The following is a 52,665-nucleotide window of genomic DNA, read 5'->3' on the forward strand; positions in this document are numbered from 1 at the left end:
TAATGCTCAGATGTCTGAATTACAATGTGAACTTCTCCTGTAGGTACCCTATGTTAAATCCCCACACCAATCAGCATGTATTACTCCCCATGATATGGTGCAGACAGATAATTTGTGGGGACACACAGAATATAAGTGGGAGGAAAAAGTTTCCAGAAACATAACTGAGGCTTCCCATCAGACAAAACTAATCTCTCAGGAGATTGAGCATGTAAGTTTTACAACAGTGTTATTAAAAATACCTTGACTTGGAAAAAAATGTTGTATTCATTCTCTCTCTCTCTCTCTCTCTCTCTCTCTCTCTCTCTCTCTCTCTCTCTAGATAGATAGATTCTTAATTGTCCTTTTTTAAAGGAAATTTGTTGCCACAGTCTGTACACAGTCTGCCTCACATAAATACATGGGTTACATAAATACATACATACACATATGCACAAGAATATACACATTTATAATAGATACGGCCACATTTATACACATATTCCCTCCCACCTATATAAACATATACTTGTACACATATACACACGCACATAGTGCTGTTACACATCATAGTCCTTGGGGTGTTTTGTTTAATGATGCTATCGCAGACGGAACAAAACTCCTGCCATAGCGTGCCCGTTTCTAGACCAGGGGTCTGTATCTGCGACCCGATGGAAGCAGTGAGAAGAATTGGTTTAGGAGGTATCTGAGGTCATGTGCGATAGTACGTGCTCCACTTGTGATGGCTTTACTGTTGAGGTCTGAGAGGTTGGGGGTGGGGAGACCAATCATTTTGGAGGCACTGTGTGTAATGCATAGGAGTTTGTTTCTGTTGGAGAGAGTTAGCATGTTGAAAAAACAGGGGGAACAATAAAGGAGAATAGGTTGGAGTATGCTTTTGTAAAGCAGCAACAGAAGGAGGGGGGTAACAGAAAGTGCAGAAAGAGAGTTTTTGGATGGGAGAGATGGCATTTGTGGATGTCAGTGATGTGTTGGTCAAAGCTCAGTTTATTGTCTAGGATGAGTCCAAGGTATTTGAAACACTCTACCACCTCAACAGTTCCGTTTTGCACTTTTTGCCAAATCTAGGGCATTATAGAAAATAAAATGGCTTGCAGTACAGGCTTTTAATGGTTTTGGTATACAGAAAACACGTTTGTCTTCCATCCTACAAAGTTTGGTGGGGCTAGGAACAATACTCGTCAAGATATTAATGCCCAAACATGGCTTCCATGATAAAGCTTTTTGAGGCTAGAAAAATGAAATAATATCAAGGGCTGAAAAAAATATGAACACATATATATACAGGCCGACCAAGTAGGACTCCACTTCTCCAAGACAGAAAGAAGAAAGCTTTTGGTCATTAATTCTGTGGTCGGACGACCAAAAGCTTTCTTCTTTGTCCAGGTGAGCTTGTGCAAAGGGTAGGCGAGCTTTTGTGTGCCTGTCTTGGAGAAGTGGAGTCCTCCTTTGTCAGTGTCCATGGAGACCAGCTTTGTGCAGTGTCTGCTGGAGTGTCTGCCTTGAGATGTTGGTACCAGGATTGCTCAGATTCATGAACATGGCCTTGGTGGTGATGCTTGGATTCTTCTTGGCATCTTGCACCACCATTCTTGCCAGCAGAGGGGTCACTTTTGGCTTTCTACCCCTACCCTTTGAGATTTGTCTACACAACACAGGTTACACTACTACTATTATAGTTGTAGCCTACTGATATACTGTTAAATATAGGCCTACTCAGTTCTAAACAGACACATCACCTGTTTTTTTTTAAACCCTTCATATAAACATAATTTTACTTTAGGCCTATTTGTACATATTCTGTAAAGTGTAACATAAGAATTTGTAAAATGTAACATGGTTTCTGTATAAAAAATCTACCTGACAGAAAACATTATTTTAACACTGTCATGTTATAATTTTAACTGTATTGTACTGTTTTTTGTATTACAGTTTTTCTGTGTTTAAACTACAGTAATCTGTAAATTCTACAAAGAAATATGACTCTTTCAGCATATTATTACTTTAAAAGAGTTGTATTTAGTTCAGTATTTTACTATGGGACACTGTAAATTAAACACGGCTTCATTATTTTTCTATTTACATTTTTTTGCTATCAAGATTTTACAGCACTTCACTCTTAATTTTACACACATTTTTGACAGTGTAATTCCTTTTCCATTCTTTAGAAACTCAATGCTTTTCTGGATCTAGAGGAGAAACCAGGTCATTATGAGCCCTCCATATATGCCTACGAGGGTGACTATGATGGTAACACCAACCTGGATGCCATCTCTATACCAGACAGTGGCTTCACACTGGAAGAACTAAACAACCTTGATCCCAAGTTCAAACAACTGGCATCCATTTGTCAACCGGACCTCGTGAAGATGTAGATCCAGCAAGTGCTGGTAGCAGTCTAGTAAATGATGTGCTACAAAAATGAGCAAGGAAACTGAAAACATTACAAAAGGAATCCAATTTTCAAAAGATCAAAATGGCCTCTTTTGGGCCAGGAGTGAGTTACTTGTAGACTTGAAGGTAGCTGCTGTTTTTAGCACTTCTCGATGCAGACTGGATGGTGTCACAGCAGCAAAACAAATACTTTGCTAAATTAACTTACCCAAGGCAAAGTACCTGTCAGCTTACCTTCAGTTTAGCTTCTTTTTTGTTCTTGTGTAGTTGAAAATGAAATTTTATTGCAGTGTGTCAAGGTATAGATCAGTTATTCTCAACTTTAACTGTGGTGTAACACAGTTAAAGTTTTTTTTTGTTTGTTTGTTTTTTAATGGCAGTAATTTCCCAGTTAGTTTTAATACTGCCTTTTGCCGCAAGCTTTGGAGCACAAATTATTGGGAACAATTCTGGTAAAGGACAACCATTGCATTGGTAGAAATTTCATTAGTATAATATGAATGTAATGAGTTTTGCACTGTGAATACCTATAAAATACTTGACTCTGAATAAGACTGTCAGGCAGGGAGTGGAGCTGGACCCAAGCGCAAGACACAGTGATGGTGGTAACAAAAAGGAGGACTTTACTTACAAAATATAGATAAATAAACAGGTGCAAACAGGAACAAAAACTGGATATAAACAGAGCGGCCAAACAGTGTCTTCAAACGAATGCAAACAACAATAAACAAAGGACGAGTGAAACACAAGGGCTTAAATACAGAATGAGAACTAAACTGGGGAAACGTGATTGGTACAAATTAACAAGGCTGAAACGAGGTTAATAAATAGAATAAACAGGATCAGGTGAGGGGCGGAGAGAGATAGAACAGGAGCACAAGACATTTCAAAACAAAAGTCCAAACCAAGGTGCAGGCTGTGACAAAGACAATGAACAACTGGCACACGACAGTGCTTTACCAAGCCTTTTCCGTCCCTAAAGGAAAAGTAATACCTGAAAAAGCATGACTATTTATTTGTTGTGTTAAATGTTCTAATATGGATTAAGTAATTTATGAAAGAGATGTGAAAATGTTTAAAAATGCTTAATAAAAATATTGGATAACGATAATGGGTGAGGCAGCAGTATTAAGCAGCATTAAAGGAAATTTCTGAATTGTCACAATACTCTGAATTCCTACTCCTATAGCACAACACATTCTCCCAACAAGTTGGAAATTGCTGCAGACAGAACAGATTCATCTTTCTCTCCCTACTCAGATATGTATGGCTTTTTTACAGAGTAAATCCTTAGTTCACACACAGTGGGGAATGGAGAATTCAGTACTGCTGACCTGGGTTTTAGTATTGGACTGGCTTGGGTCTCACTAGTGGCAGTGAAAACCACTGAAATGTCAGCAGAAGCTCAGTAGGGATGTGATGTTTCACAAGGATGCACCTGTTTGTCTGTTCTGTGATTAGAAAGTACCAGCCAGGAAGCAGAAATTAAATTCAACTATAATGTATTCTCTCACATGAGAAGCACTGATATACAAATGAAACAATGATACCTATGTGAATTTACATACACACACACACTTGCATTACATTATGTAAAGACTTTTTGTTGACTTTACTGTAAATGTTACTAAACATTACTGTAATGTTACTAAACATTACTCAACCACTCTAACCACTTAACCACTACTGTACCGCTTCCACTTAACACAGCCTTATGTTACCCCACATCACATACATTACTTTACTATTGCAGTCATTCATATTTACCATTATGTAACAAACAGGGGAATGTGGAATGTTCTTGACTGTGTTTTATCATGAAGGATCTATTCATGTGTAATTATGTGGAACTGATGATATAATCAAATAAATGACATCATTCTTTACTATTTTGCTCCGCTCCTTTAATTCTTCAGTCAGCATCACCAATGCAAACTTTCAAACGTATGAAAAGTCACATGAGTTCATGATCAGGTGAAACCAGTCTTGCTGTTGCATCAGCAGAAACCACAGTAGGGCGGAGCATTGTTACTGTCATCACCACAATGTGTTTTCCCATAACAGCCTGGAGTGGTTGATCCTGTTTTTTTTTTCTTTCTTTCTTTTTCAGGCAAGGCAATGAAAACAATGGGCCTCATTCACCAATATCCTAAGTTTTTTCATAAATTTGTTCTTGAGAAAGGTCCTCAGAAAAAGTCTACATCAGATTCATGATGTGTTCTTAAACTGCAGCATTGTTCGCATTTTCGTTTTTATAATGATGAATCCCATTCTCATCATATATTGAAAGCGCATGCCTGTTGTTCCTAATTAGCATAGCGAAATGCCCGCCAATCGCCATTAAAGGGCATGAGACTGTAGGGCCGTGTGCACACACGGAAATCTATGGAAGCCCGTTTCCGCCTCATTTCAAGAAAAAAAAAAGTTTGCTTAATTGCTACTTTATTTCTCGCAATTCCGACATTATTTCGAGGAATTCTGACTTTTTTCTCTCGCAATTCTGACTTCTCATAATTCTGAGTTCTTCTCCAACAACCAACAAGTAGTTTCAACCATCACTTCTACGCCCGCTTCAATGATTCAATGCAAAGCGCGTACAGTAGCAGACAGGAGCGAAGGCTACAATGTAAAAGTAAAACTGACTGATTCTCACACACCTGCTTTACAGCCCATCTGGTTTCAGATGGGATAACCCATAAGTAGTGTATGTAAAACTACTGCTCACTTATCACAGTCTCCATCAGCTGTTATATTCTCATACTGCTCTTTTGTTCATAGTACAAAAGTATGAATAAATATGCACTACATTCTGGAGTGTTACATGAAATGTTAGTGTAGTGTTTATTTATTTTGAAAGACCGTAATACTTTGTAAAATAATGAAAATTATTATTAGAAAATATTATAGATAATAAAAATATTATTGTAATTTCAATCCTACAATACAGCTGTAGAACTGAAAACGCAATAAACAATTATTTAGCAGAAACATGTGAGCTCTTAAAAATGTGCACAAGTGTGCGTAGATTCTGTTCTGACCTAAGAACAAATCCCAAATAAGAAAACATTGGTGAATGTCAGAAAACTGCATAGGTGGGTATTAAGAACAAACTTCTACTTAAGAACGGTTGGTTTATGAGGCCCAATGTTTCTCTTTCAGAAGAAAGATCCACCAATTCATTTTTTCTCCCCTGTGTGTTCTTATGAATCAGTATTTAGTCAGCGTTAAGGTTAGCATTCTCATAGCTGAAAAAAGAGAGGGTCTATGAGACCAAGAAGCCTACCTGAATCTCAGGCTGTTCAGAATCAGAGCTTATTTACTTCCGACTCTGCATTGTATTTTAACGTTATTATTACAACAGTTTAAAGTATTAAATACTATCATTATCTGGTTCACTTACAGCACTTACTGTGAGTAATGAGACACTGTTATGAGTCATTGGTAACAGTGTCTTAACAATCTTTGTGCATAAAATGATTATGAGATTATGACACACTTTCCAAGGAAACATCAAAATCAAACTCGCATAGATTTTTTACGAGGCCGCACCTATTCCAAAGATTGATTAAAGTTTAGGTAATCCCATTAAACCCTGGCTCTATTCTCAGTGTTGTAGAATACTAAATATTATGAGGAAAATTCAAATAAAATTCAAGTTGAAGTTTAACAATAAAAAGCATATAAAACATCAGTGAAATTAGGACATCATAATCAGAATTTAAATAATATATAAGTACATATAAAACAATACAAAACAAAATTAAATCAAATTAAAACTAAATTGAATTCAATTAAATCAAGAATATTGAAATGACCTCAAGCGCATACAGTCCGAGAACAGACAACACAGTAATGCTCAGTTATGTTCTCTCTCTCCCTTTAGTTTCCATCACACAAGATATGAAAATTTTAGACCTCGACATTTCTCTCTTTTCCAGTCTTACCCCATCACTCCCACCCTCCTTTTTCCTCTCCCGCATCTCTCTCTCTCTCTGCTACCTCTCAACAACATGTTGAGACACTGTCCATTGATGTGCTGCCACGATTTTCTGCCATTTAACTGACTGGTCTTCTGAACTGCTATCAAATGAACATCAGTCTGCCCTCCCTTTAATCTTCCCAGCCTCTGCATTTCTTTACCCCCTTCTCTTTCCTCGTCTTTCTTCCTCCCTCTGATACTCTATCTACCCCCAATCTTACCTTTCCCAAACACACACAAATGGCGCAAGAGTCCAGGATAGTTATAGAGCAAAGACCTCACAAAGAGAAGGACAAATGGTTGAGAGAAACACTAAGCTGTCCAGTGATGCTAGTAACATGACCAACAAACCTGCAGCACCACAATGAATGGTGCTGCAGGTATTATTTGCTGCAGGTATTGCCACAATCAGTCCCCACACAAGGATAACAATGACGACAGCAAAGTAAACACTCATATAGCAACGCTTGGCTTAGTGTATGTTATAGTGACATCTGCTGGCCATAAGAGAACACAACGAGTAGAGGTAATTTATAGCTTATCTGTCACTCTTGAGATGCTAAGCCTGTGTTTGGAATGATTACTAATTACTTTAAGTACTTGAATAATTGGTTATTTACTTTAGTATTTTGTAATTATTTGATCACACATCTAAACAAACCAAGAGGGAAAAAAAATCAAAGGTTTTCTCACCATTCCTTTGGTAATCCTTTCATGATACAGAATGAGGTCACACAAGATTCAAGACCGGGAAAATGTATCTTTCAACAGCATGGGGATAAGTCTTCACATATGAATACAGCCCAAAAATCTCATTTAAAAAATATCAGATTCACATGATAAATATAAGCTCACTCTGATCAATCTTTCGTAACCTAAAATGATCACAGATCTTCAAGAGAAATATGTGGACAAATCAGCATGCATTTTGTAAGCAAGAATACAGTTCTATATGGCACACTATGTCAACCACAGAGATAAAGTGTGAAAGGGACTGATGATCATGTCAATTTCAAGTAAACTTTATAACATAATCTACAGTATGATGTGGGGAAAAATAACATGACACATGGAAGTGCAATAAAATAAAATGAAATATTTATTTATTAAATAAAAAAATAACCTTTCAGTCCTGTCAAATACAAAAGCATTTTGTAGGTTTCTCTCTTGACCACTGGGTGGTGAGTGTCAGAGAAAAAGTGAAATCAAGTTCCTCTAACCTATCCAGAAAATTCTCTTTTAAGTTCTCTGTCTTGATACTGCAGTGCAACAAATCAGCTATAGCTTTAATAGCTTTAATCAGAGGGTTCACATTATGAGTTACCACTTCACTGGTGAATCTGCTGCTTTGCTCTCACTTTCCAGGTAGCCATCATATAGTTCTCTGAGATGGAGGATGAGTTCCTCAGTGTTCTGACCTGTTAGTGCTGAAACAGGGATAATACGCTCTGTGACCCGGTTCCTCAGAGCTTGCAGGTTCTCACGAGCCTCGGGAAGGTCCATTTTATTGGCCACGATTGCGCGAGGGCGCAGTGAAAGACCGGGGTCGTACTGGTCCAGCTCAAAGCGTAGGTGTTCCAGCTGGGCCCAGGGCTCTGGAGACGATAGGTCCAAAACAAAGAGCAGGAAGCGACATCGTTCAATGTGTCGGAGGAAAGAAATACCCAAGCCGCGATTCATATGAGCACCATGGATTAACCCAGGAATGTCTGCCACTGAGAGAGAGAGAAAAAGGGAGAGAGACAGAGACAGAGAGAGAGAGAGAGCGAGAAAGAGAGAGAATGAAACAAATTTGAGAATTCGTGAATTTTTTTATTTATTGTGTTTTGAATACACACATCGTTCCATAATCGTTCCATAATCTATCCAAAACACGATGTATGTAGAAGGTGTGTAAGTAGTACGGCTGTGCGCAATCATGCAAATTGTACTTTCATAATGAGTCATACATACCTGCAACTTGTTCATGGTCTCTGTATTGGACAATTCCCACATGTGGGTTTAGAGTGGTGAAAGGGTAAGATGCGACCGCCGGCTTGGCATTGGAAATAGCTCTAAGCAAAGACGACTTCCCTGCATTTGGAAAACCAACCTGAGCAGATAAAACAATCACAAATATACACACCACAGTTTACTGAGCCTGGAAATAACACATTTACACAACAGTAACCTTGGCACTGCATGCAAATACTCTCTTATTTACAGAAATATGCATCACAAAATAGACATTTAAATCACTACAGCCTAATATCTGCTTTATAATGCATTTCAAGTTTCATCATTTACACCAGTTTTTCTCCACCCAGTCCATGGCTCTGCATGATTTCTTTTTTCCCCTGCACTAGCAGTTCAGTTTAAACTGGTCCATCGCTTGGTAATTATTTGATCAGCTGGCTCAGGAGTGCTAGCATGGGACTGAAACTTTGGAAGACAAGGGGTGCCCCAAGGAGTGGGATCTGCATTACACCACAGTCTAAGTTCTGAATCTCTACAGTCCAAGTTCTGCATCTCTGCAGTACTCACCAGTCCAGCATGGGCCATCGTTCTCAGTTCCAGATGGAGAACCCTCTCCTGGCCTTTCTCCCCAGGAGTAGCCATCATTGGTGCACGGTTCTCGTTGGATAAGAAAAAGCGGTTGCCCTTCCCTCCTGCTCCTCCGTATGCTGCCACATACTGCTGGCCGTGACGCGACAAATCCGCTACTGTCTTCCCCTGGTCCTTAACGATGGTACCTATAGGCACCTATCCCCATACCAAACACCCATCAAGCACGCATATAATATATACCACTGACAAAGCAGTGTCGCACAGCTGTCACAAGTGGTAATAACCACTGATGTCAGGTTAGGACAATACCATTGAAATGAAAATGTCTTTTATCATTTCTTAAACAGTTAATTTTGAGGAACCCAGACACCTGTCTATGCAGTCATTGATAAAACCATTAATGTCATCAGAAACAACCAGACAAAACAGGTTTGTCAAAAAGAGAAATGCCTTAGAAACCACGTTTACTGAACTCTTGCGTTAAAAGACGGATTAAGTAGATTACACTTTGTTGCATGTACTCTGTTCTGAGCTGACATTGTGTGTGTACTGTGAAGGACAGGATCTAACCCACATGTATGCACATCTCAGAGATTAGCAGGCTAAAACTCACATAGATGTATGTTGAGTTAGCATTTCGTCCATAGCAGTTTTTACTGCCCCCTGACTCTCCGTCCTGCCCATGGTACACAGCCAAAACTGATGAAAGGGATTTCACCTGTCTGGTCACTGAAAACAGACAAAAAAATAAAGGTCTGAGGAAAAGGTAAACAAACACATGGAAAACTCATCTAAAGTCTCATCCAATCACTCTTGCGCTAGCACAGTGATATGTAACTGCAGATGCACCGTTGGGCTCACAGAGTCTGTGGGAGATGAATTGGTCAGAAGACTACATAAAGAATACTATGAATAATAAAATAAAATAATAAAAGAATATGAAAAAAAGGTTGCAATATGACTCCCACACATAATACATAATCTGACAGAACTGATTCATTCAGAATTAACGAAGAGTCAAAATTAGCAAGAAGGGAAGATTTCATCCACTGATGCGGGCACTTCACTCTGCCTTGAAACGTGGACGCTCGAGTAAAATGCAATTAAAACTAGATGATGCGTACGATTTTGAAGCTTTATGAGCTGGACAGATTTTTGGACAGATAGCTTAACTGTCACTACAGTAGCCGTCTTACTCGTTGTTCTAGAATCTAGTTCTAAAAATACTAAGACAAATGTTACTGTCCAGACAAGTCATTTAGCTTATGATATTCTCAATGATATTATCCAAAGGGACTTGCACACAATACATTCTCTTTAAAAAAGTTAGTAAATTACCTTTGATTACGATGTCGCCACCGTTACCCCCATTCCCGCCATCCGGCCCGCCCCATTCTTTCCGAGGTTCACTGTGGAACGTACATGCTCCGTTTCCCCCGGACCCTGCCACCAGTTTCACCCGGCGGTGATCGATGAAGTAGCGCGTCTGGAGAAAACAGACGACTTTCATTGTGCGTTCATGCGTATAGGACCGAGGCCAGACAAGTTATGTTCACCGTCTCAGACCAGGGTGAAACTGCGCAGGGTTACAAGGACTGAGCTATAGATAATATTTTACGTAAACTTGATGACTTTAGAGGACTGATGTGTTGTTATTCTGTAAATCCTCTAAGACCACCTCAAGAATGTCCAGAGTACAGCTGAGTAACTGCTAAAAAGTCTATTGTGAAATAGGATACAATTTAAGAATGACTGGACTGAGGCTCAGAAATATCCACATCCAAATCCCAAATCAATGAATATCACGTCAATGTGTCACTGATATATCAGTCAGTTTTTCTATTGCTTTCTTAACACTCCCTTATACCCCTAAATATCTGTACCTTTTTTTAGATTATGCATAAAAAAATCCCAATATTTATCAAAAGTCGTTGAAAGAAGTCGTTTAAAACCTGGACATAATGGCATTAGGATAAATCTGGCTGTTAACTCATCGTTTAAATTATTAAACGTATTAATAATAAATAAATATATCATTTTTAATAACATAAAACCACCTGATCATAGATATATTTTTCGGCAATTCTGGAATGAAACACGTCATACCAGTTTCTTCTCGGACAATTCTTTCTTCTTTGAAACTCCACGATTCTTCCCGCAGGATGAGGAACTCGAAGAGAAATCTCTTCTAGTCTCATTTACTCCATTCTGTACTTCCAGAGGTCTCGCGTGCATACATCTACTCACTGAGCGAATAGTACATGCAGACTTGAATATTCTGCTACACTTCTGAGCAAGTGCCAGTCGAACCATAATGGTCGCAGTCAACATTTTTCAAAGATCAGAAATACTATGTGCTTTGACACATGATGGGAAATACAGATTTTAATGCGGACAGCCAGCTGCTCTGGTAGGGTTAGTAGAGCTGACGCGCTGAACTCTGTTAGCTAGCTTAGCCGCGGCTGGTTAATAAACAGCGAATTTAGATGCTGAACTGTCAGGTCATCAAAGCCAATTGTTTCAACAGAATGTTTACTTCCCTACTGTTAAAATGTCTAAATGACAGCCCTTAAAAACACCGTTACCTTAACTAAGCCCTGACATTGACACTGCTAAATGACAATTCACGCATGTTACCTACGGTAGCTGCACAGGCTCAGAAAGTACGACAAGGGAATTCAAACATTTTGCGAAATTAAAATCACCGTCCCAAAGCACAGCCAGACACACGAAGAACAACTGAGAGTTGTTACTTTATTTTATAATATTAAACAGTAACAAAATGAGACATTTTATTACAAGCAATGTAGAACATTTTAATATAAGATGTAACATTCATAATTGGTCAATGGTCACAAACATTGTCATCTCTTTCACACAGCAAAACAATGTCAACTCTTTGTAATGTTCACGCAACAGTTGGCAAAGAAGAGGTCATACAAATATTCGTAATTAACCAAATAAGGAAACATGTTGAAATGGCTACAGACATGGCATGGTGGAGAGAAACCTACGATTGTCACCGGTTAGTTGTGGAAACATTAGAGAGCTGTTTGACAGCCAGATAACATACTATTTAAACTCTGTTGGTAACGTCAGAATTGTTCAGGATATGAAGTGCCTCTGCCGCTGAATATACGTTCAGCGCCTCTTTCACTTAGTAATGGTGATATTTGGACTGTTATTACTGAATATGCAAATAGAGCACGATAGGTTATGTTTTGCAAATATTCTACGCAAGGTTCATTTACATAGAAAACAACCACAAAATTCATTATTATACAGTATCTTAGAAACAATAAGGCAAAAACTTTCTTTTAAAAAAATGTGTTTTTAAGCTGTACAACACTGCCAACGACTCACAATCCCCTGATAATGTGACCGTTGTTTTTAAATATTGGAACTGCATAACAAACAGAAATGAAAATACGGACAACAGATTACACACGCACTAGCGTGCGCCCTAAAGATAGCTGCAGGAACCCATCAACATTCATATATACGAAAAAGAATGCACGTGTACACGATAGGTGAATACAGTATCAGCTTTGGCTATCAAATGTCAATTAAATCCGAAAGTTCAGTAACAGATATGAAGGGATATGAATTTATTTTTTTCCCTGTGTATTCTTCAAATAAGATTACCTAGACCTAAGATAGGGCAAGATTTTGGTAAGAATTTTGATATCATATGGAAAAGTATGACTATCACTTGAATATATATTTAAACCAGTAGTCAACAACATTCAGTCATAAATGAAAAAAGTTCTCTGAGTAAAGTGCTGTCTTTATCTTTATATATCTGTAAAATAAAGTGAAATCCTCACTATGGAGAGTAAAATAAATAAGTTAATATAATTTAAAGTACCTCATTGTAAATAAAATTACAAAACATTATAAAACCCAATTTGATACATTATAATGAGTAAAAGGGACATTCATATGAAATTGATTCACTCATTCTCTTCATTGTTGGACCTATGTGTGGAGGACAAGAGCCTTGTGTGTGTGTGGTGTGTGTGGTGTGTGTGTGTGTGTGTGTAATACTGGTGTGTGTTGTAAAGTAAATGCATGGACATAAAAACAATAAAGTATTTAGACAGAAAAGAACATTTTAGGTTACATTTTACCACCACAGTCAATTTAAAATGGCTACCCAAGTTTTCCAGTGAGGATTTCCTACAAAAGCATGGATTACTCTTAGTTAAAGTTATTGATTAACCTGAGTTTGAAGCATAAATCTAATTTTTAAAAAGCTGTTAAGTCGCTGTGATTTTGTAAATATGTACTTGTAACCTTCACAATAATGTCACTTTTCCATTGAGATATCTACCAAGGAATTCATTCAGAGTTTGGATGGGAGTTTTTTTCCTTAAAAAGATTAACATGGGTGCATAAAGTTTAAATATATATTTTTTAAAAATCAATGTTTTAAGATCACTGATTATTTAAGCAGTACAGTTAGCAGATGCCCAAAAATGCCCCATCTTCACTTTACTTTCCTTCTTAAAACCTTAAAAAGATATTTGTGAAATTGTTCACAGTATCTCAACACAGTGCTCAGTAACACTAAAGCACAAAACCAACACCAAATTAACACTCAATACTTTTTAACACATATAAAACACCTTAACACTCTCACAGCTCCTGTCTCTGTCAGGAAAGGGGTAACAATGAACATGAAACAGATGCTCAGTTGATTTCTGTTGATTTCCTGCGCTGTGTTAACATTACTGGCATACCTGAACTGTAATCCTAAACAGAGAGGACAACACTTGGTTTGTTTGTTCAACTCCTGCAAGACAAAAGACGGAGGGAGGTAGATGAAAACAACCACGGACGAAACAAAAAATGTCCTGAAAATTAATTACATGTGAATAGTCACCCAGACTTATCAGCTTCTCCTCACTCAGTAAAAAGGAGAAACACTGAGGAATAAAGACAAACCGTGTCTTTGTCCATGTTGTCTATGTATTTTCAGAGGTCATGGGACCTTATTGCTGGTAGTTCCCATACTGTCCCTGAGAAGAGAGAAAACAGTCAAATCAGTCAGATTTCTAAAATGAATGATATTTGGGAGCAGCCCTGATGGCACCTACCTGCTCATAAGCATAAGGTCTCTGTGACTGGGCACCTGGGCCAGACTGGGATGATCGGTATGAGGAGTACTGTTGACCCTGACCCTGCTGATACTGGGAGTACTGGGAGGAAGCCCCCTGACCTGGTCCTGAAATGGGATGAGCAGCAGACTTAAAATGACCAAGTTTCCCCTGCTGACAAGGTTATGATATTGTATGTAGAGATGTAAGTACAAACAACACCTTACGTATGCAGCCTATTTGATGACTACTGTTTGAATACATATTTAAACCATTAAAATGCTACAAAAAATAAATGTTGAAGAAACAAGTAGCATGTGTGTGTGTGTGTGTGTGTGTGTGTGTGTTTGTGTGTGTGTGTGTGTGTGTAGGTCTTCACCATAGCCCTGAGGCTGTCCACTGTAACCCTGTTGTGAAGGGTACTGTTGTTGACTGAAGGCTTGCTGTTGGCCGGAGCCCTGCTGATACTGAGCCTGCTGCTGGCTATATTGGGAATTTCCTATAGGAACAAGTGTGGTTAATGTATTCAATTGCATAGACAATAAAGACTGTAATAAACTGCCTGTCAAAAGTTTGGGAACACCTTTCTAAGAGTTTTCCAAGTAACATACAATTTTCTCTGTTACTTTCCAATAATGTATGGAAAACATGCCTGCAAAGGTTTCGATAGCATAATGCTGCTATACTAATACTTTGAATGTGTTTATGCAGCACTCATGTTCATCAAAGTATCTTCCTTGGTATGAAGTGTAGTTTAATGTAAATAATGCCAAAATAATGTTTTGTCAGTTTTCTTTTCCCAAACTATAGTTAAAAGCACCTATTGAAAGCCTTTTGCCCTGAAGGTGGTTTAAACACCTGAAATGTAGCCACTGAATTCACAACAAGAGTATAAAATTTTTACCTAAATAGTATTTTTGTCAGCTATTCCTTCAGTTTTGCAGTTTTTACAAAGAGTAATGGCAAAATCTAAAGGGCTTTCTACTGAAACATGTCGGTCTGTAGTTGTGAGGAGAGGTTAAGGTTGTTCTTATTAACAAATAGCTAGGTCTCCCCAAATGTCTGACAGGCTGCATAAGCGCAAGAATAGTGCTACATATCCAATATATATATATATATATATACATATATATATATATATGGGTTATTAATTCTGTTCTTTCAAAAAGCTGCTACAAAAGATTTGGGCTTAAATGGAATGAACCCATTAATTCACACTTAATGTTAAACTTGACCACAAAAGTGTGTTTGCAGAAATCATTGCAATTTGTTTCATTCCTGTATGTAGTGTACGCCACACTGCGTTTACTATAGGTGTAACACTGAAATTAAGGGTGTTATTAGCCAGTCATAAAGCTAATAAGACATAGCACTCACATTCACTCACACACACACAAACACACACACACACACACACACACACACACACACACATATATATATATATATATATATATCTGTGCAACTTAGAGGTAATATGCTATTATGGGCGTTTGAGTCAAATTTATAAATTTAATAATTTACAAATTTAAATGTACACCTGTGAGAAACACCAGATTTGTTACACTGTCAGTATGAAATACAGCGTATTTAAGTAAAGAATAAATAGGGTGTATTTTAAGGAACCTACCGCCTTCATAGTAGTGTTGTGAAGATTCATCGAACGACCTGTCATAACCCTGATCGGCATAAGAGGGCTGTTGGTAGGAATACTCTCCATGACCTGTAGGAGGCGTAAAAACTGACTCAGGCACTGTGCCCGTGCTAGGACATTGCTCTTGCAGGGCTGGATGCTGTTTTGTCAGACTGTGCAGGCAATTAAAACGCACCATTTTCATTAGCTCTTGCGAAAATAGGAGCCATATCAATTTTCACAAAGTCCTGAGCCCTATCCTATTCAGTCATTTGTATTAGCAACAGTGAGTTTTTAAACACAGAAACTGTCCTCCTTTAAAGCGCAGTCTTATCACTCGTTCTCTGACAAAGTATAGAAGATACTAATAAATCACCATCAGTCTATAGCAAGACCACTAACACAAAGACAACTTCATCCCCAGTCAAAGACATCAATGTCTCTTCCACAACACGAACACAAAAAACTTCAATCTTCGAGACAATCTCTCTACTTCTAAGTTCCATTCCAAAGCAGATAAAAGAAACATAAAGGAAAGCCAGATCTGAAATTTCGGCACACCAAAAAAGTATCAAAAATGACATAACGAGGGGGAGACTGCTTTGAAACCAATCTCAGTAAACAAAAAAGAATAAAACATCAGAGCCTTGGGAGAAGACTGACATTAAGATGAAAAAATGAAGACTGCGAAGAAAAATGTGAAGAAGTGAAGACAGAGTCAATGCTGGAGTTGGTGATGAAACAAATATTCAGCTGAGGGATGAGGTGTAGTTGGGGGCAGAGACTGTTCCACAATATGGATGAGTGTAGGTGTGTATGTTCGCAAGGGATACATTTCCATGTTATTACCATCAGGGTAATACTGCTGGTTTATGGGCTCGCTGGAGCTCTGATTGTGTCCATACTGCTCCCCGTAGAATTCGTCTTGTCCCATGTACTGCGGGCCAGATCCTGAAACACAGGCCACACCAGGGTAAGTTAATCAGCTGATTTCTCCAACTGCTTAGAGCCTCACTCTAATTGATTTCTTCAGCAATTGCCTGCTCTGATTGGTCCCTTCATTTGAGCATGGCTTAAAGTGTTTCTGGAGGAGTGAGTAAAATTTAGGTGGCGTCAATCTAAGGATTACAGTGGTGTTGGAATCCCTCTGTAGCATTAAGTTTGATCTCAAATTTCAGGGTCCAAAGCATGATGTTGAGCATTTAAGTACAAGTTCAGCGTTTTTTGAAGACTGACGAGAAATTGAAATGTGTCTTTCTATTTAAAAAAAAACTGTCTTGGTATTTAATTTATGTGTTGTAAACATATCTGTAACTCATCAATATATTTGTCTCAGAGTAACAAGTACAAAACTATGACTTTCAAAAAGGTCTGTTTATGTATGAGTAAAAAGTGAGTCATGTTTCCGTGAGGAAACGACGAGGTCAATGATGTGATTACATACAGAATGGATAAAATGATCTTTTATTTTTGAATAGTGTCATAGTTTAAAAAAAAAACGAATAGGTTGTAAATTTGATCAGAAGAGTTTATCGCGTCTCACCAAAATAAAAGATTCATGGAAGTGAAATGAGAGGTAAGATGCTGAGTATATTTAAGGAAGCAGTAATCCACAGGAGGGTTTCCAGAAAAAAAAGAGCAGACTTGGTTGTCTATTTGCTCAAGTAGTTTGTTTGTTTGTCTGCTCTAGTAGTGGTGTGCAGAAACTTCAGATATCACTACTTCTCTTCAAATCACTAAGGATGTTAAAAAAAATTCAGGATTAATGCCAACCCTGAATAGTTTATCCGTCACAAAAACAAAACAGCCCTCCTCCAAAAAAAGAGAAAAGAAAAGAAAAACAAGTCTCAATGTCAATCAGCTATCTCTCATTTTCCCTTTACTTCAAACTGGAAACTGTGAATTTCCAAAGCATACATCAAACTGCATAAGCACTATGTCCCTAGGTTTCCAGTTGTTCCAAATTCCACAGCTGGTGTGCTGACCCAAAAATATTACTATTTATATAACTGAACTCATTTAAGAACACATAAAAAGGTTCTTAGAAAAAGCTTTGCATGTGCTCTTCTGTTTAACAACCTGCCATTATCCAACCATGACAGCACTCCAGCTTTGTGAGGTTTCAGTATGAGACTTCCAGACACAGCTCAAAAAAGTTCTTACTTTCAAAGCCTCTCACAGCTCTATTATGTACATGTGATTTTAAAGTGGCATTTATTATCAACATGCTTCACAACATCATTCAACCCAAAAGTGTGAGCTGTCTACAAAGCCAAACATCAAACCATGCCATGGAAACACACTCAGTCACACCTGAGAGCCTGATACCAACTGTAAATTTCTAGAGACAGAATGACCAAAATCTTCCTTTAACATGCCCATGATCACCTGTCCAAGCATCTCTCTGTCAGACCCTGACGGAGCACCACAGGCCAAAATAGAGGTCTATTTTTAGCTATGTGCTGATGCAGCACCATTTCTGAGATGTATGACAACTGAGACTGGTAGTGACAGCAGATAAATCTCAGCACTCTAACAATGCCTCCAACCCATTAAAGCCCTCACCGCCAGTCACATGACTGTCTGGCTCATCCACTCTTAACCACTGTCTAAGCAGGTCTGTTACACCTTTTTAACTGTACACGTGGACTGAATCATGTAGTCCTGTAAATCAGGAACATCTGGCATAACTGCTGTCTGACTAGTCTGAAGCTCTGCCAATCCAATTACATAAGACCATATTTCACAAATCCAGAACACTGATATAATGAAGTGAGAGTTGTTCTGAAGACAGCTCTGCCCTAAAGGCATATAGGTTTGTGAGTGGATTAAGGATGAGGCAAGAAACAGATTAAGATCAGGATTAGGTTTACAACTAGACCTTCTTCCCAAAAAACATGTTTCATTTGATATGAAGCCAGTGTACACAAATCTGCAGGGTAGCTCTACTTGACTTCAATTTTCAGAGTCAATGTCAGATTTGACTTGGATTTGAGTTAATGTTTAAACAGTACAGATATCATAAAGATAAAAAGTCAGGTGTATCTAAGATCAAAAATTGAACTGACTTTTTTTTTTCAAACAGATGCAAAGTATATTTCCTTATAGTTAAGATGACCCAGCTTTTATTTTCACAATGTAGACAGACACAACTGTGCTAAAAAATAAAAACAAAACAAAACAAAGACAAAACAAAAAAAAAAAACAGCACACTCCCATAGTTCTACTCATCAACTAGACCAAATCCTAGCAAATCCACCAGCACATCTGGAGTCCAGCTAATGGCCAAACCAAACCTAGCATCATGTTCAGTAGCATTCCTTGCTGATATTGGCCCTTCTTTGTCCTCTAAGCTCTGTGCACAAACCAAAGCCCAGGAGAATAAAATGAAGGAGAGGTGTTATAACACATATCATAAAAGAGAACTACAGAACTTTACATGGGATGTTTGAGAACGGACCACTTCACTGTTGGAGTTCATTTGAATCTGGGGCTCCTAGTGGCTACTTTTTTGAGGGTCGCAGAATATCCTCTCCTTCAATTCCTATGCTCCTGAAACCAAAACTATAGAACGTGTTTAGGAAAGACCCATCACTTACCCTGTTGCGAGGACCGGTAACTCCCAATGGGCCTCTGTGACATCATGTTGTTGCCTTGGCCACTCTGTCCCAGCATGCCCATGGATTGTTGTCCCTGGTAGTGCTGGCCTCCACCTTGAGCTGAGGAGAAGTGAGGGTTGGCACCTTGCTGGTGCATCATTGAGACTGGAAGGGAAGATTTAGTGGGAATAGGGACACCAAACAAGTTTCAACAAACACACTCAGACATCAATAACATATCAGTAGCATAGAATCATTTCATAAAGGAAGCAAGGTAAAAGAAAAAAAGAAGAAGAAGAAGAAGAAGAAGAAGTAAGAAAGAAAACCATTCAGTTCAAGAGTAGTGGCAATCAGGGGAAAACAAAGCTAACAGCTGATATTACAAAAGCTGAAGAGGGTGAGGAGGCAGTCACTGTAAACACAAAAAAACCCAAAAAGAAACCGGGGATGGGGTAAGAGCTTGGACAAAGATAAGTTGATAGCGGCAGCTGAGGGCAGAAGGGCAGCATGTCAGAAAGTTCTAAAGCTCCAGGGAACCCTTTTTTTTTTTTTTTTTTTTAAAAAGTGGCCACATAATTTGAGTCCAAAAAAGTGGAAAAAAAGGACTCCCAATTTGATGAACTGAATGTGTTTGGATCTCTTCTGATCTTGTATCTCTTTTGATCAAGGACAGTGGACTGGAAATGATATCTAATGACTCTTGAAACTGCTCAATCTGGAAACAAGCAATTAACTGATATTCATGTTAAATATCCAAGCAATCTGAAGTGAACAGTTAGCATACCTTCCTATCCCACCTACCTAATCTTCTTCCATACAACCAGGTTAAGTTTTGTAACCTAATGACACCTTCAAGTTAGACTCAGACACACCACTCAACTGTCCTGTCATTCTCTCACTCTTTTACTTCTGTCATATTATCCTCTGGGCATGTGAAAACTCCATTTCCTGTCTCCTCTCCTAATATGGGGCCCATTTCCATTGGCCTGGCTCACCTTGATTGGGTTGCATGTTGAGGTTGGCACGAGATGCTGAGGATGTGTAGCCACCCTGTGGCATACCCTGTGAAGAGGGCACAGAGTGACTGTACCCAGGCCCAGTGCCATGGCTGCTAGCAGGCATACTCATGGACGTGGAGGGTACCGGCGTCTGCCCAGACTGCTGCTGCTGCATGGGGGCGTGGTTAGGGGCATGACCTGGGGCGTGGCTGGGGCCTGATAACACACACTCACAATCAGCTAACAGTCAGGCATGGGGAGTGTACGTACGCCACACATTCAGTTCATCAGTACATCACAAAGAAAAAAACAGACTGAAAAGAAAGAAAGGATTGGGGACATAAAAGTAATTGGCAAAATGAAGAAATACATTCATTAAGGGAAAAGAACGACAGAAAGGAACAGACAGATTTAAAGATGGATGGAAAAAATAGGACAAGTAGACAGTGAGGAGAAGCAAGACTGAAATGGCTAAGCAGAAGCGAAAGAGACAGTTAGACAGACAGACTGAAAACACAGAACCCTTTCATACAGAGAAAAACAATTAAGAGGCACTTGAAATCCAGCAACCCGGTTCCCCATCAGACACGGTATCTGATACCACGTCTGTGCATATTGTACTCTGTTTTACAATGTATGTTACTGCTTGTGAATAAAGAATTTACAATGTTACAATGTTAGCCAAGTAACCACTTGTCATTCGCCTGTGAAAACATTGTCAGAGGAAAAATAAATGTAGTACTGACAAAACTTTATCAAAGCTCTCTGTGTGGAAGGGGTTACAGGCAGACATACAGACACATACTCAGTCAGCAAGGACCTCACCATTACTCATTTGACTCTGCATAAGTGAGGTAGGTGGCAGGCCAGAGGTCATGCTGTCGTTTAAGTTACTCTGAGAATGGAGGGACTGCCCTCCGCCACTCTGTGCAATTCCTCCTCCTCCACCCATATTCATACTTGAATTAGGAGGCTAGAAATAGAAAAAAAATATTTTAAAAATTATATGTTATATACAGTTAATTGGTTTTTCGTGTGTTTCAACCTGTAGTAAATAAATTTCTAAAATACAATTACATTAATTAAAATACAGTTTGGCCCAGTGTAGTATGATCTAATCTTGTCATATGATGACAAATGACAACAGATGAAATGATAGATAACAAATAATGTAAATGTGTATGAGACGGATAGAGAGAAAGAAAGAAAGAAAGAAAGAAAGAAAGAAAGAAAGAAAGAAAGAAAGAAAGAAAGAAAGAAAGAACCAACAGGGGGCTCTGTTGTATTATGTAAACACCACTTCATAAAAAACATACCGCAGGTAAGAGAGATTGCATGTTTTGATTAGAGTCCGCTATAGTCGCCAAGTAGACCAAGTTTCTGTGCAATATCTGTTGATACCTGTGAAAAAAGCATTGCAGCAAATAGCACACACTTAGACACATAAAATACTTCAGAATGCACTTCATGAAAACGGAAAATGATCTTTTGTCCGTTATTTCGTACGTACTGTGTACATTCCGCCGTCTTTCCTTTGCTTTGATAGTCCATGATACACTGTATCAGGTGGTTGTTCTCATCCAGCATCTCACAGGAGAGAAAAATCAATGTCACCATAAATGACTCTGGTTATTAATCCCCACGCTAAAGTGATGCAAATTAAATAGGTCTTAGCAAAAAGCCTAAAAATACAGTATGTGGAGAAAACAGATGTCCTAAATTTTAGACTCGTGGAAACCATGTGAGTTATCTTGCACTGAACAACTAAATAGGTCATTTTTCTATTCTTTTTTCTCTCTTTTTTTTCTGAGACAGCACAAGCAGGAGAATAAGTTTGGTGCGTCTCCCCTTCCGGTCGAGCTGCCATTCTCGTGCATTACCGTATTGTTCAAAAACAACACTGGCAACAACAAGAGTTATGACAGCGAATTAGGAACAAGATGGCAAAGATAATTGTATAGGCAGAACGATTGCCAAATGCCAACCACAAAAACGGAACTGGGATAATCAAACTGCACATTCATTGCAACAGTTTGAACTGTTCACACCACACTGTTTTTTTTTATCATACTAATGTCAGCTTGTATCAGTAAGTGATCCATCTTTCTCTCTTGAGAATGAAAAGCAGCTGCCATGATAACCCAAGTGTCTTCAGTACCAATTTAGGTAACCTCTTACACATTCCCAAGCTCTGCTCGGAGACCACTGTACAGAATTGACCGTAGCCTATATTTGTTATTTTATTTACGATTTTTAATAGTCTAAAATATATTTCCCTAACACTAAAGACAAATTTTGACTTATGATGCATAACAATGAATAAAATTGGTTACGCCAGTTGTTATCACTAAGTACAGGGAATAAAGTAGCTTCCAATATCACACCAATGATAGCAATAGTAATAACGTAAACATGCAACTACCATGAAAGAAAAAAATCTCTCTCTATATATACACCGTTATTGTTACATGCAATTGTTCTTAAACAAAGAAATAACGAACTCCGAGAAAATAAAATTTAAAAAATCAAATAGGATGGTGCACATAAGACTACAGACACGTTTTGCCTTCTTTGTTTTGGCTTATACTGAACCAGTTGCCATCTCAGAGGCTGGTATCTCCTCGCTTACTTTCCCACCATTGACACAAGCTCAGCGACTGCGCTTTCACATCACCAAGAATAAGAATCTTATTCAACGCACGCATTCTCGATCAAGAAAGGAAACGAATACCTTTTGTATCGTTTGTTGGGTAACCTCTCCTTTCCCTCTCGGGCGAACTGACGAAAATGCGACTGACATTTTTTTTATCTAAAAATATAAGAATGCTTTTATTCTAATATTTATTATCTATCTGGCTTTCAGCCTCCTATTACATGCCAAGGTTTTTCATTCCCACGTAAAACAGGGGTGTTGCAACCTCGGAATGTCCCAAATTTAAGATTTAAACGTTCATAAAAAAATGATGATCACCATAGTTAGTGTGAACACCAAGCTGGTGTTGTCTTTGTTCCAAAGACTTAGACGTATTATTCATATCTTGCATGTATATCAAACAATTGATCTGGAAGGAGATATACGGAATACCTGTTTATGAATTTTGGTATAATCCACTCAGCTCTGGCGGACCATTACTTTCTTCCCTATAACGAGGGTGTTCGTGGATTCACAACAACGACTACGCCAATTCACCAACGTAGAAGTCTGCAAATTGCTGTCAGCATGAACGCAATCAATCAGAGGCGGTAGCTACCCTTTCAATTCAAGTGGAGGCGCTCTCCAGAGATTATGCTGTTTCATTCAGATTACTTTCAGTTTTACTTTTTGAAGTCGGTAACAGACTCTGAGCAAAAAGTCTCAACATAGATTTCGTCTCAGTCAAACAATGAGTTACGATCGGGCCATTACTGTGTTCTCACCTGACGGTCACTTATTTCAGGTTGAATATGCGCAAGAAGCAGTCAAAAAGGGTTCAACGGCGGTGAGTTAGTAAAACAATGTTTTTACCTGTGACACTGCAAATTCAGTAATGGACGACTTAATTCAGCCTTTCTCGAAAGTTGCTCTATGATCACGCTTTATTAGACTTGGAAACGATTTGGTAGTCTTATTTAAAGTCCTTAACTGTGGTTATGCGCGGTCAGCGCTGATAATGATTTGTGAATGTACACTATGAACGCTTCTTTGATGTCCGTATGAAGGTTGGAGTCAGAGGAAAGAACGTGGTTGTCCTCGGAGTGGAGAAGAAATCGGTTGCCATGCTTCAAGATGACAGAACAGTGCGCAAAATCTGCTCTTTGGACGAACATGTTTTCATGGCGTTTGCAGGTTTATTTGAACTATTCTCAGTTTCTACCCTCTCTTCCTGCTTTGTCCATCGCTTTGTTCTACGGCAAGGCTCTCATGCTTTCCCAGCTTTATATGGGAGTGACTTAGGCCAACGCCAAAAACTCTGATCTTTGAGTTCACATCACATGCTGATTTTCGAATTTCTTCCCGTTTTTCCGTTCTCAGTTGAATCTACATATTTTTTATTAGATGCAAAAGTGTATCAAAATTTACTACAAAATACAAAATGTTTTTGTGTTTCTGATCTTCAGGGTTGACAGCAGATGCAAGGATTGTTGTCAACAGGGCAAGAGTGGAGTGTCAAAGTCACAGACTGACAGTGGAGGATCCCCCTACTGTGGAATACATCACACGATTCATATCGAACATGAAACAGGTGAAATCGTCTAGAATATCTGATTTACGACAATCTGATATTAGTCAGACTAAAATTGTAATCTTATGCTCTTAATGTAAACAGATGCGATTAAACCATCTGTTCTCTTTTATTGACTTACACTCATAATGAATTCAGTTTGCTTTCTCTAACTCAGCTGTAAATGCAGACACAAATAAATATTCAGCCTCTTGCCATCACAGAAATTATGACAATACACTTTTTTCATCCCTGTATTACCTGAGAAAAAAGTTGGTCAGATGTGACCTATTTCAAAAGTAGAATTTGCTTTAGGTAAAGGCAGTAATTGCACCTTGAGGAAAGACCTTGTGCGCAACTATTTGCGGCAACCAGAGTTGTTTGAATATTGCTCTGTATAACACCGGCCTTAGTCTATGCAGTTCCTTATAATTTGGAATTAGAATTTGCACATGTCAGTGTTGAACACTCTGTCCTTACTATGTACCTCACTGTGTTTTTCTCCAGCGTTACACCCAGAGCAATGGACGGAGACCATTTGGGATCTCCTCTCTCATAGTTGGCTTTGACTTCGACGGTACTGCCCAACTCTACCAGACAGATCCCTCTGGAACATATCATGCATGGAAGGTACAGACCTATGTTCATTTATCTCATTCATTTTGCTTTTACTTATAATCAGGTGCTTGCTAAATTTAAATTATGGTAGAGTAACTTGTAGAGGTGTGTCATTTGTGGCCTGCTTTCATATTTTTCCTTAATGTTGTCCCAGTTATCACTGTAAAACTAGTGGGGAAAAATCTTTCATTATGAAATGGAAAGATTTTTCATTTATTTTTGAATTATGACAAGTGATCACCACGGTGCTTTATCTCTACAGGCCAATGCCATTGGGAGATCTGCTAAAACAGTGCGGGAATTCCTGGAGAAAAACTACAAGGAAGTGGACATGGAGTCCGATGAGGCAACCATTAAGCTCGCTGTCAGGGCTCTTCTTGAGGTAGATTAAGGTTTTGAATTCTACAAGCAAAGTATACACACTTCCTCTCATGTGTCATGTTTGGCTATATACATATTGTTCCATGTTACTGGTTCTTAAAGTTTACATTGACAAGTTTCCTTTGGCTTGACACGAAGCCTGAAGGTAAAATATGCCATGATCATTTGAAGATCCTGTGGTGCTGAAAAGGAGAAAAATCAGAGTACGCTCACTGTTGTCATAAGCAGTCTTGTGAAATGTTCACTCAAAGTTCTTGGTAACTCTCAGGTGGTGCAGTCTGGAGGAAAGAACATTGAGCTGGCCGTTATGAAGCGTAATGAGCCAATGAAGGTCAGTTTAAATATTACTCTGTCTGATGGAAACCTACAACTTCTGCTACTGCTCCTGTTCATTCAGCACTAACAATTTTCCCTCCAAATTTGCCATTAGATTCTGGACCCTGAAGAGATAGAACAGCTTGTCTCAGAAATTGAAAAAGAAAAAGAGGAGGCGGAGAAAAAGAAGAAGTCCACAACAACATAGATACGGGATAATCCTGTGATGTGATCCAGAAATACAAGTCAGAGTGCTCATCTTCCCATATAGAACAAATAAAGAAAAAAAAAAATTTACTGAAGCAAAACTGTTTTTATTCTTACAGGATTGCCTCCGCATATAGATGACTGGTTATCAGTTTATGCAGCACAATAATAATCACACCATACTCAAAGTACATCAGCCATTTCCCATGTTTTATTAACAATGGACATGTTATTACAAATCCCCCTGTCTCCAAACTCAGGGCAAAGAAAAAAGGTTCTACAAACAAATGAATTGGGATCAATTTTTAGGCTGACATTGTCAGACTTAATATAGTTCTAGTAGTATTAATAGTGTAAAGTATTTGTACAAATAAGAGTGACTTCACAATTTCACCATTAACAAACATGCCACATAGTCAAGGAAGCAAATCTCACTTGTTACATTTAAATTGGTTCAAGTTAAACAAAAATAGAAATTTGTTTAAACATAAAAAAGGAAAAAAGTGGACAATTACACAAACTCTGAATACCATTTACTTCCCTACAAGGCACATTTAGAAATGAAGGGAAATTACACATCCTTCAAAACAGGGAGAAATCCCAATGATGGAAAAGCAAAATTAAGCCATACAAAAATAGTTCTTTGTGAAAATAATAGGAAAGAAAGTATTCACAGGACCACTTTGTGGCTATTCAAACTTGTAAACTATTTTGAAGATCTAAGGAGAGAAGGGGGGGGGGGGGGGAGACACATTAGCAACATTATTTCTAAAACCAAGGCGTCCTTAGATTTCATAACACAAACTCCTCCCAATCCCTGGATTATTTTCTACTCTCCTCCATCCATGCAAACTCACCCATAATCACAGTCTTCCACTTCCCACTCTCTGTGGAGGAAAACGCGGCACGGCTCCCCCTCCTCTGCGTCCTCTGTAACCCCCACGGAAGGCTCGGCCCCTCAAGTACCGTCCAGGAACCCCAAACGTTTCCACATTCAACTTTCTCTCTTCTGCCCATGTTGTGCGTCTAGTGAAAAAGGCAGGTAAAAGCAGACTCAGATAGCCATCACTCATGTTGGACGTTCCACTAAATTCTACAGGGCAAATACATGCCTATCTGGAATACACATCTTCATCCATTCAAATTCTGTTTAAAAAAAAAAAAAAGGGGAGGGTGGAGTTATGCTCTCCTGTCCTTCATTTACACTGATCAAAGTGTAGAAATGCATAGATGAACTCAAAAAGGCAGCAACACCATCAAAACCATCTGTGCCCTCCGATTCACAAGGATAGTGACAAGAATGAAGCAGAAGCCTCTGCAGAGTGCTGAAGTTAAATCATTCCTTACAGGAGGGTAGTGATGCTTACAATGAACACATTCTGATGATCTTGCCTTTCTCCAGTCAACAGACAAATGGAATTTTACCTTGATTTGAGCTCTGAGGAGATGTTATCAAAGAAACATTTTGCTTTGTTATAGAAGCACTTAGGTCCAAGAAGATTTTCTACAGTCTCTTTGCTCTCCTGAGCATCTACACCAGGCTCAGCTTTCTCCTTTTCCTTCTCCTCATTCTTATCCTCCTCTGCATCATCGTCAGCTTCTGACAGTGTGAAAGACAAGAGATTCATTTAAGCATGAGTGACAGGCTTTCTACTGCAGTATTTTGGCCATATACAAAGTGTGATCTATGACCTATGCCAACCAATACACCAACCTTTACCTTCAGCATTGCTAATATATTAACCAAAAGGTTTAGGCCAAATTCAAAACAGGTAGAGGACAGGACTTCAGTCTCCTTGATGTTTATTAAAACAAAAAAACAACAAAAAAAAGTCTGATTCCACATTGTAGGACAAAACCTTTGACATTCAACTTGTCCTGGATCTCCTTTTCCAGGTCTTCCTTATTGAACTGTGCATTTGCCGTTTCAAAGTCAAAATCAGATTCAAACTGAAGAGTGGTAGGCCTGGAATTCCCAACTAGGATTTGACCTCTGCCACGTTTCCTAGGCCGGCGTGTGCCTGCGAACATCGAGGAGGGGGGGAAAAAAAAAAAAAAAAAAGTTAAATAATTTAGAGAATGACTATTGCTCAATTACAAGATGGCAGAGTAACACTGGGATGAGAGAAGAATCCTAGTTTGAGCAGGGTTTAAAAACTACTGTTGAAACAGAAACCTTGTCTCCTTCTCTGGGGTGGTCTGTTCTCATCACTGCCTTGATTTTGTCCCGGTATCAAACCATGCTGTGCAGCAGACACATCTGTAAAAACAGAAAATCACCAGTTCCAAGGCCAACACAGGAATCTGTATCTCCATTTTTAATGTCAGCATCAGACATACAGTAGAGAAATATTTAATCCATGGTTAGTTAACACAACCTTGAATGAACAAAGCTGGGGAAAAAAAAAAAGTGGGCTTCTACTACGGGACATTTAATTTGCCCATGGACTTGTGCAGTAAAAAACTCACTGTTCAGGCCAGAGGTCCTCTGGGCCTGAGGGCTACCCCTTGCCCCTCGTTGGGGTCTTCCCAAATCACGGCCCTGTGGCTGGGCCCCAGGCAAAGCTTTCTTCTGGGCTGATTTGTCTGCAGGGGCTGTCTGGACAGCCTGCTCCACCATGGGCCCTCTTCTCAAGGGAAGACCATGAAGACCGGCCCCTGTAAACACAATTAAACAAGTTCCATCAACTACAGGGGAGCCAGGGGGCTGTTAAATTTACATGTGTCAAACTTCATCTCTTTTAGTGGCATTGTATTGTATGAGCGCTGGGATAGGCTCCAGCACCCCCCGCGACCCTAATCAGGATAAGCGGCTTAGATAGTGAGTGAGTGAGTGAGTGAGTGTTTAAAACTGATCACACACCTAGGCCTAATGCAGCAGCATATTGTTGGTTTAGCAGTGAACTGGCAGCCAACTGGCTGTACGATGGCATCATACTTCTGTAAGGACTATAGCCTGCCTGTGGAGGATAGGACGCAGATGAAGTGTCCACAGATGACTAAAGAGAGATATAAATACCCCATGAGTAGGATTCCTGGTTCCATTTGCACTTCAAAGTGGAGAAAGGCCATTTAAACATTCACTTTGTTTATCTGAAAAGCTATACCTGTACAATGGCAGGATCATGAGGCAAGCTGTGGTGCATCTTTGGCGGCTCACACACTGTGATATCTTTGATGTCACTTCCTCTGAATATGATGTATTCATAAATCTCATCTCTGGGTGGCACGGGCCTGTCTGTGGGACGGCCCTCTGTTCCAAAGGACCTCACTGTACAAAAGTAACACTGCCATCACATAAACAAGAATATGAAGCATCACTGGTTCATGGCATTATTGTGTACTGCAATATTCTATAACAAGTACAGGAGAAGAGCCATGGTGAAACCATCCTTTAAATTAGTCTAGAAGACAGCAACCGCATTGTAAACAAGTCTACAAGACAGCTTGATCTCATGTGTTTACCAATAGAGCTCCGGAATTTTAGCAATGATTAACCGCACAAACATTGGTCACATACAAAACAAACACTAAAATAACTACTCAGGAGGGGGAAAAGGAAACTGGATGTTCAAAATCCTAGTTAAGCTACTTAGCTAGTTTACCTTTTGCGAGCGCTACAGTCGAATTGACCGTGTCAATGGTGTACAAGATTCCCTCATATCGAATCTGAGCTTTTGATATAAGGCTGATTCTACTGCCGATGTATGGCGTTCCGGTGCTCATGTTTGGAGCTCACCAAGCAGTCTGTCCTGTCTTTAGGAATGAACAAAAACGTTCAGCCGGCAGATTTCCTTAACTCTAATGCGCTCTGTTGCTTTCTAACAACAACCACATTACCAACACTTTAAGGGATGACTAAACATACTCTACTCGTCAGAAGAACTAAGAGGAATTTATAGGAATTCGGACAGATTGAATAAAACACGCCCTTTCATTTGTGCTACACCTGAGGCGCATTCAGTCATGCCTGCACGGACATAGTAGGGACAAGGCTGAGGAAGCGCATTTAATGTCTTTAAAAAAATTTTTTTTAAAATAATGCGAGTTATTTATATAACTTTTTCAAAGTAGTGGTCACAATTTCCGAAATACTTAATACATGGTAGGCTACGAGTGGACAAATATGGATGCCAAAGTCTGTCAGGTGCATGAACGTCACCTAGGGGGCTTTTTCTTCATTTGACCAAACAGGTCAAGCAAATTAACATGACTGAGCCAAACACTCTGATTCAACAAAACAGCTTTAATAATCAAAACTGTGCAATTCAAGTTGCGGGGCACACTTATTATACAGAGTGAATTTTTGTGCCGTAAATAGCTTTTTTTTTATGAATTCCAAGAGTAGTTATCGTGAAAAAAGACAAAAACAAACACCCATCCCCCAAAACATAATACTGATAACAAGATTTCTATAGAATTAAGGAACAAGACGAAACTGAAACAAAAAGAAACTGAAAACATTTTATAGGCTAGTTGTGTCGTGCTCAAATGCGCATCCTCCCCTAACTAATGCTTATGATAAACAGCTAATGTATAAAAGTCTGATATGGGTATGTTCACATTTCAAATGAGCAACATCTTTATTCTCTTATTTCATTGCATAGTTGCACTGGGATTACATCTCATAACTGCGAATTCACCTAGATTCAAAGAAAACAACTCATTACTATGATACAAAATGAAACTGTAATATTGAACCCAGCTGACTTTGCAGAGTTCTTTACTAAGTGATCTGTTTTTACGCAGATTCAGCAGATTAACGAAATTAATCGTATTGTAAGGGCATTTCAGTTAATTCTATTACTGTTCGGCAAGCTTAAACGGCGAATTTACCCCTAAAAGCGATCGGTCTCGCTTCAGTGGCCACACAGTTTTGTGACTTCGGGCATATCAAATTCAAATTATGTCACACATTTATGGCGGCAAGTTTCATTTTTACCTCTCACCCCGATTCAAAAATGAAGTATTATTTTTTGAACCAGTAAATTTTGCAGGTGGATAACTCTGAAGTAGGAAGTGTCAGCTTGGATTCGGAGGATGAAGACATATGAAGTAGGCTATTAGCCTACCTTTTTTCTCAGCCGACATTGTGTTCTCTGGATTATACTCTATAGCCTACTATATATAGCATGCCGCCACATTTATTAGGCCCTCTGTCAAATAGGTATGGTTTTTATTTGTGGTTGGGTCAAAAAGCCAGCGGGTCTGTTAAACAGATCTAAGTATTAACTGTTATGCACAGTTCTAATTTTATTTTCGTAATCTTGTGCTGTTTTGTGTTTTGTTAGGATTTGTCTTATCCACGTTACAAAACCGTGACATTACAGTAGGCTATACTGAGGGCAGTAGACTAGGCTGGTTTTACTGAAATAATGTTTAGGCATAAAATGTAGATAATCTGCAGGTTTATTTTTCACTCAAACTAAACTTTTTGGGCGCGTTTATAATTATTCACTTATTATAACTATTTTTCATGTGTGCATAATGAAAGTTTTGTTTAAGATGCTCATCAATGGGGCTATTTGTTTTAAAATCTCGTGAAATAAAATACAATGGAAAAAAACAAGCATTTTATTAACATTCACTGATTACGCTACTCATTACCAGGTTATGCACAAACTAGCGAATGACATAATAATGGTTGTTTGGCTGAATGACTCCCTCGGCAGAGAAGTACTATTGTTATCACTCTGAAGCTCCACATTGGGTTGGCTGCTGGCGCGTGAGTGGCGCCCTCAGTTGCTAGCAGACTACTAAGGGGAGAAAAAGCATCGCAGCCATCTTGAGCTCAGGTTTTAAACATTGAAAGTCAAATAGCTGTTTCTGCGAGCGACCAAAATCAAATACTGTCTGTCTTAAAAGCGGTGAATTACAACACTTTCTGGCAAGCAAGCGTAAAACTACACCTCTGTCTCGGCAAAAACAGTTTTCAGTCTCTTCGCCGTCAAACCTCCCCGTCCGCCGACTAACCCTGTACTGTACTATTCAGCCATTTGTCCCACTCTTTAAATCTAGCAACAGCCAATCAGAGTATCCCGGAATCCCTGTGTCAGTGACGAGCTATCCAATCGGCGCATGCGTCTTACGAGCGTAGCGTAGCTGAGGAAAGATGGCGGCGGGCTCCGATTTGCTGGATGATGTTTTCTTTAACACGGACGTGGATGAGAAAGTAGTTAGCGATTTAGTTGGATCTTTGGAATCTGAGCTGACCGGATCGGGTCACGGTAACTCAGCGGTCAGAGTTCAAGCGGTTGGAAACCACATAGGCACTTCAGCTTCGAGTGGTAGTTCCAATGTCCAGGACAACAAAATGGGACTTGCACAAGAGCTTGTAAAAGCAGGTAAGGGTTACAGTAGCTTATTTTGGTCCTGTTGTTTTAGGTTATTTCTGCAAGTTTTCAGTGTAACACAAAGTATAAGGATCCTAGATTGGCTCTTGTGAGATTTAGAGTGTCGCGGATTCACTGTTTTGTTCTTTATTTTCGCTATCAAAAGGCGCTGGAGTACCAGGAGGTGTCATTAATAATGCGAGGTCCCAGGGTTCAACTGTGGATGCACCGGGGACCACCATAGCCGCCGGGTCGAACCTGAACCAAAGCAAGACAGGGGTCGAAACAACTGCTGTAACAACCATTTCAAACCACGGATTGGGCAACGGACAGAAAGTAGTGACAGGAGTACCATTACCAACTTTGAATGGAAGTAATGTGGTCTTAAACTCTCACAGTTCAGGAAGTGTCACCGCTCCCCCCGGGACAACCTCTAGCAGCAGTAGTAGTGGTAATACTACAGTATCCGCTGTCACGGTTCTAAACAACGGACCCGGTACCGCGAACAAAGGACAAACTGCTGTTTTACCCCCATCCTCTAGCACTGTCATTCAAACTTCTTTGATGAGCACCCACAATGTTGTAACTTCCACTGTGATATCGGCACAGACATCAAGCCCCACTACAGGACCTACCGTTACACTTGTGAGGCCGCCTATGCAAACACCGGGACCCGCTAAAGCACCAAATGGGACTACAACGAACCCAATAGGACCTGTCAGTTCAGGCCCGCAGGTCAATAAGTCAGATTCGCCCAAAACTATCATTCAGACCACAGCTCAGACAGCTGGTCAGAGTGTGGTGGCGAGCACCGCCAACTTGACCCTAGGACAAACCATTCAAAGCGCTCTTCAGCCCGGGACAACTGCTGGGACAGTGACCGTGGGAAAAAGTCCAGTCTTACAAAATGTGACAAGGACTTCTTTGCCGTCTACCATAACGGCCAGTCCCGGTGGAATTCGAACAATTGCCCCGCAGATGCTGGCTCCGAGACTTCCAAACACCCAGCAGAGTCAGCCGAATATTCAGAACATCCAAATTCCAGCAGGTAACCGGATTTAAAGATTCAACACCCATGATTTAACCTAAGTGATGTTTGAAGTCAGTGACAGGTGAATTTGCCTGCAAATATGCTACATTATTAACAGCGTCAAAACTTAGTTTACGAGATTCACTAGAAGTTGGGGGAATGCAAAAAATTAAACCTTGTTTAACGTCACCGTTACTAGTAAATAGTTACAAGTAATATCCGTTACTGCAACTTTTAACCTGCATGTTGTCTCATAAAAGTTATTCTGCCTGCGAAATTAATTTTAACCTGATGAAAATCTCACTCACGTCCTTTCAAATGTGTCAGTGACAGCGGGTTTTAGAGTCAGTCTGTCGAAAGAGGAAATTTAACGCTTGAATAACAAGTTGTCAAACTCCTGCACAGTCTTTTTTCCTGAACTTTAAGACGCTACGTGCATTCTGTAAATTGATTTGTAGAGTGTTTAAAAGAACAGATGGACACAAATGCAATCTCTTTACCGTCAAACTCTCCTTATCGGCAGACGTACACAGTAACTGCTGTAACTGTTGCCGCCACGTGCCAGATGACCATTTTGCTTCTTGTTTTCATAATGTGCAGTAACGATATGTCAGTGTAGAAGAAGAATGGCACAAGCTCTCCTTGGCTGTCACATAGAAGTGAATTTTATATATACATATATGTGTGTGTGTGTGTATGAGATTACCCAACATGTTACATTTTGTCTCCACAACATACTGGCAACTGCAATATTTAGAGATTAATGTAACAGTATTTAAAAAAATAAGTGTTGAACTATTTGACACATACTGTGCCTAAACTGCTTTCAGTCTCCCTGTTGATCACAATTTCATAGTCTCTTTCTTGTTGAAATAGATCTTTGTTTTCCTTTGCCCCCAAGCTGATGGTGTCTAGGGTTGCTCTGGGGACTGTAGAGATGAAGGGTTGCTTGGTCGTACACATCATTAAATTTGTCATAAATGTAGTGAAAGCATTGAATATCTGACACACAGCTAGAGTTACGATACTTAAGATCAGCTCTGAAACAAAGATCACATAACTTTGTGATGTTACTTGTTTATCTTCGTGTTCCATGTGTTACAGTGGGTTATGGGTATCACTTCCCAAGCATATCTACTCTCAAGACACTAAATTGTTCAATCAGTACTTCCAAGAGTGTTTTCCAGAAATTGATAGAAAACATTGAGCCAGTTTCATGTGAAACCAGTTTTAACTAGTTCTCCAAGTCACCCTTGCTACTAAATTCATTTTAAATCTTGTTATTTTACTGGTTTTGGTTTTTATTTAGGTTTTTATCTTAGTTCTGAGTTTAGGTGTTTCTCCTCAAATGACAGAATTGGCATTGTTTTTCCTGTCATACATGACCTTTGGTTCCTTGTATTTGTGTGTGTCTGTGTGCTTTTGTGTGTGTTTGTGTGTAGGCATGGTTCTGGTACGCAGTGAGAATGGGCAGTTGTTGATGATCCATCAGCAGACTTTGGCCCAGATGCAAGCTCAGTCCCAGGGCGCCATGGCAACCCGACCCACCACTCCCACCAGCACTCCGCCTGTCCAGATCACCTCTGTGCAGGTATGTGCTGAAGGAGAATCAAATTCATTCTTTTAAACCGCTGATCTCACACACAATAGTATGTGTGTTATCTGTCTTTCACTTTCAGTTCTGTTCGTTTTGGTTTTGTTTGCTTAGAGTACTGTGCAAGAGACAAAGCTACTGTACAAAATCACTAGACTTACTTATATTTTATTTTTGTCCTTTCTTTCAATCTCACTCTCTCTTCTCCCAGACCTTTTCACATCTCTCTCTCTCTCTCTCTCTCCCTTTATCTTCTCTTTAATATCTCTGTCCTCTTAGTTTCTCTCTACTGCAGTATTTCACACATTATTCTGTTATTGTTCATCAGTGTTTCTCTCTCTTTTGGCCAGGCTCCTGGGACGCCCATCATTGCTCGGCAGGTTACCCCAACAACAATCATCAAACAGGGGTCACCTGCTCAAACCACCGTACAGGCAACCACCACACTCCAAAGACCCCCAGTACTGCAGGTGAGCCAAGTGCCTCTGTCGTACTCCTCATGAGAAAATCCGGTAGAGTCTCTGGTTGGGCTGCCCATTAGATCCACAATTGTAATTTGGTGTTCCCGAATTAACCGTGATTAATATTAGTTTATTAGGACACCTATTCATTAAGTAATTAGTACACCCAGTAATGAATTGATTAATACACTCATATCTTCACACAGTGCTTATGCCAAATCAAATGGAGCTTAGTTACATGAACTGTAAACTCACTGATGTGTCATCAATGATTACATCGAGTCTTCTTTGAGTTGTCTAGCCAAACACCCAAATTCTTGAGTTCTGACCAGTGCTCTGTGAGCTGCTGACCCATAAACCAAAGTTGACTTGTTTGTTTCCCTTATCAACTGTAGTGAAGTATTTTACGGTCTGTGTTCAACATAAATGTTAAAATAGAAAAGAATAAGGTCTCCTAACCTTGAGGAATATCTCATACTGAAAAAAGGAACATGCTCTGTGATTTGGAACTGTTTTGATTTCAAAATATTGAGTCATGTGTCCATGTGAATATGAATGTGGAGTGTTGGTTTGATTTATACTTATGGATTTATAGTTGTTGATCTGCTCCTGTGTTCTCACTCATAGTATAACATCTGCACTGACACAGAAGTGTATGCAGGACTTTACGGAAGATTGAAAGATGTCCCAGTAATGTTTTGTTTTATTCAGGCTATAATGTGACAGTGTGTGTGTGTGTCTCTGTCTGTCTGTGTGTGTATATATATATATATAATGCTAGTCTCAAGGAATCTTGAGTACATTTCCATCTTTATGAGGTTCTGCAAGTTTGGAGGTAGGCCTAACTACTAGGAGGCTATATCAGTGGTCAGTGTTTAAGATAAAACTGAACAAAATCCAAATGGTGAAAGTTCACCTTGTTTGAAAGCTGATGTGTTTTAAGAATGTCTGCAAGACTGGCTTGTGGCATACTATTATATGTTTTTAGTTGCTAACTTAACTTTGCTCATCAGAAATGGAGAGGTATTTGACAAATCAGCATTTATAAGCTGTAAGGGGAAAAGAAAAACGAGGTACTTTAAAGATCATGGCAGCATGTGTGACCGCATCGTTCTTGAGTAAGAATTATTGGAAAAGGGAAGTTTGGGCAGAGGCCTGGTCAGATACCAATATGTGATGGTTACTTATACAGCAGTCTATAAATTCGCGCCATTTATGTTTCTTTCTGGATGTGCTGGGAAACTTTATACTAAAAGCAGTTTTTGAACACGCCATGTTTTTTAAGCTGTGGAAACAGGGAAGTGTTCTTAAAGAAGTCAGTTTCAGTATAATGCACCTATGCTTGTTTTTTCAGAACACCATTATGTTGGGTGGCACAGCTGCAGCGGCTCCGACCGTCGGGACACCCCCCCCAGGACAGACAGGGACAACAGCAGCAGGCCAAAGGGTGGCTACACCTGCACCCACAGCAGCTGCAGCTACGGTGAGCAGAAGAGGACATAATCTACACTGTTACCTTTTTTTCCCCTCAACACCTTTTACCCGTAGTTGGAAAAGAAAATGAATTTACTGCCAGAAGGTAACAACAGGAATATCATTTTAAAACATACTGTAGCGGAAATTCAAATTCTGTAATGGTGGAAATTTTACCTTTTGTTTTTGAGGAAAGAATGGATGGTTTTATTGTCTTTTACCCTGCAGGCTCTTGGACTGCGTTTGTCAATATAGCTTAAATATCAAGCCCAGTCGTTATTGATTGTCAGCCATTTCTGGAGGAATCAATGACCTCTTAGATCAGTTTTCTTATCGTATCTGTCTTTTTTTCCTCTTGTTTGCTTTCGTTTTCACAGGAAACCCTGGAGAACGTGAAAAAGTGTAAGAACTTCCTGTCTACCCTCATCAAACTGGCATCAACAGGCAAACAGTCCTCAGAGACTGCTGCTAATGTGAAGGAACTGGTCAAAAACCTTCTGGTGTGTTACTCTCTCTCTGTGGTCTGTTGAACTGGGAGTGTTAAAACTGTCAGTTTTAGTTCAGTAGTGTCAGTAATGTTCAGTAATGTCTTACATATATATATATATATATATATATATATATATGTTTTGAATGTTTTGTTATTGTTGTTTTTTATCCATAATTTCTATTTGAAAAACAAAATAAGACAAAATGAATATGTGATTAATAATCAACATTTTCTTAAGCCGTTTGTTTTGCTCTTTGTAAACCCTTTCAGGAGGGTAAGATTGAAGCTGAAGACTTCACCAGCAGATTGTACAGAGAGCTGAACTCCTCACCTCAGCCCTACCTTGTGCCTTTCCTTAAGGTGAGACCCAGGGACGCTGTGCTTAAGAGTCTTAATCAGACATTGACTGATTAGATTTATCTAAATAAGCTCAGTTTACAGTCTCGGGGGGATGATTTGTGCTCTGTGGACTTTTGTTTAATGGATAGATAGTTGGAGTCTTCTTTTGTCTAATCCTTTTTCATTTATGTCTGGACGTTGTTGATGCCCTCCCTTAGGGTAGAGACACTGAGTGACTTTTCTGTGAACTGTTGTTGCTGATAGAGTGGTAAAGGAAACACAGAGGCTTTGATGGTTCACCTGTGATTTGTCTGTAAGAGACATGTTTAATGCTGGTATCACTCCAGAGGTGTGTGACTTGAAACATAGAAATTAATAATGGTATGTCTCTTTGTGTGAGAACATGAGTTAAAAGATTCCTTTCAAATGCAGTCTTTTCAGCAAATATGAGATAGGCAAATATAATATAGATATAATACATTCCACGAGCTGACTTTCTTTCTTTGTTTCATTCTTTGTTTGCTTCTTTCTTTCTTTCTTTCTTTCTTTCTTTCTCTCTTTCTCCTCCACTCCCGCCCTCCTTCTCTCAGAGGAGTCTCCCTGCCCTGCGTCAGATGACTCCAGACTCGGCTGCGTTTATCCAGCAGAGTCAGCTGCAGCAGCCCACGTCCACGGCCCTGACAGCTGTTGTCCTGGGGGGCACGACCACGCAACGCACAAACATCCAGCCTGGAACCACCCTCACCAAGAGCCCTGCCACTGCCTCCGTCACCACCACCCCACATCACCCAGTCATCAGCCTGGCCCAGACAGGACAGACCAAACCTGGCCTGGTACACTCCTCTACTCTGTTTTTTTTTTTTTTTTTTTTAAATATATGCACCGTTTGTTTAAGGGTCCGATTTTGCTTTGGTGTATAAAATGATTTACTTTAATATATTGCATTGGGGAATTGCATCATTGCATTGTCCTTTTTCATACAACTGTGGGTATTTATATGTATTATATGGAGATACAAACTCGTAAATTGATGAGGACAGACTCATTCAGTCCCAGGATGGTTTACTCTACAGCAGAGGTTTTAAACTGTGGGTTCGTGGCAGCACTGTAAAGGGTTAATGAGATTTTAATGGAAATGTCAATGTCAAATTAAATTCACTTAAATAAAATCTTAAGGGAGTGCTTGAGGAAGATAATTCAGGTTGAAAGGGTTCTGTGGCCAGAAAAGGTTGAGAACCTCTGCCCCCACAGCACAGACAGATCATGCCTAGTCTAAAGGGTCCTGAAGATCACTGGTTGAAACGTCTGACCAGTTGTGCATTGACTGTGGACTCTGACATTCCTGTTTGCCTTTTTACATTTGCATTACACATGGCCTTTCTCTTCTGTGCCTTTGTCTTTAAATCACGACGGAATATGACAGCAGTTCACAGACACATTGTTGAGTGTTAGTTTGACAGTGTTTTAAAACATGGTTTTATCCCCTCATTCAAGTAGTTAATATTACAGTATATTTGTTAATAATGATAACAACAACAACAATAATAGTATGTCATTATTAACTGTTTTCTTCATTGCTGACAGTAATGTTTTCTGTTCTGTTATATTGTCATCAGAGGAAGAAGAAGTGAAGCTTCACGCTCTCTGTTTCTCTCTCTGTCTCTCTCTCTCTCTCTCTCTCTCTCTCTCTCTCCCTCCCTCTTTCTTGCCTGTAGATCTTACAGCAGCCTCAGCAGCAGGGGGCGCTGGTGAGAGCACCCCAGGTCAATCTGACTCAGACACCCATGGTGACACTGCGGCCGGGACAGGCCCCCACACGTGTGTTTAGTCCACAGACCGTGGTCAAACAGATCTCTGCTGGTGAGTTAGAGTCAGGGCAGACATGTAGTACTCTATGTGTATCTGTATTGCTTTGATTTCACATGCTCACACTTCTGATCTATCAGTGTGTTTGAGGAGGCAGGAGTGGAGTATGCCTAAATAGTGTTAAACAAATTTTAACTGTTTATTAGTCAATAGTTATAATCTTAATAGAGCTTAATAGATGTTAATTATTGAGTACTTAATAATGAAATTCTTACTAATGACCTAGAACATTGCTAAAGCTATGTAGCAGTCTGTATATCTGATTGATGTATTTACAGTTCCCTGTGTTAAACTAATTTCAACCAAGTCCATTGTTTTGCTTTCACACATTAAAATCTGTTGAGTTTATAACAGCTCGTTTAATTAAGAATGACTCGGTCGAACACACACACACACACACACACACACACACACACACACACACACACACACACACACAGTGGCCACAGTGAGTGCTGTGGATCGCGAGAGATGGGTGGAATATATCTGCTTGGACAGCGTTGCTTCTGTCTGCAGCTTTCACCTATTAGGTCACTGCAGATAGCAGTAATTAGATTAGAGCTGCACCAGCCTGTCCTCAGTTAAGAGCTTACTGTCCAGTTTAACACGAGTGGACACATTACTGCCCCCTTGTGGTTAGAAAATAACCAACTACAGCAACTAACACCTACTCACAGATGCCACTGAGTGAGCATGCAGTGATATTTTCTCATACAATGCTCTATCTCTCTCTCTCTCCCTCTCTTCCTTTCCCCCTCCTCCTCTCCCCCTTTCCCTTTGTTCTGTGCGTTTCTCTGTCTCAGGTTCTCTGCTGAAGCCAGGTTTGGCTCCAGGGACTAAAGTGGTGTCTGTGTCAGGTGCTCAGACTCTGGCTGCTGCTGCTGCTGCCCAGAGAAACAAACTGAAAGAGGCAGGAGGGGGGTCCTTCAGGTCAGTGCCGGGAAAGCGTGTGTGCACTGTGTACAAGGAGTTTGTAGAATGTTTGTTTGTGTTTGTAGGATGGATGTGTGTTTCTGTGTAAAATGCGGTGAACACTCCTATGAAACCTAATTCAAATAAAAAAAAAAAAACAGGTGCTGCAGGATGAGTCTTATGTCCAGGTCATTTAGTCTAAAAGTGGCAAAACAAAGGTAACCATTTTAACAGAAATAATTTATACTCCTCTCATTTTGTTGTGTTAAATATGAATGTAAGCACATACTCTGAATGTAAGCACCTTGGAAAGGGATGTTGGTATTAACAAAGCGGCAGTGTGAGGAAAATCAACACCAGAATTTTAGAAAAAAAAAGTTATTTCTCTTTTAATGCTGCCTCAGTCTTTTCTCATCTCAGAGTAGTCAGTAACTTACGAGCACACACACACAAATGCCCGAGTCACACACTTGTCGAGTCTGAGTGTTTTATCTGAGTGTGAGTCTCCAAAAATATGACTGGAGTCAAAGTCTCATATTTGTGAACTACAGAACTCTTAACCAGTGGGTGACACTCAAATGGTAATATTTGTTGTTAACAAGTGCTGTTTGGTGAACAGCCTAGTTTTACAGAATACCAACTATTTTAATTCTTATTTTCTCTGATATGGGAGGGTAGGAGAATAAACTGTCAAGGAGGGGAGTAAGGTAGGAGAAAGCAAGGAAACTTAAATGTGGGAAACAATAGAATCCTCAGCTGTATTAGAATCAGTGAAATCTTCAGTGCCCAGGGAAGCAAACACTTCACTGGAGATTCTTAGAATGTTCTTTACTCCTTGGTCATATCCTAGGTCATCTTTAGACTCCTATGTTGCACGTGTTGCTATTGCTAGTGTAGCTGTTTCTTCCTGATCAGTCTGACAATGTATGTTCCTTTAATATGTTCTGTGCTGTTTTTCTGTGTCTGTCCAGAGATGATGACGACATCAATGATGTGGCCTCCATGGCTGGTGTTAACTTGTCTGAAGAAAGCGCCAGAATCCTAGCCACAAACTCGGAACTGGTGGGAGCAGTCACGCGGTCGTGTAAGGACGAAGCTTTTCTCTTTACCTCGTCTCTGACCAGGAGGGTTTTAGATATAGGTGAGTCTTGTCCCATCTAATCTCATGTCTCTGAGCTCCAGGTCCTTCTCAAATGAACCCAAAGGTTAGGAATGCATCTCCTCTACATTGTTTGTGCTGATGTCTTTGTCTTTCTGTAACGTGGCTTTTTCTTTCCTGGGTCTTGACAGGAAGGAAGTACGGGATCACTGAACTGGGGCCGGATGTCATTAACATAGTGTCTCATGCCACACAACAGCGGTTGCAGAATATTTTGGAGAGAGTGTCAGAGGTGGCGCAGCAGAAAAACATCTCCTTTAAGGTACAATAATACTGTCAGAGGGTCTAACTGCTCTCATCCATCGCTCTCTGTAGTGTGGAGACACAAACTCAGATTTAAACAGTAAAATAAATGTAAGAATCTTTTTGATATTAATATTGAATTTAGATTGGGTGTCTTTCAAATATCAAAATTGTATCTTTTGTTTGCAAAACACCACCCAACAATATTTTATTTCAAAATATGGGTAACATACAGAACCAAACAGAGCAGCTGCTGTCTTTCAATAATGAATTTTCTTTCTCTCTCCCTCTCTCTGTCTCCAGGAGGATGACCGATATGAACAGATCAGTGATGTGAAAGCTCAGCTCAAGTTCTTTGAACAGTTGGATCAGATGGAGAAACAGAGAAAGGAGGAACAGGAGAGAGAAATTCTAATGAAGGCAGCCAAGGTAACACACACACACACACACACACACTGTATCCATGCTTACACATGCAGCACTCACTGACTGTATTGTTTACATGCTCACAATTACTCATTCTCTCTGTTTATCTATGTTGTTCTCTCACTGGATATTTTGTTTATTATACACTTACACTCAGTGCATCTTAGTTCTTTGGATGGAAGGCTCAGTCTGAATTAAGTTGTGTGTCTTTGGAAGAAAAATATTATTGTGCTCTCAAAACGTGTGTAGATTAACTTTTTCTTTCACTGGGAGTGAGAAGTGTGAAGCTGCACCATCATGCTGGAGGTTTTAGCATTATATTTATATAGTGATGATTCTCCACTATCATTATTCCCACAGTCCAGATCAAGACAAGAGGATCCAGAACAGCTCCGGTTAAAACAGAAGGCCAAAGAGGTCAGACCAAAGACTGCTCTCTATTCACTACATGTGCCAGTGCTTTGTGTTTATGGAGAGAGGAGAAAGGGATCAGGTAACGTTTGGTGTCTGTTGAACGGAGCGTGTTGAGTTCATGCTTGTATGTGGTGCTTGGATGTGCAGATGCAGCAGCAGGAGTTGGCTCAGATGAGACAGAGGGACGCTAACCTGACGGCACTTGCAGCTATTGGACCCAGGAAAAAACGGAAAGTGGATTCCATGACCAGTGGAACAGGAGCTGAGGTACTGCATACACTATATATACACATACCACACACACACACACACACACACACACACACACACATTCAGACAGGGTCAACAGTTTCATTGACTGACTACTTATATGCTTAATCTCATCTAGTAAGTTTCTGAAGTTAGAGCTTAACTGAATAGTTCAAGTTCAAGTTCAAAAAGAATATGTGATCACTGGAGTAAATTACGGTGTTTCTTCTTTGGTCTTTGTGTTTTCCGTGGTCTTCTGTCTCTCTCTCCCATATCACTCTCTCTTTACTCTCCTCACAGGGTTCAGGTTCAGGTACGTTAGTATCTGCAGCCTCAGGTAGCGGAGGTTCCAGACAGTTCACTCGACAGCGGATTACTCGGATCAACCTGCGAGACTTGCTGTTCTGTCTGGAGAACGAGAGAGAAACCAGTCACTCTCACCTCCTTTATAAAGCTTTTCTCAAATAGCATCAGCTCAGTGTTGTGCCCTCCAGAAGAATCAAATTCAGTTCATAAACCTTCATGAAACATTTTCGAAAGAGAACCATTCTCCCTTTACGACACCTCAACACTGCCCCCTACAGGCGAAACAACAGACCAGCCACCTCTACTTCTCCAATACCGCTTCCCGAATATTGCATTGCCACCACCACGCCACTCTCAACACTGTGTTTACCAGTATTGCCCCCTGGAGAGGGAACAGCAGGGCAACCCTGCCATATACAAAACAAAAAAACAGCAACCCCTCTACTCATCCTGGACATCCTCTCTGAATGCTGTGTTTAAACATATCGCCCCCCGCAACATTGCACCACGCACACAGTGGGAGGAAGCAAGCAGATGACCAAACTCCTTTTTCCCCGCTCTCTTCCACGTGCTCTGGGCATTTTTTTTTCTAAAGCTGAGTGCTTCCTTAAGGTCAGATATTCAAACAGGAGCCCCGGGCAAAAATACGCCCTTATCTCCTCTTCCTCAGATCTTTCTGACAAGGTACTTCCTCAAAATACCACCCCCAATCCCTGGAGTGAAAAGGAGGGGGGGTTCCCTCATTCCTGGAGCTCACCTTTCTCCTGTCCTCCCAAAATAAACCCCCTTATAGGAATGGCAAACAATGACCTCACAACTGTCAACTTTTACCGTTTTTCTAAAGAAAAACTTTACCGTTTATTTTTCTCTCCCCGTTGTGAAACAGATTTTCTCCTGATGACAGTTTGTTTTTACAGTGATTTTTAAAGCATTTTTCTTTCTGTGGATCAGGCAGAAGGACGTGTGATTAAAGAACATAGTGTCAAAACTAGCGCTGTTTTTTTGGATTCAACTACATGTAATTTAGTGCGGGTATGCATTCTAAAATAGCTAACAGAGCGTTTGTTTTGTTAGGGTTTTTTTGTTGTTGTTGTTGTGTTGTTTTTTTTTTTTTTATGAACCTGTGGATTCTTTTAACTGGAAAGAGATTTTTTCATCGACTAAGTTGCCTTCTCACCAGAATAAGCCATATAATTCTAATGATCTGTATATGTTTCTGTGAAAGCTTAGCAGTTCCCTCTGCAGTCACGTTTTCTAATTGTCTCACGTAGCATCGGTTCTGTTAGTATCTGGAAAAAATCTAATCTTATTCACCTTTTGGCTTTTCACTCTCTTTTATTTAATCGTGTGTCTGCCGTGACTTGTTTTAAATAGTTTGATTTTAATGATTATTTATATGTCAGCGTGTCTGTTCAAAAATTTTTATATTCACACACATATAGTACATGCAAATTATTATTGTACATATGTAATCTCTGCAACTTGGACGACCCCTATTTGCATGGGTCAGGAACACGACCACAGTCTATTAATTGAATGTTTTAAAAAGAAAAAAACAATGAAGAAATTGATGTAAAAAAAATATATATATAGAAACAGGTGACATGAAAATATTTTCAAAAGGAATGGCGGCTTTGTTTTTTGATTGCACTGTTTCCGGCTGAAGAGTGACCGTGGAAACGGTCCGGTATCTATGGTGACGTGTGATGAAATCCTGATTATGGAGTCTATCGACCTGTCAGATCAGTTTTTTTTGGTGATTCTGATTATTTCACAGAGGAGAAAGCCGTACTTTGTACTTATTTTTTTAATGCACATACTAATTTGGTCTCATATATTTTCACAGGTATATTGTATGAAACATTGTCTATTGATAAAGCTATTGATAAAACTTTTATGATTGTACATACTTAAGTTAGGTTTTTTTCTTTTGTACTGTCTGTGACAAGCTGATCATAATCCTGTCAGTCAATCAGTGTTGTTGTTAAGGATCACTACCTTGGTAACTGTTACAAACCTCCACCCCTCTTTTCAGCATCTCACAGAGTGAAGAGAAACATCAGAATTGCCTGAAGTAAATATACCAATATCTTGTAAATTTTGCACAGCCACTTGTCAATATGTAAATATTTTACTTAAAGAAAGGTTTTTAATTGCTATTGTTTTATAGAGGATTGAAAGAGATTAATCTCCTTCATTAAAAAACAAAAAACAATTGCCTGTTTGTTTGTGTCTGTATTTGGGAATAGGTGTGTGATGTTTAATTTACAGGGAGCCAGACATCAACTACTTCACAACGAAGCAATGCAGTACTGTCTCAATCTTTTTAAAGTTTGTGTATTTACTTATTAATTTTTGCCAAACTAAGGCCTCTTCAGCACTTTATTTTAATTACAAATACATTGATGTATTACTTACTAGCAACCAGATTTCATTTTTTTTTTTCATCATCCTTTATTCGAGATGACATTTCAGTAAACCTATCGTAGCCTAGGTACTTCAGAGGCAACGGCATTTTTCCACTGGAGGGCACTGTTACCTCACTGATCATCTCGTTCGGTCGTTTCAACAAAGGGAACAGAACGAATCGTCTAGTTACCATGGCTGTATTAAGAAATTACTCTGCATTCTTAAAAGAAAGATTTAACAAGAAACCAAAGTTAGTTGTTCAGCTTACCATCCTTCTCAGGCCATTTTTAATATTTAATCAGGTTTCTGAGTGTTCATTTCACCACCAGTAAAGAGCTTGATCATTAGCTTATTAGTTGAATCAGATGTGTAAGCAAAGGAATATAACTATGAGTTTGGAGGATAGTTGGATGTTGTAGAGGGCAAAACAGTCAATGTTTTTATTAGTGAACATTATTATTATTATTATTATTATTATTATTATTATTATCGCAGTGGAATGCAAACAGTCTTCGTCGACAGAGTTGATTTAAGGTAAACAACTTGATGGAAAAAATCTGCCCATGAAGATTTAGGTTCCTCGTTACAGAGAACCATCCACAAATCAAGTCACACAAACACGGACTTCGACTGTACTTTGCCTGCGAGTGTAGCTTTACTGGTCGATAGAATATAGACAGAGGGGATATTAGATTATATAAACTGCTCTGAACTTTTCATTAATATGGAGCAGCTTCAATGCCGAACCTTGGTCCTAAAAAACGCACATCGCTGGGCACGAGATTTGAGATTTGCCTTTTCAGAACCTCCGCTATCTGATGATAAGAGAGACGTTCCACTGTTTTCAGTGTGATTAAAACCGCATGTCAGCGGATTTCACATCAGAAAAGCAAAGCATATGTTCGTTGATGTAGGTCCAAAAAACACGAAAAATAGCCCCTGACTTTCTACTGATCCAGTGCCAACTTTTAAAAAAAACCGCTCTTATTCCCTAATAAATATTTCATCAGCGAACTATTTTGCTCTCTGATCATCCAACTCAGTGTAGCCCCAAACTGTCATTTTTTACGGCGAAGAACTTGACATAAAACCCTCTGAGCGATGTAGCCTAATAGCCGAACGCGTTTAATTGTACCGTTGCCAAGTTGCTGTATGTGCCGTAGGCTAGGAGAGTCATTTTGTTTCGGGGAGATAGAGTCTGATGAAGCTCTCGCGTGAAGTAGCTCCTTATCAGGCGGAGAGGATTAAACAGGGAGACTGCTCTCCTGTGAGATTAGCACCGACTTACTCTTAATGGACTGATAGCTTAGAATGAGAGAGAGAGAGTTAACTGGAGGATACGAGATGGGGTTACTCTGTCCCACAACCTACAGGAACTCACGCAGGGAGAATGGAGAGGGGAGAGAGAGGTGGGTGAGACTGTGGAGGAGAGGAAGGTAAATGATGGGATTCATGACCTAAGGAATAGGCAGGGGAGGACAGAATGCAGAAAAAATGCTGGAGAGAGAGAGAGAGAGGGGTGTAAATGAGATGGCTGACACTGTATGGCTGAATTTGTTGGGATCTTTGGCCTCAGGGTAAGAAAACAGTTTCAACAGCTACATCCTCAATTACACAGACTGCTGGAGAAACATCAACCCTCAATAATGTCAGAATTTCAGTCTGTCACATCATGGTAATATGGGGCAAGTCAACAGGTTTTCATTTTAAATATAGAGATAAGCAATTGTGAAAGGATGAATTATTTTAAGTGATATTTTAAGCAAAGGATTAGTTTTAATTGTCTTCACACACAGAGGCAGACAAACTTCAAGAGCCACAGGACTAAATGAATTCAAGAGAGTTAGCTTTAGTTTGTGATGTGTTTCATTTATAGGCACAACACCATAAAATGGTGTGATATGAGTTTATTTATTTATTCTTTCCTGAACAGAAGGGAAGGAACACAGTAGTGTCCCGAGGCTTTTTATATATCCTTTGCCTCCCTCTGTCAGTAATTGAACAAATTAGCCATGAACAGCTGTTACCTGTAAAAATGACCTGTTTTTCAATTTATTGCTTTGGACAAGAGGTCTGAGAGCATCTGCACACGGCAGCTGTCAGCCGCTTCTGATCACCTTTCCAAATCCTGCTTTCAATATATCATGACAAACATAGTTATCCAGACATGTTTCTTTTTTTCTTTTTCTTTTTTTTTTAAAGAGAGATTTTACAAATCGCCCCAGCACCCCAACCATGCCAAGCCTCTTCCATCAATTAAGGCCACAGTCGTCCTCTGTTTCTCCAGGAGTTTTTCACTGCAGCACTTACATAATCTTTAAAATGAATCATAGTCATTAGTAGTGGAGACCAAATGTTATAATGTGTTGTAATTATTGGAAAAATGTTCTAGATGGTAGAAAAATACGGCTGGTTAGAGCCTATCCCAGCGTTCATTGAGTGAAAGGCAAAGGAACACCCTGGACAGGTCGCCAGGCCATCGCAGGGCAGACACACACTCTTGGAGGAAACCCACACAGACACGGGGAGAACATGCAAGTTCCACACAGAAAGGCCCCCAGCCAGAAATCGAACCCAGAACCTTCTTGCTGCCCAGCTTTTGCTGATTCCACACCTGCTGAATTTAAGCCATGTGGAGTCCTTTCAGGTGACCATGCTAATGAGCCACTATTACACACTGCCTCAGTCAAAGATGGGCAGTGTAGCTTTTTCAGTGTCAATGACATGAGATTCCAGTTGCATAAATCCTACCATAAAATTCTTATTTTACCACAATACCAAACTCATATATTTAAAAAAAAAAAGGAATTTATAGCATAGAATAAATACATAGTCTGTAATGTTTTTCCCATATATATACATATATACATATACATACACACACAAACACACACACACACACACAAACACACACAGACACACATATACATATATATATATATATAGAGAGAGAGAGAGAGAGAGAGAGAGAGGGAGAGAGAGAAAATGTGGAGTGGTTTATGTTGGGTTCATGATGTAGCAAGAAGAGTCCAGCAGGGAGTCTACTGACTGCTTTTTTTGATTAAATCAGTTCATTTTGAGTAGCTCGTTAAACTGGAGGAGCAGAAAGGAGGGGAAAAGGTACAATTAGATTTCTCCTCCGAAGAATGGACAATAAAAAACCTTCCTTTGCTGGCTTCCCAATAAGCCAACATTGTTACCGTGGATACACAGCTGCCCCCCCCCAATATCCTGAAATGCAGTTTTAGTGCAGTTGAATCATTACTCATATTGCAACATTTCCATTTAGTTATACAACAGACCATACTTAGTCACTGTGAGGAGTATGGCCAAAACCTATTTAAGACCTATTCAATTAGACAGACATGTCAACAAGGGGAGTCTAAGCAGTAAAGGGGCTTTTAGAATGCATCTGTTTGGAAAAATTTATAGACGAATACTTGTTTTCTAAAGATATGAAAGCAGTTATCAGTTCCTTTTAAAAAAGTTGGCAAGTTTCCACAGTGTCTATTGCAGTGTGTTCTTGACCTCCACCCCGGATTCGGTTTTGAGAAAGAGTGCAGTGAATACCAACACAAATTCCATTTGTCATCATTCATCTGTTTAACTTGATTCCACTAACTGTGTCTGTCGTCTCACTACATTAGTTCTTTTGAATGTGGCTAGTCTGCGTTTCACGTAGAATGGTAGCACCACACTCTTCCACGGATTTAGACTGTTTTAAATGTGCCTATTTGACATATACAGCAGAATCATAGCATTACAAATTCTATTGATGTTTGAAGCACATTTTTGTCTCTAGGCATTGTGTGTGTGTGTGTGTGTGTGTGTGTGTGTGTGTGTGTGTGTGTGTGTGTGAAAAATCTGTGGGATGCACCACTGATAGATAGTTAAAGGGAAAGAGGGTTCACATTCAAGCCAACCCATTTACTTTTGTATCCAACCCTCTGGATCCAGGCACATGTGAAGAGGCTGCCCTGATTGGCTGTTCCTTGATTTAGTCTTTTTTTGGAGATGTTTCTTGCTGTGCGAACGCCATTCCAGTGAAAGTCAGACTGAAAACCCTGTTGGTATATTTCAGGTCGCTGTAGGTGGCACCTTGCTGAAACAGATGATCATCAGGTTTAGAAATGTGCAGGAAAAACAGTTATCAGTGTTTGTGTTTATGCCACCTCTCTTTCTCTCTGCACACCTGTCCATCTAGCTTTCTGTCTGCTGTCACCTGTCATCATTGGAATCATATTCACACGGGAGGAGAGAGGAACAGAGCTAGATCTACAGAAGCTCCCTGAGGCAAAGTTTGACGTGGCCATTTCCTCCATAGAGAGTTCATGTAAAGCTGTTCCCTTGCTACAGCCCCCCCCTCCCCCCAACCCACCTCCCCAAACCTCCACCCTACCCCACCCCTCTTTTCATGTGTTTCTCAGTATATGCCTGTTTCTGTGTTTGCTCACACATCCCATACGTCACATATGAGAGTTTCTGAGGGGCATTCACGGTTAAGTGTGTCTGTGTGGTCTTAGTGTTGTTATCTCATGATGAATTCCTGTTCTCACTGTGCTAACTGAGATGGACTTCCCTCATGTTGAATGCAATAAGCATGTTCTCCAGGGCTCTCCTCCCACACACTCACTCTGTTTCCGCTCCCTCTCCCTGTCACACCAGCACTGCTCAGTACTGCTCGCTGTATGTGACTACTGAGGATGACAAACTGCTGTGAACAGAGCATTTGCTCATTAAATCCAACAGCAGAGCAAACATAATGTACAAAATTCACTCAGCTTTCTACCACACCCAGAGCTGTCCTCTTACACTCTCTCTCTCTCTCTCTCTCTCTCTTTTGCTCTTTTTCTCTTTCTCACTCTCAGCACAGCTTTTGTTTCTTGTTCTCTTTTGCATAACTTAGTGTGTGAATTTGTGTGCCTCTCTCATAGTGTCTTTGGAAGGGGACTTAAAGCTCCCAGTAGACTCACTCTGAACTGGTATTGATGACAAACATTGAGAGGTAGTGTTCTGTACAACTGCATACTCCTCTGTTCCTCTTTACTAGGTCTCCTTAAATACAGACCAGGTGAAGATGAGAGGGATTTCCACATACTGATCCATTATCCATCCCTGACAAAACAAATCAATGATCACATGGTGCTGTCCGGTTTGTCTTATCAACCGCTGACAAAAAATTCTTTGGAAATTTTAGACTTCTGAACACACATCATCTCTGACTTAAACACAACAGTGAATTTGGATCATCTCAAACAGCGTTAAAGACCTTGTTCTGCTCTGTACTGATCGGGGTTTTTGTCTGAGAATGAGAAGAGTATGAGAAGAGTATTTTAAGCATTTAGTCTCTGTGTGTCTTTCTCTTGGTGTCAGCTATGTCTGTTTCATCTTGCTGAAGGAATCTGTGTACCTGTCTGATTCTATGAAGGAGAAAGGTTTTCTCTCAAATCTTAAATTAATGATGTATTTTTAAACTGATAGTTAAGGCTCAGTCTTCAGAAAAGCTGGCTTCGGTTCTAAATGTGATTGTCAGCCTAATAGGTATTTTCATGAATCCGGACGAGTGATGTGTGATTGCTCCTTTCTGGTGGATTACTTGTTGGGATATGGAATACGTTTAGATGTATGTGTGTATATTTGTGTGTTTGTGCTGAGTTTTGATAAACTGGATCCAGACATTCAAATTGCAATACAGTTTGTTTTCTGGATATTGTGTTCCATTGATATGTGTTCTGTGACAAACGTTGTGAAATGTATATTGTATTTCTTGAACTCCAGTTTAAAAATCTAGTTTTCTTGGTGATAATTAAGACAATGAGTATAATATTGGTATTTTCAATTAAGTGATTGATGACTGAAAGGTCTCCTGGTAGACACGGAGATGGAGAAAGTGGAATATGGTAGCTGACAAGCAGAGACATTTTGTTTGCAATTTCCTGGCAGAAATGTTGGATGCGTTAACATCACCAAGAGGGGTGTTCTGCGTGTGTTGTGAGCCTGTCTCTTTTTTTTTTCTTTGTCTTTTAATAATGTCGTCCGGAATGAGTTCAAAACCAACATGAGCACACCGTTGAGCATGGCTGCAAACAATAATGAATAAAATAATGAATCTATCAATCATTGTAAGTAAAGCATTTGAGTTGTCATGGTAACCACTCATGACGTTTAATACTGAGCTACTTCTGTGAGGTTTTTTTTCTGAGTGCTTCAGATTTTTGCCTAATTCCTGTGAGCTGTGATTAAGACCAGTCACCTCATGCTTCATTATTATGACCGATATGCAACAAATGAACAACATGTTATGATCAATTCCACCAACTGCTTTAGACTCAAGCTCTTCTGACAGACACCCAACCACTTAATTTACAGATACATGGTTAGTTAGTTAAATAGATAGATAGATAGATAGATAGATAGATAGATAGATAGATAGATAGATAGATAGATAGATAGATAGATAGATAGATAGATAGATAGATCCATCGATCTCTGTGAGGTTACATATGCAATGAAGAGACAGAGCAGGACTGAGTAAAAGTCTGGGGAACTTTATTTATGTAACACAGGGCTGCTGGCATTGCTTCCAGCACAGCTTCTATAGTCCACCATTTATCTGCAAGGCTACTTACATACTGGATTGTATTCATAAACCAAGGTCGCAGTGCCACTAGAAACACACGCTTAAAACAAGAGACTTTTTCCCTTTTTTTTCTTATGCTTTTTTCTTCCTTTTTTGGTACAAAATGGTACAAACGACAATACAAAATATTTGTGCTGTTTGACAGGTTTACAAAAAAGGTTGCTTTAATTTCATAGCTGTGCAGTCATCGTGTTGAATTACCTATTTTTTTTTTTTTTTTCATTTTCATACATTTTTTCCTCTCTGTTTAAGTCAGTGTGAGTATAATACACTCCAGAATTTTCTCTGGTTGAAAAAAAAAACAAAAAACAAAACAGCCACGGTCATGCGGGCTGTTTTTGCTCTTTTTA

General features: G+C 39.6%; 6 protein-coding genes across 8 annotated transcripts in view; 3 read left to right on the forward strand and 3 right to left on the reverse strand.

Annotated features, from left to right (window-relative positions):
• The window catches only part of LOC115806942 (cadherin-like protein 26), a 9,414-nt gene extending 7,039 nt beyond the window's left edge, over positions 1 to 2,375 (forward strand). Inside the window, exon 12 of the mRNA XM_030767799.1 lies at positions 2,169 to 2,375. Within this exon, the coding sequence (XP_030623659.1) occupies positions 2,169 to 2,375 (207 nt within the window). The remainder of the gene's footprint in view (positions 1 to 2,168) is intronic.
• Positions 2,376 to 7,693: 5,318 nt separating this feature from the next.
• Positions 7,694 to 11,155, reverse strand: mtg2 (mitochondrial ribosome-associated GTPase 2). The gene is made up of 6 exons (XM_030767800.1): positions 11,027 to 11,155; positions 10,259 to 10,406; positions 9,534 to 9,649; positions 8,897 to 9,115; positions 8,327 to 8,465; positions 7,694 to 8,088 (listed from the first exon to the last, which is right to left on the reverse strand). The coding sequence occupies exons 1-6, from the start codon at positions 11,153 to 11,155 to the stop codon at positions 7,694 to 7,696; spliced, it is 1,146 nt and encodes a 381-aa protein (XP_030623660.1).
• Positions 11,156 to 13,914: 2,759 nt separating this feature from the next.
• Positions 13,915 to 23,049, reverse strand: LOC115808179 (calcium-responsive transactivator-like). 2 transcript variants are annotated; one of them, XM_030769470.1, is made up of 11 exons: positions 22,981 to 23,049; positions 21,760 to 21,836; positions 21,566 to 21,650; positions 21,081 to 21,222; positions 20,247 to 20,447; positions 19,252 to 19,416; positions 16,502 to 16,603; positions 15,650 to 15,742; positions 14,399 to 14,518; positions 14,020 to 14,147; positions 13,915 to 13,941 (listed from the first exon to the last, which is right to left on the reverse strand). In XM_030769470.1, exons 1-11 carry the CDS (start codon positions 23,047 to 23,049, stop codon positions 13,915 to 13,917), a joined length of 1,209 nt encoding a protein of 402 aa, XP_030625330.1. The 2 variants fall into 2 exon arrangements, with proteins under 2 accessions (XP_030625330.1, XP_030625329.1); XM_030769469.1 differs by having other exon boundaries at positions 20,247 to 20,465; positions 21,075 to 21,222.
• Positions 23,050 to 23,537: 488 nt separating this feature from the next.
• Positions 23,538 to 26,043, forward strand: LOC115807354 (proteasome subunit alpha type-7-A). 2 transcript variants are annotated; one of them, XM_030768297.1, is made up of 7 exons: positions 23,538 to 23,728; positions 23,949 to 23,959; positions 24,346 to 24,472; positions 24,959 to 25,081; positions 25,332 to 25,451; positions 25,719 to 25,781; positions 25,881 to 26,043. In XM_030768297.1, the coding sequence occupies exons 1-7, from the start codon at positions 23,633 to 23,635 to the stop codon at positions 25,971 to 25,973; spliced, it is 633 nt and encodes a 210-aa protein (XP_030624157.1). In that variant the 5' UTR covers positions 23,538 to 23,632; the 3' UTR covers positions 25,974 to 26,043. The 2 variants fall into 2 exon arrangements, with proteins under 2 accessions (XP_030624157.1, XP_030624156.1); XM_030768296.1 differs by having other exon boundaries at positions 23,541 to 23,728; positions 23,949 to 24,075; positions 24,348 to 24,472.
• A 792-nt stretch (positions 26,044 to 26,835) lies between these two features.
• On the reverse strand, positions 26,836 to 29,698 carry lsm14b (LSM family member 14B). The gene is made up of 8 exons (XM_030769963.1): positions 29,578 to 29,698; positions 29,080 to 29,243; positions 28,836 to 28,971; positions 28,442 to 28,630; positions 28,149 to 28,232; positions 27,827 to 27,993; positions 27,398 to 27,531; positions 26,836 to 26,998 (listed from the first exon to the last, which is right to left on the reverse strand). The coding sequence occupies exons 1-8, from the start codon at positions 29,696 to 29,698 to the stop codon at positions 26,836 to 26,838; spliced, it is 1,158 nt and encodes a 385-aa protein (XP_030625823.1).
• Positions 29,699 to 32,084: 2,386 nt separating this feature from the next.
• Positions 32,085 to 44,301, forward strand: LOC115807617 (transcription initiation factor TFIID subunit 4). The gene is made up of 17 exons (XM_030768695.1): positions 32,085 to 32,316; positions 32,471 to 33,094; positions 33,182 to 33,352; positions 34,777 to 34,925; positions 35,279 to 35,398; positions 36,744 to 36,872; positions 37,240 to 37,362; positions 37,623 to 37,712; positions 38,282 to 38,524; positions 39,407 to 39,551; positions 40,361 to 40,487; positions 41,441 to 41,610; positions 41,760 to 41,890; positions 42,175 to 42,300; positions 42,658 to 42,714; positions 42,859 to 42,978; positions 43,261 to 44,301. Exons 1-17 carry the CDS (start codon positions 32,085 to 32,087, stop codon positions 43,426 to 43,428), a joined length of 2,925 nt encoding a protein of 974 aa, XP_030624555.1. The 3' UTR covers positions 43,429 to 44,301.
• The last annotated feature ends 8,364 nt before the right edge of the window (positions 44,302 to 52,665 follow it).

Source organism: Chanos chanos, chromosome 3 (genome assembly GCF_902362185.1).
Source record: "Chanos chanos chromosome 3, fChaCha1.1, whole genome shotgun sequence".
Lineage (NCBI taxonomy): Eukaryota > Metazoa > Chordata > Actinopteri > Gonorynchiformes > Chanidae > Chanos > Chanos chanos.

What these genes read in the sequence shown, in the direction of transcription:
- mtg2 (XM_030767800.1), bottom strand. Translation starts at nt 11,155, where the DNA reads ATGCACGCGAGACCTCTGGAAGTACAGAATGGAGTAAATGAGACTAGA. An exon ending in CTAACTCAACATACATCTAT is followed by an intron (nt 9,116 to 9,533) that starts GTGAGTTTTAGC and finishes GTATGGGGATAG; the next exon opens with GTGCCTATAGGTACCATCGT. An exon ending in AGACCATGAACAAGTTGCAG is followed by an intron (nt 8,089 to 8,326) that starts GTATGTATGACT and finishes TCTCTCTCTCAG; the next exon opens with TGGCAGACATTCCTGGGTTA.
- LOC115808179 (XM_030769469.1), bottom strand. Translation starts at nt 23,049, where the DNA reads ATGTCAGTCGCATTTTCGTCAGTTCGCCCGAGAGGGAAAGGAGAGGTT. An exon ending in TTACCGGTCCTCGCAACAGG is followed by an intron (nt 16,604 to 19,251) that starts GTAAGTGATGGG and finishes CCTGTGTTTCAG; the next exon opens with GATCTGGCCCGCAGTACATG. An exon ending in TGGACAGCCTCAGGGCTATG is followed by an intron (nt 14,148 to 14,398) that starts GTGAAGACCTAC and finishes ATCCCATTTCAG; the next exon opens with GACCAGGTCAGGGGGCTTCC.
- LOC115807354 (XM_030768296.1), top strand. Translation starts at nt 23,633, where the DNA reads ATGAGTTACGATCGGGCCATTACTGTGTTCTCACCTGACGGTCACTTA. An exon ending in TGTTTTCATGGCGTTTGCAG is followed by an intron (nt 24,076 to 24,347) that starts GTTTATTTGAAC and finishes TCTGATCTTCAG; the next exon opens with GGTTGACAGCAGATGCAAGG. An exon ending in AGCGTAATGAGCCAATGAAG is followed by an intron (nt 25,782 to 25,880) that starts GTCAGTTTAAAT and finishes ATTTGCCATTAG; the next exon opens with ATTCTGGACCCTGAAGAGAT.
- lsm14b (XM_030769963.1), bottom strand. Translation starts at nt 29,698, where the DNA reads ATGAGCACCGGAACGCCATACATCGGCAGTAGAATCAGCCTTATATCA. An exon ending in TGCTGCTGCATTAGGCCTAG is followed by an intron (nt 28,631 to 28,835) that starts GTGTGTGATCAG and finishes TTGTGTTTACAG; the next exon opens with GGGCCGGTCTTCATGGTCTT. An exon ending in GAGGACCTCTGGCCTGAACA is followed by an intron (nt 28,233 to 28,441) that starts GTGAGTTTTTTA and finishes CTGTTTTTACAG; the next exon opens with ATGTGTCTGCTGCACAGCAT.
- LOC115807617 (XM_030768695.1), top strand. Translation starts at nt 32,085, where the DNA reads ATGGCGGCGGGCTCCGATTTGCTGGATGATGTTTTCTTTAACACGGAC. An exon ending in ACAAGAGCTTGTAAAAGCAG is followed by an intron (nt 32,317 to 32,470) that starts GTAAGGGTTACA and finishes CGCTATCAAAAG; the next exon opens with GCGCTGGAGTACCAGGAGGT. An exon ending in GCAGGAGGGGGGTCCTTCAG is followed by an intron (nt 40,488 to 41,440) that starts GTCAGTGCCGGG and finishes GTGTCTGTCCAG; the next exon opens with AGATGATGACGACATCAATG.